We start from the raw sequence: 72,089 nt of genomic DNA on the forward strand, positions 1-72,089 counted from the left end.
TTAAGACATCATTATATGTTACTTTCCCTCCTCCCTCCTAAGTCCAATTTTACAATTCTTCTGCCCTTTTCCAGCCTGGCAGAAGTTTTAAGGCTGTTTGAAGAGTTTGAACCACAGGGACCTGTGGATTCTAGACACCAGGCACAGCTATGGGCAAGGGCACCGAACTTAAAATACAGGGATTAGGTAAAATTCTTGGAGTTAATCACCAAACTCTCTGAAAGTCGGCATGTTATTATTAAAGCCACTTTCCTTCTATGTCTTAAATTAGATCAGGGTCTCCTTTCTGGGGAAACTGTCCATTGAATGAAGAAAGACCTATAGATAATAAATCTATATATATTTATATGATTGAAAAATTATGAAAATGATAATAGGTTAAGCTGGACTATCTTACTACCCCCCACCCCTGTTTTTTCAGTCTCCAGAGTACAGTCAGTCTTCAGACAGATGCTTTTCAAACCATGCTGCAGTTCAAAGGTGGCCCGTAATAGCAACACAGTGGTGCAGAACTCTTGGGAAAATGTCAGGGACATCAGCCACAGAGGGAAGCACACAGCTATGAACCATCAGATCCCAGGGATGTACCAGGCAAGCAGGGCCCCTGTGAAGGCAGTGGGGGACCTGTGAACATGTGCTCTGTAGTTGTGTGTACAATATGGGTGAGTGTGGGCACGCACGGCTATCGGGATGGAATCCCAGGATGAGAAGGGTGAGGACACAAAGATTCAGGCAACAGGCTCTGAGCAGAGTGTGTATGCGGTTCCAGTTTTGGGAGTGTCTGTGCTAGGAGCAGAAGATGATTCTGTAAATAACGTGGCAGTCTATGGGCCAGGACCCTGGTAATTACAGGGAGATTTGACCTTGAATACGTCCTGGTTGGTAGAGGATGGAGAGATTGGGACTTTACCTGGGAATGGTGCCAGTCTGCTGTCTCTGAGTAGGTGGAGCCCTGTGGTTTTATGCTGTCCTGTCCTTAATGAGGTGTGTGGGGAGAGAGAGTGCTGTGGGGCCAGGCTACCCATTTAATGGGTGTGGAATTTGGTTTGATTTTTAAAAAAAATGCATCAAAGACCTGCATTTTGTTGTTTAGGGTAGGTACAGAATCCAAAACTCAGATAGGATTGCTTCTACTTATAGCACACTTTATCCCAGGGATGTTTGGCTCTGGGCCCTGGATTTATTTCCTAAAACTGCTCTGCATTTGGGGCATGGTTTATGTCCCTGACTTTGGTCTTTTTCCAAAATGTTTCAATCTCATTGTTACAGTTTCCTTTTGGACCCAAAGTTCTGAAAAAGTTAGGGATGCCCAGCAGAAAAGAAAATGTTAGAAAGATCATGAGCTTTAAAATTCAGAGGCAAAAAATCTTCACTAGGGTTGTAAAGGTTATTTGTGTCCCAGTTTTCTTTTCTGTAAAAATAGGAACACAGATATTCTCCCCAAATTGCAAGGATTGATTAAGATACGGCATAGCACAAGTTTCAAACTATATAGTGAGGTATGAGTGTCAGCTCTTGCTTTAAATGTGGGCTTTGAACTTACTGAGGCAGGGTAATAGGAGAGGCAGAAATATTAGGAATACATCCTCAGGGAAGACTGATTATTTGTCACGTCAGCATCCCTTCCTTGGTCATATGGCAGAAGCTCCATCCAAGGGTAGGGAGTTGGGGGGCAGATAGTGCAAGGAGGGGGGGTCTGAGAAAGCTATTTTTTAGGAGGTATTGAAATTTGAAGTGTTTGGCATAACAATGGTTATGGCAAAACCATTAGGCTAATGTACAGAGAGACTACAGACTCAAGGAAAATGGATTATCAATGGCTAAGAATTTGGTACTAGAATAAGACAATTTGGATTTGCTTCTCGGGCTGTCACCTGTGAATTCTAGAAAATTAGCAACTTCTGTAAAATTCAGTTTCTTCACTTGTAAAAACAGTATAATTTTTACACTAAAATTAGTATAATAATAAGTAGCAGTATAAGAATCGATTTCATTTTGAATTACATGAGATAAAGTATATAAAGAGTATGATATCTGGCTTAGAGTAAGCATCTAAGAAATGTTAACCATTCACATTATTGCTGTAATTTGAAAAAGCTTGAGTCTAAAATATTTACTTGTTCCTGGCACATGTCAAAATTATATTTTATATATAATTATATATATATTATATATCAATTATATTTTAATAATGAGGCAACCAGCAGGAAGACAAAGAAGCTGATTCTAAGAGTATGTGACATGTAGACACACATTCACCCCCCCATACAAGATTTTATATAGGGATGTATAAAATAAAAAACATACATGTAGACGATTAGGAAAAGGATGCTAAAACAAGATTGCCATTTTATTTATTATTATTATTAATTATTATTATATTAGATAATATATATTATATATTATTATATTAACTATTATTGTTATTATCATTAGAGAGAGTGAGAGCATGAGTGAGGGGAAGGAGAGACAGAATCCTAAGCAGGCTCCGCGCTCACCATGGAGTCCGACAGTGGGCTTGATCTCATGACCCTGAGATTATGATGACCTGAGCAGAAATCAAGAATCAGATGCTTAACTGACTGAGCCACCCAGATGCCCCAAGGTTGCCATGTTAGATGTATGCTGAATTTATGTTCTACAGGGCAATAAAATCATATTCTTTTTGCGTTAACTCTTTCTGAACTACACAAATTGAAATGACACCAATTTATGCAAAACCTTCACATTATAAAGCTATAAAAGGCTTGCCCCTTCAGTTGTGATTTGTTAGTCAATTCTGTGATATTCTGTGATATTCTCTGAGGGTGTCAGATTAGGGTTAAGAAGGTATTTTGGAAAATGCTCCTGCTCGATAACAAAAATTTAATCAATCATCTATTTACATTCCTCCATGTTTGGGATAATTTTTTTAACATTATTAAAATAATTTTTGGAAGGGACAACTTAGAAGATATTGAGCAGAAATGAGACAACTTATTAAAGGAGTTCTTCTCTATCAAACCAGGGTCTTCTTGATTTTAGAAATCAAGAAGTCCAGAGGAAAAGGGATCCAAAACCTGGAGCTTTTACTGCCTACAACAGTGATTTCAACCTCAGATTTTTAAATCATCTGAGGAACTTTAAAAAATACTACTGCTGGGGCCCCATTTCAAAGCTTCTAAATTAATTGGTTTATAGTCAGAATTTATAAGGAGCTTCAGAATTTATAAGGTGATTCTACTATGCAGCCAAAATCGAATACTTCTGAGCTATAACTTACAACATTTTCAAGTACTCCAAGGTAAAAAGCAACCTGTTTTACTAGTTTAGCTTGCTAATTTACTTGACATTAGAAATCAAATGTCCCTTTTTGTATGGGCAATCCCCAAATGTATGCCATGTTATGAAAGAAGCCAGGTAATTTCTGGCATTTGGATCTCGATGATTAGACGTTGGATCTTTCTTAACTTTTACTGAGTGAGAAGTCAATTTTCTTATCTGTAAAATGAAGAATCAAACAGATTCAGGTTTCTTTTAAGGAGGATATAGGATAATGTATATGAACATATTTTTCAAATTTTAATATGCTGTTCAAATGTGAGTTGTCGTCCGGGCATTTGGATTCATCTTTAATTTTTCCCTGGGCTGAAAGCTTTTTGGTCCAATATGGCAGAGGTCTCTGTGAATTTAGGGAGAAGATACGAACACCTGAAGCAGGGAGCAAAAACTGGGGTGAAGCAAGCAGTTTGTTGACACTGGAGCCCCATTTCAGTCAGAATCTGAAGTTGTCAGCTTTAATGGAGTAGGGGGAAAATAGAAATATTTCCTTGTTTCATAGACCACATCTATAATGTCTGCACCATGGCCAGTCTATCGCTAAAAAGTTTTCAAAAGAGCAGCTCTGTTTAACCATATCCTATTCATTTTGTCAAGGGAGGCATCCCCACCCTATGATTATAGGGAGGGTTGAACACATAACACTCAGCAATGGACCGACAAGTTAACAGAAGTTGATTAGTCACTTATATTCACAACCTAGGAATGGAGGACACGGCACCTCATGTTGGTCCATGAGGGGTCACATTCAGGAACAGAGTGAAAAACCAGGGGCTGTGGGAGGCAGGTTTTCTTTCTTTCTTTTTTTAAGATTTTTTTTTTTAATTTTGTTTATTTATTTGACAAACAGAGATCACAAGTAGGCAGAGAGGCAGGCAGAGAGAGAGGAGGAAGCAGGCTCCCCTCGGAGAAGACAGCCAGATGCGGGGCTCGATTCCAATACCCTGGGATCATGACCTGAGAAGAAGGCAGAGGTTTAACCAACTGAGCCACTCAGGTGCCCCGTGAGGCAGACTTTCTAGTATTGAGGGGACTAAGTACTCATGGGTTCCACTGGGAGGAGGTAACTGGCTTACTTGAATAGTTTCTCAGGCTGACAGGGCACAGAAACTCTAGGATACTCAGGGATAAGCAGGGATCATGCTTGGACCCCATGATAAGGAGCGTTGTTTGGGTAGGAGACCTCATCAGTGGGACTAGAGTGAGGAGGAGAAGTCATGGATAGGCCATTCAAGGCTCTTCTGGTTCCCCAGATGTTGAGGTAACACACAATGTTGGACCTTAATTTTAGGTCTTATACCACATGCGCAGTCACGAAAAAATCACACACGTTTACATTTATGCACTAAAGCAAAGCTCTGCATATATATGTGGGTATAATGCATGAAATCAAATGACCAAAAAGATGTAACTCTTGGATCATCCATGCTGAACAGGTAGTTTTGCTTTCCATACAGTAACAAACTAATGAGTGACAGTAATCTAATGGGGATTAGGGCAGATCGCCCCAAAATAACGCCACTTTGACATATTGCTTATTTTAAATTCACCTTTTTAAAGAAATACCCAGTGCAAAATGGATAACCTGATCCTCCTTTGTTCCCACAAAAGCAGTAAATAAATCTCCCATGTGAATGGGACCTTCCGATCAGGAAGTAGAGACATTCTTATCATCAGAGACATGGAATTTAGGGCCACAGAAGCCTATATAAACAACTCTTGTTACTTTAACTAATTTACTATACCAGTCCAAATTCTCTTTAGAATTTCTTACTAATTGAAGCTTTCAAACGTAAGTTTTCTTTGTCCTCTGAATTTCTGCCAGATTTAGGTTTCTCTATCTAAAATGTATAAAAAAGCAGCATGCTTTGGTCATTTCTTTGGGTCTCAATTTTGTTATTGGCCTCCATGGATACAAAATTAAGTCTTCCCCTGGTAATCTGTTCATGCCCATTTAATTCTTTGATCAGCCAAAAGACCTTGAGGAGGAAAGGATAATTTTTCCTTCCCCACAAATCACAGCTGAAAAGTTAAGTTTCTGCTTCATAATCAATTTATCTATGAGTTGGGGCTGGGTGTAGAGGTTACATCAGAATAAGACCGTGTTGATTTTGATTGTTAATTTTGTATTTTGCCTTCATTAAAGAACATAGGAGGAGAACATTTTAGGGAGAAGATAAATACATTTCACATGGTTGAGTTTTAGATGTCTATTCAAGACATTCAAGTCAGGATGTCTGATAGTCTGTTTTTGTAAAAACTAACTGAATTAACTGCATAAAGCACTTAGCATAGTTCTTGACACATAGTAAGCATTTAAAATAGCAAGCATTTATATTTACAGTATAGGATGTAAGTTTAAACTAGACAAATACATTTGGCAGCTATCAATTGTACAGAATAGGCTAATCTTAGCCAGTACGGAGTGATTGTGTTTATCTCTAGAGCTCCCTTGGGCATGGAACTGATCGTTAGCCAACCCTATGGAAGATAAATGGTGTTTTATAACCATAGGTCATATCCTGTTTGGGCAGGATGTAACAGCTTGCCAATACTATTTAGTAATAATAATTGGGTTATAATAACTCAACAATAATAATAGTAATGATAATAATAATTGCATCTGATCTCAGCAGAGCCTGAGGGGTTTCAACAGTTCAGGCTAGTCACAAGGGTTGACTATACCTATAAGACTGCTCAGTATAAGAGTAGCAGACTCTGGTCTCTAGGTAGCAAGAAGTTTCCCATATAGTTGGTGGTGGGACAAGACCAGAAGACAAAGTGTTTTTACATAACCCAGCGGGGGAGGACAAGGAAGCCTGTGCCAGAAATATCTGGACCCTTTCATTGCAGACCCTTCTGTTACTACACCATCTTTTCCTTGAGATAAAGCATTACTAGGGAATAAAGGTTTGAGTCTTGTGAGTCCTTTTAGCAGTTGAATACTTACGGCACTTAACAGTTAATTAACACAGCAGTAGATGATATTGAAACCTTAGGAGTGAGTGGAATTACAGTTTGAGGAGATAAAAAGGGCAAGGTTGGGAGTTTGAGGCCCTTCAACACTTGATGGTAGGCAGTGAAGAAGTCATCTGATGTACCATATAGAACATTAGGAGGTAAGTAAGGCAGGTTCTGATATTCCTGTGGACAGGAGAAGAAATCCCAGACCGAGAGACATTTTTAGTTTTCCAATGCCACACAGAGAGGTCTTTAGACTCTTAATCTGGTTCTCTGGTTCCTTCAACTACATCACATTGCTTCTTGACTAAAACTAGTCTTTAGACAAGTTCTCTAGAGAAACCTCTGAAAAGTGCAAAAAAAAAAAAAAAAAAAAAACCAACCTTATAGGGGTTTTGTGGCTTTCCTGACCAGACGAGAGGTTAAAAAATAGTCTTTGGCTTCCTACAATTAGAATTTCTGAGACATTTCTGTCCAACAAGTTAAGTCTGTTGCTTCCTACAAGGTTGGTGAATCTTCATTTTTAGGATTTATTTTTTTAAATCAATTGAGACATCTCCACTAATGCCTAGAATAACCTCCCCTTCCATCAAACTGCCTTTAAATGAGGCCGTGTTATCTCCCTTAACACACCTTGAAATCATATATTTTACATTGCTAGTGTTAGTGTAATTTGCTTTTTATAGCACATATATTGCTGAGTTAAATGTCACTTAAAAATGGATTCCTATTTTAAGAGCCACAAACTGTGGGCTATGATGAAACTGAGCTCCGGGCAGCTCCTGACTCGGCAAGGCTCAGTAGCTCTTTCTGTTACTGAGTAACTTTCCTTTGCCAGTCCTCAAAATTTTGGGAGCCTTCTTCTATTTGTAAGCATCTTGATCCTGGAGGGCACACCCAATAGGCACACATCACCTGGCAAGGCCATCAGTTCAGTGTCAACATTAGTATATTTAAAATCCCAAAAATATTTACAGTGAAACCAGCTATATATAACCTACATTATTTATTTTTCTAGAAAAGGGCTTATATAACTATTTATAGGAGACCTCTAACAAATTCCTTCAGTATTTGAGAAATAAATGCATCCCTGAATTGATCAGTTTTTCACACCTGGGCTTTTACTGAGCTATATTTATATTTCTTTCTACTGAACTGAGTAAATATTGATGAACATTATGTATGGTCATCACTGTGTTCAATATTGGGTGTGTAAATGAAATAGCATCTCAATATATGACTGTGCCTTGCGGTAGCTTGTAATATAGCTGGGGCTCAGAAAATTCACTCCTGAAGCAGTGGATGAAAGGCAGAATCTGACCCAGTGGATAAAAAAAGAAACAGAGGAAGGGTCCTGTGATACTTCATTAACCCACAATTACAACTGAACCCCGAACAATGCAGGAGTTGGGGCACCAACTCCCATGAATAAAAAAATCTGTGTGTAACTTTTGACTCCCCTTAACTCATAGCCTGAACTCATAGCCTAAACTCATAGCCTACTTCCTAACCAGAAAACTTTACCGATAATGAAAACATGGATTAACACATATTTTGTATATGTATTACATACTGTATTCTTACAGTAAAGTGATCTAGAGAAAAGAAAGTGTTATTAAGAAAAGCAGAAGGGAAAGAAAGTACAATGATAGTAATGTACTATGTGTATTAAAACAAACCTGTGTGGCCTGCACAACTCAAACCTATGTTGTTCAAGGGTGAACTGTACTTAATAAATGTTATGACAGCTGAACCTCAGAACAATCCTATATGTTAGGTGTCAGTATCTCTGCTTATAGATGGGGTTCCTGAGACACAAACACTGTAAGCTTACTTGGCCAGTGAAGGATGTGATCGGAACCCAGATCATCTGGCTACAAAGCCTGCTCAGAAGCACCACATTTGTCTTCACTGAATTTACTAATGACTTTCTCCTCCATCCTTCACTCTTGACTTGTGGCTTCTGGGATCCTCTACTTACATGATTTCCCAGTACAAGTCTCCATGATCTACCGAGCTCCCCTGTCATGCTGACAGCCGTTTACTTGACCATCCCTCTTAGATATACTTCTAGCACAGGAAATTCAGGTCTAAATTCTAGCTCTTTATTTTCCCTATTTGCCTTTTACTGTGTCCTGGAAGTGAAATCTTTGCCCCCTTTGATACTTGAACTTTCATCTTCATTCTCAACCCCCATGATCATTAATCTAGCAAACCCTGCTAATTCCTCCATCACTATAAATGCCTGGAGGTCCAAAAAAGACGAGGCTGTCTTAACTACGAGATAAGCAAGTTTGATTCCTTCGATTCAAGGAAATGTTCCTATGTGGAATAGGATACTAATAATACCTATTAACAGGATTTTTGTAAAAACTAATGAATTAATTGTGTAAAGCACTAAGCATAGTTCTTGACATGTAGTAAGCATTTAAAAAATGTAAAATATTGTTCTAGCATTAATATTCTTGAATTCATCAGATGATATTTTTAAGCATGCCAAACCTGTACTTTCTGAAAATTATTCATTTCCTATAAATGACATAATGTGTGTAAAACTAGCTAGCTTGGTACATTCACTATGTGTTCATTACTGCTCTGCCCCCATATACACCTCTGAGTCCTAGAGTCTAGGATTCTGTGTTAAAAATGTATATTGAAGTGTGTAAACCTGGTGATTCACAGACCTGTACCCCTGGGGATAAAAATACATGTTTATAAAAAAATAAAAAATTAAAAAAAATGTATATTATTTATATAGAGACTTGCATGTTAAGGAGGTGAAAATGCTTAATAAAATACATTGAAATTAAATATATGCAGAACCACACAACTCTTGATATTTGCTTTCTCAGAAGTTAACTGTGGCTATTCAAACAAAGACCTTTCAGGGCCATCTATTCTTTGCAGTGAAGTTCTGTGTCTCTTCTTATGGAAGTGTCACTTGTGCGTGGACCCCTCCGTATGTGGTGATGGTCAATGTACTTGGAACCAGCCTCATACCACCAGAAGTCTGAGGGTTAATGCATGAGAGGCATTGTATTGCCTTTACAGGTACCACGCATGGAATGACACAAATAGTTATAATAGGAAAAAAAAAGATGGAAAAAATAGAAATAAATAAATAAAGAAGTACTATAAAGAGATTCAAGTTTTGGAAAGAGGGCAACTTTGCAACAAAAGAATACAGTTAAGAATAGTTCTTCCTACACTGCTTCCTGCTTGGGCTTCATCTGCTCTTCAAGGAACATGACTTTAGTGAAGCCCCAGTTGAGAAGATTTTGAAATGTAGTTCCCATGGCAACAGGCTCTGAGGTGACATAAATCCAAAGGAACTTTTCTTGGTTGTTCTATCATCCAAACAAGAATCCTCTAAGGCTCCTAGAGAAAAGTCAACTTTTAATGAAGCATGGGTCTTTGCTGTCTGTGCCCCATGGAGCCCTTTTCCTGTGGGTCTTATTTCAGGTTTGTAATAATGATTTATTTTCTTTAATTGTGAGTTGATGATAGTAGGAATGAGAACAGGGACTGGGATTTATTGTAATCACCACAGCAGTGGCAAATTTCTAAGTGTAAGATTTGTGCTTGAGGCCTTGAATGGTTAAATATATATCCCTTGTGCGAAGGATAGGCAAGCAGTGGGAATGCACAAATGTCATCCAACACTCACACAAGAAGACATGCGCACATACACAGGACTGCTACAGGAGTTGTAAATTAGCTTGCCAAGTGGAGGACAGACAGCTGCCAAAGTGATTCTGATTATAAACCCAACCACATGATGACTCCAGCTGTCCCATCCTCACCAAAATGTACCTCTTATCAATTGAGTGCTGTTCCAAGTTTCATAGAGATCTGTTAGATTGGTTATAGAATTTGACTTCGTTAAAAAAATAATTCCTGGAAGAGGGTGTGGAATGCGGATGATTCCCAACCTGTCCTTCATAGACTGTGTTGATGGATTTGTGAGATCTTTCCTGAGAACTGCTTTTGATAGTCGAAAGTAGAGCAAGCATTAGGACTGTGCATGTTTGGGGAAGAGGAATTTTTGCCAAGACTGGAAATGGGCACAGAAAGAGCACCTTGGAGGCTGTGGAGGAAACCTCACCTGACTTTGTAATTTGGCCTTTGCGGTGTGGTTATTTGAAGAGTAGGTCATCCATGGTGGGACAGGAAGTAGGGAGTAGGGGCAGGTGGAATAATCTGATCCTGTTTGTGGATTAAGTTATGTTGGAGAGTTGGGTCTTAGATAAAGCTTTGAAGAAAAAACATTATTTACAAATTTCTCTTCTTTTTAGCAATCAGCTCTCCTCTTCCTCCCTCTATTACCTTCCCTCTTATACCTCTCAGACTCACCTAGCTCTCTGAAGCTTTTTTCTCCCACTCATTCCCTCCTAACTGATGTATATTTTGTGTATTTTTTGCATGTATTTCCTATAACATTTATTGAGGCTCTTCCATTTTATGATTTAGTTTAATCCTTACAACAACCTTACAGGTTATTATTATTATCTCCATTTTACAGGTGAGGAAGTTTGAGAATCTGGCATTAATTAATGTTTTGTGAGCTGCTGTAAGCCAGGTTTGATATCTGGTTTTAAACATATATACATGAATAAACCTAGTTCCTACCTGCCATAGCTCATGGAAGTAAATGAGTGGTCACAAAGACAGCAAAATGTCATGAGGAGAGGGGCAGTAGAGCTAAGGACAAGCTACTACAGGCCTTCCTGGTTACTCTCCATGAGGGTATGAGCTGGTGATGATTTGAGATCCTATATCTTCTGGCATTTTGGCATTTTGCTAGGGTATACTCAAGACATACATTCTCTGAAACATGGAATTTCTGGTACTTGATAAATTTAGTGACTCATCTTTAGTTTCCTGACCTGGAATCAAACAGGTTTGGGTGAGGTTGCTTCCTCCCAGGTGGAGTAAGGAGTATTTTGGTCAGACTTGCTCCAAATACTATCTGAGAAGCACCTTAGATGAGCCATAAAAAGCCATGCTGGAGACAAGGACTTGTGTGCACGTAGCTTATTTTTGGAAGTGATGTCAGGGAAGAGGAGGAGTGAGGCAGGGAAGGGTGGGAAGCTAATCCAAAATGGGCTAACGAGGTGTCTGCCTTAGCGGGAATTTCACAATCAATCCCTCTGAAGCCCCTTTGAGAATCAATGAAGAACAAAACACTGGAGACACAGAAGGGCAGAGCATTTATTCACTGACTCCCTGTGGGGATTACCTCCTTCACACTTCCAGGTTTGCACATGTACCGAGAGGCTGGGTGCATTTTAGCAGACAGTGTGTGTGTGGTGGCAGGGACATCTTAGGGTAGAAAGCAGGGGTAAGTGGTGCAGCTGGTGGATTTTGTGTTCTTTGACTGCAACATGCAGCCAGCAGCCACTGCAGCAGCAGAAGCCCAAAAGATGGGCTGAGACGAGGCAGAAACCATGTCTAACATAGCCTGGTGATGGGATTTGAACTCAGGGCCTTGTAAACATGTTCAGAGTGGAGGGTAGATGACACCATGGCTATAAAAGGCAGGCAGCCAGCCATATTACATGATATGTAATGTGTTAAAAAGCTTAGAAAGGACTTTTGCTCCATTTACCTCTTTCTGAAAGTCCATCCTTTGTCATTTTTCATATTGTTGTGCTTTGAGTTAAAGCATCTTGCCTAAATTACAAGAAAGAACATTGCCCGGAGGGACTATTGTATCAAGTCACTGACATCCAATAGCCTATTAGACTGGTCTTCCTCAGCATGACTTGATCATGTCATTCCCCTGATCATGCCATTCCTCTCTTTAACGTGTTCCATGGATTCACGCTGTATACACATTTCTTGGCATTTAAGTTTCTCCCCAGTATGACCTCGGGGTACTGTTCTAGATTTGATGTCCAATTACGTCCTTTACTTGTATTCTGAATTGTAGTAAACCAAATCAAAGACCAGGTAGGCTTCTTCTGGATACGCTGGAAAACCCCTCCAATTAGAGAAGTTAGAGATTCATGTTTTGTGACAGCATCTACCAGCAGGCAGCTGTGTGATTGGCTGGGCTTCAGTTTTTCATGTCTGGAAGATGTAGGGTAGGAGGGTTAGATCAGTGAATCCCAAACCTGGCTAAATATCCCAATCACTAGGGATAGATTTAGAAGAAAAACCAGGTTATAAAGTCTTACTTCTGGAGATTCTGATTTATATTTACATTAGGGTAGCAGAATATGTACTTTTAATATGCACAGATTTATCTGACTCAGTTGTATAGCTAGATTTGTGAACCATGGGACTAGACGACTTTTTTTTTTTTTTTTAAAGATTTTATTTACTTATTTGACAGAGAGAGAGATCACAAGTAGGCAGAGAGGCAGGCAGAGGCAGAGGAGGAAGCAGGCTCCCCCTGAACAGAGAGCCCAATGCGGGGCTTGATCCCAGGACCCTGAGATCATGACCTGAGCTGAAGGCAGAGGCTTAACTCACTGAGCCACCCAGGCGCCCCAGGACTAGATGACTTTTTTTTTTTTTTTTAATTTTTTATTTTTTATAAACATATATTTTTATCCCCAGGGGTACAGGTCTGTGAATCACCAGGTTTACACACTTCACAGCACTCACCAAAGCACATACCCTCCCCAATGTCCATAATCCCACCCCCTTCTCCCAAACCCCCTCCCCCCGGCAACCCTCAGTTTGTTTTGTGAGATTAAGAGTCACTTATGGTTTGTCTCCCTCCCAATCCCATCTTGTTTCATTTATTCTTCTTCTACCCACTTAAGCCTCCATGTTGCATCACCACTTCCTCATATCAGGGAGATCATATGATAGTTGTCTTTCTCTGCTTGACTTATTTCGCTAAGCATGATACGCTCTAGTTCCATCCATGTTGTTGCAAATGGCAAGATTTCATTTCTTTTGATGGCTGCATAGTATTCCATTGTGTATATATACCACATCTTCTTGATCCATTCATCTGTTGATGGACATCTAGGTTCTTTCCATAGTTTGGCTATTGTGGACATTGCTGCTATAAACATTCGGGTGCATGTGTCCCTTTGGATCACTACATTTGTATCTTTAGGGTAAATACCCAATAGTGCAATTGCTGGATCATAGGGCAGTTCTATTTTCAACATTTTGAGGAACCTCCATGCTGTTTTCCAGAGTGGCTGCACCAGCTTGCATTCCCACCAACAGTGTAGGAGGGTTCCCCTTTCTCCGCATCCTCGCCAGCATCTGTCATTTCCTGACTTGTTGATTTTAGCCATTCTGACTGGTGTGAGGTGATATCTCATTGTGGTTTTGATTTGTATTTCCCTGATGCCGAGTGATATGGAGCACTTTTTCATGTGTCTGTTCGCCATCTGGATGTCTTCTTTGCAGAAATGTCTGTTCATGTCTTCTGCCCATTTCTTGATTGGATTATTTGTTCTTTGGGTGTTGAGTTTGCTAAGTTCTTTATAGATTCTAGACACTATCAAAGTACCATCCATCTTTTTCAAAGAAATGGAACAAATAATTCTAAAATTTATATGGAACCAGAAAAGACCTCGAATAGCCAAAGGGATATTGAAAAAGAAAGCCAACGTTGGTGGCATCACAATTCCGGACTTCAAGCTCTATTACAAAGCTGTCATCATCAAGACAGCATGGTACTGGCACAAAAACAGACACATAGATCAATGGAACAGAATAGAGAGCCCAGAAATAGACCCTCAAATCTATGGTCAACTAATCTTCGACAAAGCAGGAAAGAATGTCCAATGGAAAAAAGACAGCCTTTTCAATAAATGGTGCTGGGAAAATTGGACAGCCACATGCAGAAAAATGAAATTGGACCATTTCCTTACACCACACACAAAAATAGACTCAAAATGGATGAAGGACCTCAATGTACGAAAGGAATCCATCAAAATCCTTGAGGAGAACACGGGTAGATGACTTTTAATATTGCTTCAAATCTATGAGACCCCAAAAGAGTGAACTAGCCATCACCGAGAGACTCTGAGAGACGGGGCACAGTGGGATAACTTCTGTCATGAGGGAGAGTTAGAATATGAGCAAAGTAAGCAAAACAGGGAAACAAACGTTGGTGCGTCTGGTGGGAAGAAGAGGGGTCAAGCTACAAGGCCCTGAGAGTCAGCAGGAGGTCACTGAGAATCTCCTGAAAGAGAGCTGACAAGGGCCAACAGATTTCCAACAACTCAGCAATTCTGGAAAAATATGTTCTTAACTGACAGGGTGTTCTCTTTACTGCCAAGCTCAAATTCCAAGAGATTACAGGGAGGCTCTGTTTCTCCTTGGACTAGATATTGTGCAATTTCTGTGATAAACTGAAATGTAAGTGTTGTATGGAATGCCCTCTCTGAACTTGAGTAGCATTTTATTTTTACCTTTTCTAGATCTTACCATATTGTTTTCAGGAAAACAAGTTTGGTGTACTCTAGCTTATCTTTTCCAGGAGATTGTCAGACCCCTGTGGCAAGGACCCTATTATATATTTCCTTATCTTCCACAGGAAGAGGTTAAACACAATCACTAAGAACACCAGATCTGGAGTAAGATGGACCTAGATTTCACATGTCTTTCACAATTTAACATCCGGTGAATTACTGCATCTTTCAAATGGGAATGATAAAATCTACTTCGTAGGATTTGGGGGAGAATTAAAAGGAAGTACTGCATGTGAAATTGTATTGGATTCTGGCTTGCTGGGGTCAGTTCAGAAGTGCTAGGACAGGAAGAATGCTTGGTATATATAGTAAGCACTCAATAAATGGTAAGTTACTGTTTTTGGACAACACTATGCATTTTACTGAATAGATTTTAATTGGACAAATAAATAATGTTTCTAAAGCCCATTCAAATATTATCAAGGGTACAAGAAAATATTCCTCCTTTTAGAAAGTTAGTTTCTAGGTCTGTGATCCCAGGGGATGCTCTGACTTTCTACTTCTAATCAGGTCCCCAGATCCCTAAATCCAGAATAAAACTGCTCAGTCTCCTCACCAGATGGCACGTATTATAGGCAAAGATGTCTTCCTTCTACAAACTGGAAAACAGCCTTGGGGCAAAGCCTCTATCAGATTATCTTTAGCTCAGAGCAAGTTCTAAGGCAGTCCATATTCTAATCCTTCCAACAGGACAGGAGTTAAATGGTCTGTGTTTAGTTCTTTTATCTGTGTTTAGCACTACAGCCATTTATCTGTCTGAACAATCATGGATAGGAATTGGATGGAAAGATACATCATTGAGGCTCTAGGTTGAAGGAGGGTGAGTGACTGAATCCAGGCTGAACTTTTCCTAAGTCCCCAACCTCAGGTAGTAAAGGCTTTGGGAAAGACCACCTCCCATTTCTGCTCTGTCTGGGGTGACCACGAGGTGGAAACTCCAGACACAGCTGGGCTGGCTCCAACCTCTGAAAGGACTCTCTCCAGATATTGGCCCCAGGTTTTACAATCTTGAGCAGAAGTTGGAGCTGAAAGGACCCAATAAATGGACCAAAGTAAAGACAAGGGAGACTCCTCAGCTCGTCTTTGAGACTGTTCTTCTCAGCAGCATCTGCCCTTACCATGGAGAGCTCCATGGAGGTCCATCCTCCAGAGGGTGCTCCAGTAGAAGAGTCCTTAGGGGACCAGGAGAACAGACCCACGGGCATCCCGAGAAGCTTTTCTGCTGAAGTCCAAAATCTCTCTGTGTGGATCCAGTTCTCAAGAACAGGAGGTGACTGGGAGAAGAGAGATGGTCCCTGTCTCTTTCTCTCTCTTTTTCTTTCTCTCCCCTTCTAAGTGACTCTTTCCCCTTGTTCCCACAGAGTGCCTTTAATAAGAATGGAAGCCGAGAACTCCTCCGTGACAGAGTTTATCCTCGCAGGCTTAACCAACCAGCCGGGACTCCAGCTCCCTCTCTTCTTCCTGTTTCTAGGTTTCTATGTGGTCACGGTGGTGGGGAACCTGGGCCTGATAACCCTAATTGGGCTGAATTCTCACCTACACACCCCCATGTACTTTTTCCTCTTTAACTTGTCCTTCATAGATTTCTGCTATTCCACTGTTATCACACCCAAGATGCTGATGAGTTTTGTCTTGAGGAAGAACATCATCTCCTACGCAGGGTGTATGACTCAGCTCTTCTTCTTTCTTTTCTTTGTTGTCTCTGAGTCCTTCATCCTGTCAGCAATGGCATATGACCGCTACGCTGCCATCTGTAACCCACTGGTGTACATGGCCACCATGTCTCCTCAGGTCTGCTTACTCCTTCTGCTGGGTGTCTATGTGATGGGATTTGCTGGGGCCATGGCTCACACAGCATGCATGGTGAGACTGACCTTCTGCAGCAAAAATCTGGTTAACCACTACATGTGTGACATCCTTCCCCTTCTTGAGCGCTCTTGCACCAGTACCTATGTAAATGAGCTGGTCGTTTTTGTTGTTGTGGGCATTGATATTGGTGTGCCCACAGTTACCATCTTCATTTCTTATGCCCTCATCCTTTCCAGCATCCTCCGTATTCATTCTACCAAAGGCAGGTCCAAAGCCTTTAGCACCTGCAGCTCCCACATAATTGCAGTGTCTCTCTTCTTTGGGTCAGGGGCATTTATGTACCTCAAACCATCCTCTCTTTTACCTATGAATCAGGGGAAAGTGTCCTCATTGTTCTATACCATCATTGTGCCCATGCTCAACCCGCTAATCTATAGCTTGAGGAATAAGGATGTCAAAGTTGCTCTGAAGAAAACATTAAGGAAAAAACCATTCTCTTGAGAAAGGGGCAATATTTAGGAAAGGGCCCTTTCCTTTCTTTTTATTTTTCAGGTTCCATTGGTTACTTGGAGGAAATTTTAACTCTTTCTCAAAGATGTTCATCCTTCCCATTTTATGCATCCTTTAATTTAAAAAGACTCTTAAAACTATAGGGTATGCCCATTTAGTGGACCATAAAGATCATTTAATTCAGTTCTCTCATATTTCTCAGAATAGATACAGGTTTATGTACCTTCCCCAAAGTCACTCAGTTATTCAGTAGCACAACTGTGACCAGGATATAAGCTTTTGACTCCCCTTGCCCCCTTTTAAAAATTTAAGTTCAATTAGCCAACAAACAGTACATCATTAGTTTTTGGTGTAGTGTTCAATGATTCATTAGTTGTGTATAATACCCAGCGCTTTTGATTTGTAATACTACTTTTCACTATGGTTCACTTTCTTCCTTCATCAGCACTGGAAGATTTCATTTCAAATGTGAACTGATCTAGGATGTTAAGATCTGGTTCTATCTACAGAAATCTCATGCAACTTTTCAAGGGCTAATTTTAAATACCACATTTTTGCAAAGAAGGTAGGAGGCATAAAACTTTGTTGAGATGGTCTTGGCTAAATGACCAAATTCTTGTGGAATTTTGCATAGTATTTGGGGGAAGTATGCTAGGACCCAGACATCAGCAAGCATGGTACTGCCTAAGACAGGGGTGTGGAGCTTCAGGGACTTGGACTTTAAAGGGTCTGGTCATGCTGGCTGGATGACCTTATAGAAAATGTCAAGGTTATGAAGTACAGAATTAGGGATTTTTTTTTTTTTTTAAACACACAATCATTTCCTTGTTTCAGATTGTGCTTTTAAAACCTGGGTGGAGAAGTCTGAAGCTCAGGATGGTCAGCTAAAAATCTGGAGACTATTTCAGAACCATAGAGGAGACATTGTGTTACAAGCCAGTAATTAGGTTAACACCACACAGCAGGCAGTCAGCAGAAGAAAGGACCACTGACTGTTATGGTACTGTATGTGGCAGAGACTATGTGAGATATTCTCTGTGTGCCTCTCTAGATCAACTCTCTGTTACTTTGTACCTTACTTCAAGTCTTGGGAGGCATTCCCCAACAGATCTTGTCAATGGGCTGGCTCCCTGACCCTGAGGTTTCTGATTGGGTTAAGCCAATGGCAGCATCAGGAGAGGAAATCAGAGAACAAGTGGAGCATGATACTGTGATATTTATTTCCCTGACTTCCTTCCAGTGGGCTACAGTAACTGTTCTTAGCTGTTTACAGTAACTTCGTCTCTTCATGGAAAGGGATGGTAATGATACTGCTGTTAGCTTCTGCCACCCTTCTGTGGTTTCTCTTAGCTACCCTTTTGTCTACCCCCATGAAAATAGTGCCTTTGTTATGTTTTCAGTTATTTTGTTTCAGGGGGCCATTTTTTTTCTGTTGTGACTCTGATTGACACACCTTCCCGTAAAGGGTAGAAGGATGATACAGTTTAGGTTTGTAAATCCACAGCCTAATGATCCCATGTAAAAGGAGATAGAGTAGCTTTTTGGTTTAAAAGAAAATTATAAGTAGTAAATGTTTCTTTGAGAAGCAACGATATATGAAAGGCTGTGGAAATATTTTTGATTTATGAGATTCTTTTTAGGAAAGTTCTCTTCTATTTGTAAAAACGAGCCTGAATGGATATACAGTTATATCCTTTGGGAAGGTACATATCACTCAGGGTGAATTCAAAAGAATAAAAAAGGAACCAGGGAAGTGTGTTTAGATGGTACAGAACACAGGGCCATCATAGAATTGGGATGACTGGAACAAGGAGAGAAGAACAGCATAGAGACTCAGAAAGCAGACCAGAGAATTGGGGCGGATGCGGGGAGAGTCAAACTTGAACCCTAGATTTTACTCACCAGCAATGTGACCTCATGCAAGTTAATTGATGTCTCTTCCTCTTTAGCATTTCCACAGGATTATTATGAGAACTATTTCTCTTCTACATTATACATTTCTGCATTCTAAATCCTATTTACAGTCTGTATTTATTTGTATATTGACTGGGCAGTATATGTTCATGGTATTTATAATTATTACCAAAAAATACTCAGTGATGTGTGCCTGGGTGGCTCAGTTGGTTAAGTGTCTGCCATTGGCTCAGGTCACAATCCCGAGGTCCTGGGATCAAGCCCTGCATTGTGCTCCCTGCTCAATAGGGAGCCTGCTTCTCTCTCTGCCTGCCCCTGCTTGTGCTCTCTCACTCTCTCTCTCTCTCAAATAAATAAATGAATAAATCTTAAAAAAAAAAAGTTGGTTTTTTTTTTTTAAAGGAAGCCTCCTTTTACTCAATTTTGTGCTCCTTTTCTACCTTTTCCAGGGTCTGCCACTGTTGCTTGTGGATTGTATGTTTTAAGACAGTCTTTCTATGCATTGTGTTTGTGTTAGCCAAGATGCAGCAGGGAGTCGTCTGGTCAGAGGGCTGAAAACTATCAGCCCGAAGTGGGGAAGGGGAAGGGACAAAAGCTGGGAAGGAATATGTTTTGTTTTGCAGAACCAGCAGTTCCTGACAAGGAAATGCCAGGCTAGGTATTTCCCCTGGAAGCCCCTTGCCTAGGCCAGTCTGAGCAGGTTTGGAGCTGAGGACCCATGCAGAAGCCCCCCAAGTTGTCCTGAAGTTACCTTTAACTCATTATAATACTAAGATCTCTTATGGACCGAGTTTTCCATGGTATTTTGAAATATGATCTATGCCCTAGTATGTTGACATGCCAGGCATGTGCAATTGAACCAAAGGGCCTAAGTAATGGAATATCTATTATGTTCCTTAGTGTATATGCAAGATCCCTGTCCCTACCCCCTAATCTGCTGAATAAAAGCTTCTTGTGCTAACCCCACAGGAGGACAGTGCATTGAGAACTATCTTCTTGTCCCTTTACTTGTAACAAGTAATAAAAAGTTCTTTGCTTTCAACATTTCATTGAATTGTGTTCAATTCAGTGCACCTCAAGTAGTGACCCTCTTGAGTTCCCTTATACCTACACATACATACACAAATCCTGTCCTTGTTTTCAAAGTCTATGGGCAGCTGCTTTAAGACGTACCTACCTTTCTGATGTAGGCCTAAAACTCCATAGTGTATATGGACCACATCTTCCTTATCCATTCGGCCATTGAAGGGCATCTTGGTTCTTTTCACAGTGTGACGACCGTGGCCATTGCTGCTATAAACATTGGGGTACAGATGGCCCTTCTTTTCACTACATCTGTATCTTTGGGGTAAATACCCAGTAGTGCAATTGCAGGGTCATAGGGTAGATCTATTTTTAATTTCTTGAGGAATCTCCACACTGTTCTCCAAAGAGGCTGCACCAACTTGCATTCCCACCAACAGTGTAAGAGGGTTCCCCTTTCTCCACATCCCCTCCAACACATGTTGTTTCCTGTCTTGTTAATTTTGGCCATTCTAACTGGTGTAAGGTGATATCTCAATGTGGTTTTAATTTGAATCTCCCTGAGGGCTAGTGATGATGAACATTTTTTCATGTGTCTGATAGCTATTTATATGTCTTGATTGGAGAAGTCTCTGTTCATATCTTCTGCCCATTGTTTTATATGATTGCCTGTGAATACCCAACTTTTGTAGCAACATGGACGGGACTGGAAGAGATTATGCTGAGTGAAGTAAGTCAAGCAGAGAGGGTCAATTATCATATGGTTTCACTTATTTGTGGAGCATAACAAATAGCATGGAGGACATGGGGAGTTAGAGAGGAGAAGGGAGTTGGGGGAAATTGGAAGGGGAGGTGAATCATGAGAGACTATGGACTCTGAAAAACAATCTGAGGGGTTTGAAGTGGCGGGGGGGTGGGAGGTTGGGGTACCAGGTGGTGGGTATTAGAGAGGGCACGGATTGCATGGAGCACTGGGTGTGGTGAAAAAATAATGAATACTGTTATGCTGAAAAGAAATATATTTAATTAAAAAAATTCATGTCAACACACAAAAAAATAAATTAAAAAAAAAAAAACATACCTACCAATGAAATCTAATCCGTAAGGGAATGAGGGGTTGTTATTGGATAAATAAATGAATAAAAAAGCAAGACAGTTGTATATGAAGGGTTGTGGATAGCCAAAAAAGAGGCAGAGAGAAAGGCACACTATGAAAACAAGGGAGTGTTGGCTCTGGTTACGTAAGTGTGTATACCAAAACATAGCTCACAGAATTTGTTTTTTCTGATCTCTTGCTTCCAGCTTCATTTCTGTAATTGCATAAAATTCTAGTGTATGGATCTATTATATCTCATTAACAATTTTCTACTACTGCATGTTATTTTTATTTTCCCAAATTATAAACAATGCTTAACCAACTTATTCAACAACTCTCTGAGTTTCCCCCTAATTAGGATACATCTTAGACAGGGAATTACTGAATGACATAAGATTATTGAATATTATTCCAAAACTCTTTCTTTAAAGTTTATCTCAACTTATACCCTCCCTAGCAGTATTGGAGCGGAAAATAATCAGACTGGGGAGAGACCATGTGACACTCAGAGAAGTAGGACAACTTGATTTTATGCTGGGAGACCCCGATGAACTCATGCTCGAAGTTCTGGGCCCCAGGCAACAGGGTTATAGGGTTTTTTTTAATAGGGGATGGAAGGAAGTCAGGTTCCAAGCTGACAGCTGGTAGGTGTGTTTAAACTGGGGGAGCAGGACTGTTTTAGGCGGGAACGGTAGGGCAGGGAGCCTGTAGTGGGAAGCCTGTTTATGTGCAGAAAGGACTGGTTATCTCTTGCTCCCAGCAGGGCTTCTGATTATATCTAGCTTACTGTTAATAACTTTCCATCTTCTGGGGCCTCCTCTGGGTAATTTTCCTCTTCAGTATAAACATACTCAGATGGTCTACTCTTGGCCAGATTCTGTACTAATAAGGTTGTCACTCATAAAAACTGATTGCTTTTAATTTTGATAGTGGTGGTGTTTGTATCACTGTCTTCTTTTATATCTTTCATTCCTTTTTACTTCATAAACTACCTGTAGTAGTTGAATGGATAAAGAAGAGAAAAACAGGAACAAAATTGAGAATGTTTTCTTTTGCTTTCTTCTTCTTTCTTATATATTCCCTGTAGGGGAGGGAAACAATTTTCCCTCTACCCTTCTAGATTGTTGGCTGAGCCTCCCCTGTGATAAAAGACTGATTAACAGAAGAAAAAACAGAACTTTAATACATGTATACCTCCTATTACATGGAAGATACTCGGGAAAAATAGCCTAAGGCACTACCTTAAATACCATCTAAAGACAAAACAAGATGTTGCAGGAGAGGATTGTGACTTAAGGAAGGTTATCAGGCAAAGCCCAGTTAATAAAGGTATAGTTGTTATGCAGACTTAAGGAGTGACTTTCTCTGCTGAAAACACTTTCCAGAGATTTAGTAATCCCTCTCTTCTTGATACAGAGTGGGAGACACCCTTCAAATGGAGATATCCCTTATAAATAAAAATTTCCCTCACAAAAGGCAACTTCTTCCCAGTTTCCAGAGTTTCTTCTCTGCCTTTGTTTTCTTACAAATATTCATATTAAGATAATCCTTATGCCAAGGAGACATATTTTGGGATGGCAAATTCTGCTCTCCTTCACCCCTTTATTTCTTTTCTTTCTTTTTTTTTTAAAGATTCTACTTATTTATTTGACAGAGAACACAAGCAGGCAGAGAGGCAGGCAGAGAGAGAGAGAGAGAGAGAGAGAGAGAGAAGCAGGCTCTGCACTGAGCAGAGAGCCCGACGCGGGGCTCGATCCCAGGACTCTGGGATCATGACCTGGGCTGAAGGCAGAGGCTTTAACCCGCTGAACCACCCAGGCACCCCCACCCCTTTATTTCTTAAATGTCTTTTTCTTGGCTTCATTGTAACTCTGGTAATCTTTTTGGTCAAAGGAAGGGAAGATACTCTGGAGCTTTTTGTGATAATCTATGAGGAGGTGTCTTTCTGGAATATCTTCCTCCCACCTCTCTATCTTTAAATGCCCCTGCTCTGTGTTCTCTTAGCACCCTGAACTTAACCTATTACATGTTGGCCAAAATGTGGGGCCACTGCTCATTTACTTTTCTGTATACACTTACACTACAAGTCAGACTATAAGTTTTGTGTGAGCAGGGTCCCTGGTCTCCATTTTGATATATCCTCCATATTCAGTGGCTAGCAGAAACAGACTCTATCTTAGATTTGTAAATCCCAACTTTCTACTCCTTTTGATGGCCAATTGTAGTGTTGTATAAAATGGTTAACCTAAGCAAACTCTAAATCACTATCTGATTGAACACTGACTTTGAAAGCAATTTTATAAAATACCAATAACTGGGCATTCATTCTGTACTCTCCATTTTCACTCATATCCAAAAGACAACACACCAAAGAAAAATTTGTACACTGAAAAACAAAAATGAATCATTCATGTATGAAGCTCCCATTTCCCCCCAAATAACAGACTAAACCTGAAATATTGTGTTCAAAAGATAAATTAGAAAAAAGTCACCAAGACCATGGCCTGATTCTTCCTTCTTGATTTTGCAGAGCACAGTATCACTTTCCTTTTTCTTTACTGTCACAAGTGAATATTATCTACATCCTGTCAGACTGACTTTTGGGGACATTTGACAATACAATTTTTAGAAATTTGCAAGTTCCGCATAGTTTTATCGAGGCAAATTACTACTTTTCCCTTTGTAACTAAAATTGTGGAGAGATATTTTGAGACTGAAATGTCCCCCTTGTTCCTTTTCGATTTTTCGCTTGCCAGTTTTAGCATCCATTGATAATTCTTGCCTGAATCAATGTTACTCTGATGGTTGAAAAGTGGAGATTTATTAATATTAGAGAGTTTGTTAATATTGATTTATTAATATTGAGTTTATTAATATTAATATTGAAGAGTTTATTAATATTAAACTCTACGATTATTGTTAGCTGGCACTTTGTCAGGAAGAAATTTTCCTTCTGTATTTATTTATTCACTCATTCATCTGTTTATTCATTCAGATTATTGTGGACTTATGCATTCCAATTTTATCCAATGGGTTATGATTCATTATTGTCATTGCTTATTTTGATGCACAGTTTGTCCCTGATTTATCCAGCGGGAGGCTCTTCAGACTTGTTCCTGTGTTAATACATCTCTATTAGATTTTGGTACTTTGTTGCTTTACAGCAGAGCAATATGTTTGATGCTGATTCTGTACCTTCCCTGATCACGCATTTGTTCTGTTTAGAGACAAATGGTGTTTAAACCAAAATATGAATAGTAGGTGGAATGAGCTGTGTTTAGTGTAATTCTGCAAGTAGGTACTTTAATGAGAGAATATTCATGTTTATAAAATATCCATTTACATGTTTTTCTCTTGAGGATACCTGTCTGCGTACAACTGATAGACCTGGTCTCTGTGAAGGGGCCAATGCTCTGTGCCCAAGGTACATTAGCCCTGAATGTCATTGGTGATCCCCTTCTAACTACTTTTTACCAACTCACATGACAATATCCTCAGATTCCCATCAGTGATTGGGGAGATCCCATGAAAGGAAGAGGTGGGGCCTGGTGTGAGGGGGAAACAAGTCCTGAGACGTTGTCAACACAATTTGGTTTTGATGCCAGTCTAGCTTCCTTAAAGTAGGACTCCTGTCACATTTGCTTCCTTCCTTCATACTGTGTCTTGGTTGCAGTGACTAGCCTTGCCTTTCATCCTAACTTTCCAGACTTGCATGCCTTGAGGATGAGGCATACAAGAAAACTCAAGAAACTCATGGTCTTCAAACCCCAATAATGTCATTGTGGAAACTTTATGTACTTTAGGGTTTACATGTAAGTTCTCATTTAATCTTCTCTACAAGTTAAGGAACTTGCTTAGGATTGTACAGATAGTGAGTGGTTAAGAATTGAATTTAGGGGGTGCCTGGGTGGCTCAGTCATTGGGCGTCTGTCTGCCTTTGGCTCGGGTCATGGTCCTGGGTCCTGGGATCAAGCCCCGCGTTGGGCTCCCTGCTCTGTGGGAGGCTGCTTCTCCCTCCCCCACTCTCCCACCTTGTGTTCCCTCTCTCGCTGTCTCTCTCTCTCTGTCAAATAAATAAATAAATCTTAAAAAAAAAAAAGAATTGAATTTAGACTGTCTGATTCTAGAGTCCATACTCTTAACACTTGCTGCTTTTCAGAGACTCAGTCTGTTTGTGTAAGAAAGAGCACATATATTCATCTTGTGTAATATCCAAGTTCCCACCACCTTTGAGCTGGGTAAATTCATACATTCCCTCTCATTTAGAAAAATTTGCAAAAAGATATGTCAAGAGAAAGAGACCTTTAAGATTTTTCTCCTTGTTTATTGTATTGAACAAAGGTCAGTTATATAAATATGTGTGCGACCTGCTGAACTCTCATAATATGGATTGCACAATAATATATTTAGAAAATGTTTATTTGAGGTTATATTCTAATCCTCAAACTGGTGATCTAACACATGCAGAGAATTTAATGCCTGGTAGATATAGAAAGTGCTAAATAAATGTTGAACAAAACCCTAGTGAGACCTTAAAATATTAAATTATGCAGTATTTTTAAAAAGATTTATTTATTTATTTGAGAGAGACAGAGAGAAAGGCAAAGAGAGTGCACAAATGGGAAGGGCAGAGGGAGAAGCAGAGAGTTCTAAGCAGACTCTATGTAGAGCACAGAGACCCAGGTAGGGCTTGATCTCGTGACCCTGAGATCACGAACTGAGCTGAAACCAAGAGTCGATTGCCTAACCAACTGAGCGACCCAGGTGCCCCTGCAATGTTTTGTTCCTGATTTAATTTGAGAAATAATTTTTCTTAAATTTGCAAAAGTAATGCTCAAGTACTATAGGAGTATGTAAAGGTAGAGATAAGCAAAAGATTAAAAAAAATTCATGATTCTACTACCTAGAGAAAACTACTCTGGATTTTAGTGTATATTCTTTCAGAATTTTTTTTTTTTTGGTGTATAGTTGTAATCGCTTAGACCATTTTGCAAAAACTATATATATAATCTATATAAATATAGATTATATATATAGTACACACACACACATTGTGTGTGTGTACTATATATATACACATATATATAGACACAGAGAGACAGATGTGATCATATTAAGTACAACTTTGTGACTTTATTTTTCATTCTGTAACATACTGTAAACAGCTTTTTATGTGATTAAATTTTCATCAAAATCATTATTTTTAATAACTATATTCATTGTATTTAAAGCTAAAAGATCAGTGGAATGATGCAAAATGTTTCTGTTTGCTGCACAGAAAGACACTATTTCCTTCTTCCAAAGAATTTTTTTAACTATGATATGTTCATCTGATGATCCTGAATTCCTTTTCTAAATTCTAAGAGTAGTTTTGTCTTTGATTTATTCTTAGTGTCAACTCTGCATATTCCTCCCACTACCTTAGTTCAGTTTTCCTGGTCTCCATCCTTCTCTTTCATCTTTTATCAAAAGTCTAAGTCTAGACATTCTAGCCTCATATATGCTTTACACTTCTCTTTACCTAAGAAAGAAGTCTACATCCCAGGCAGGTAAATAAAGAAGCAACTGTATCTCTTCCCCTTTATCATCCCCACTCTAACCTCAAAGGAAGGGGATAGTTTATAGGATAGATGAGAAATTGGGAAAATGAACTTATGTGGCTCAGTGTGGCCAACCCCCCTTTGTATCACCTTTAGCCCCATTTCTGGTTAGGACAGGCACATTCTCAGGATTCTCATTCATTTCTTCCATCTGTAACCCTTCTCCCTTATAAGAGACTACCAACTGTTGTCCTGCTTGGTTTCGACGTGTATTCATTAATTTAGTCCATGAAGTGCCACAGGGGATTACAGGGGATTAGTCCATGAAGTGCCACAGGGGATTACTGTACATCCAAGCTGGGTCTTTCAATTTTATCAGCAATAAAGCTGGACTTTTTTCCCTGACTTATGTGCTGAATTTCTCAGTTGCTTCTAGAATCAGAAGTGGGAGAGAGATATGACTTTTTACCATTACTAACCCTTCCCAACTATCTCCCATCCCTCCCTGTTATGCATACAATAATTCACATCTCAACTTCATTTGCCATTCCCCAAATATGCAGTGCTTTTTCCCCCCTTCTGATAGCCTTTTTATTTCTTTTTGTTGATTCCCTTTATTCAGAATGTCCTCTTGATTTTCTCTGCTGGTAACCTTCTACTTATACTCAAACCTAATAGCAATGCATTTCTAAAACCATATCATAAAACAGATTGTATATTTCCATAGTAACAATGTAATAATTGGAGAATGCTTCTGAATAAAGATCTAGCAAAAAATAACCTGTTAAAACAACCAAAGATACACTTTCTAGAATACCCTATAATGATTTTTTTAGGGGAAAATCATTTCCCAATCTTTGAAAAGTGTGCAAAAAGCTATTCCATGTACTGATTTCATATGAAGTAGCGAAAGCAATAAAGTGAAGAGAGAGTCCATGAAAAACAGAACCCTTCAAAACACCTCCCAATTTAAACAAACACTAACTATTTTAATCATTAGTAAAAATTATTACTGTGTTATAAGATTCCTTAGATGTTGAATATAATCCCTTTATTATTATTATTATTTTTTACTATGGCCCAGAGTGCATTAAAAAGCTGGCCAGATAATTCACTGGATACCTTTCTTTTAAGCCGGTAAAGAAGTTTATTATTCATCCTACTAAGCAGTGTCATGAAGCTTACTTAAAAAGAGGAGTCATGGAAGAATTGAAAGTTTTAAAAACTTCATGTAGGAGTATGAATAATCTGTGGAAATGGAAATGTTTATTCATTTTTCCTCAAACCATATCCAAACATTTCCACGAAAGGGGAAAAATCATTCACAACAGAGCAAAACTTTGGCGGGGAGAGTTTGTTACATCCCTCTAAGAAGGTGATTTTGGTAGATGTGTCTGCCTTCATCCTGGGGATAACAGAAATTTGTCTCATAGCTGAATGATGTTTATGTCTCCACTCCCTGTCTATAGCCCCCTGAATATCCAGTCCCTATTATACCAAGCGGGGTTATTGTCTGCAAACAGCAGCCATTGGTTCTGGCTAACTCTGGCAAAAGATGGAATTAACTGGCAAGAAATTGGGAGTAATTAACAGACACTTAAAGCAGTCTGGGGGACCAGCTTTTGGAGCCAGGGACAATCTAGGGGAGGCCAGGTGGTAGAATCACAGCCAAGTTATAGCACAGAACCGTCTGGTTATGCTGCATTGGTTGCTTCTGTTGGCACCATCAATACCCAACACATTATCAGCTGGTAGTCCTTTTGTCTTTGTCTTTGCCAAAATGAAATATTAATTGTTCTGTTTCTCTGTTTCTTTGTGTCACTTGCCCCACACTTAAAATCCTGCATGGGAATATCTGATGGACTGAGTTCAGTCTTACATTCTTTGAGGAAGTTTCACAGAAGGAAGCTGAGTCTGGTTCCAAACAAGGCTCACATAAGTGCAGTTTCCCAAAATAAAAGGAGTGCTAATGTTGGACAGTCAGTATTCCTATTAGTTACATGTTAAATATCTGTGTATTCTAGGTGTCTAACTATGTATCTACATTACATATTTGAAAGGGCAGGAAGTGTGTCTGTTTTGATTGTTTTATTCTTTGAGCAAAATATAGGCCCTAGAATGTGGCAAATGCTTTTTTTGTTTTTTTGAAGATTTTTATTTATTTATTTATTTGATAGAGAGAAACCATGAGTAGGCAGAGAGAGAGAGGAGGAAGCAGGCTCCCCACCGAGCAGAGAGCCCAACGCGGGACTCGATCCCAGGACCCTGAGACCATGACCCGAGCTGAAGGCAGAGGCCCAACCCAATGAGCGACCCAGGTGCCCCACAAATGCTGTCTATATCTACTGAACCTTCTCTATTTCTACATTTGTTAAGTTATATCTCTAATTCATAGTTTTTTCCCATGGCAGATGCTGACTTCTGGATATTTTCTTCAGATATACCCTCTGATAATATCTGAAGATAATTTTTTCAGATCTGATAATAGTTTACCTATTATCTCCTCACCTGTGTCTAGTAGGCTAACCCATTTGTAGAGTTTCTCATTTCAACTATCATGTTTTCATTTCTAAAAGCTATATTTGATTCTTTTAAAAATCTGCCCTCTAAATTTTGATCAGGCCTTCATTACAGTTTCATTGCTTTTCTTTTTTTTTGAACACATTAAATAAATTATTTTGTATTCTGTCCCTGATATGTCTAATAATTTTGCAGGTCTGGTCCTGTAGCTTGTGGTTTATCATTAATGATGATTTTCATTCCTGGTGGCTTATTTTGTATTTGTTTAGTGCTTTTCATGAAGAGCTCATGGTCCCCAGGTAGTTATCTCAGGAAATTCTTTGACATCTGGAGCTAACTTGTATTTTCCAGAGAGGATATATATATATATATATATACACACACACACACATATTCATATGTATATGTATATATATAAAATATATAAATCATATTACAAATATATATATATTTATGAGTATATAAATCATATTACAAATATATGTATATATATATATAAATATTACAAATTTGTTACATATTACACACACACACACACACATATATATATTTGGTTATATCTATAATATGATTTTTTTTTTTTTTTTTTTTTTGCCTGAAATGCAAGTTGTTAGAAGTTCTCAGGGGTATTTTATCTCTTTCTCTTGCCAGAGCCATGGCCAAGTTAGACACATATCTTTGCCTTTTTCCTGTGCGTTTTTTTTTTTTTTTTAATTTCTCTAATTTAGCCGTGGAAGATGTTTCCTTTTGAAGATCCAGTATTACAAGTTAGTAGTGGTTCCAAACTCCCAGGCTTCTAAGATTTAGTCATGAAAAGATTTATCCCAGGATTTATCTCTTATGTCCTACATAGGCAACTCCATTAAAACCCAACTCTGGGGTTATGGACATTGGGGAAGGTATGTGCTGTGAAGTGTGTAAACCTGGCGATTCACAGAACTGTACCCCTGGGGATAAAAATATATTATATGTTTATAAAAAATAAAAAATTAAAAAAAAAAACCAACTCTGGGGCATAGGGAATCTACTAGTTCCCAAGGGCAAACTCTAGGTCCAGTGCCTGTGTACCCCTCTGAAGTATTACTTTATCTTTTATCTTTTGCTCCCATAGGAGTTCACTTAGTTTCTGCCACCTCAAACATGAACAGATAAATGATTTTTATATTTTACCCAGAATTCTTACTTTTGTTCTATCAGGAGAGCTTTGTGTCTGAGTGTAAATTTTGCAAGAGTTCTGGAAATAGCTGGCCTTAACACTTACTGGATGACAAATAAATGAATAAGTTGATTTCTACTCTAACGAACACAGATAATTCTCAGTCTTTCATTGCTGGGCAGTTGCCACACATCTGCTATGCTGTTACTCAAGAGGGTAAATTAAGTGGATATGAAATTATGTGTACTAAAAAGAAATACTTATTTTCTTCAAAAAATTAAACCTAAAAACATCTAATATGGAAACAAAAGGAGATTTTCTGCACAGTAAGGGGGAACTGGACTAAGTAAGTCAAATGTGTACTAAAAATCCCCTTGGCCACTTCCCTTGAGTATTTTCCCCTGACGTCTACCAACTAACATACAGGTGCTAGAGCACTTCTGCACCCCCTTAATATTGGGTAAATGACTATAAACTTGCTGTCCTGTGGTATACTTGAGACAAGGCCAGGGGGTTCCAATACGACTGTCCTCAAGGCAAGAGGATGATGATAAAAGAGAAATAAGATTGGAGGGGGAGGGGAGATGGGGACAGTCAGAGAGAGAGAGAGAGAGGTAAAAGCTGTAACCTTTTAGTGGTGAACCTTGGAAGTCACAAAGCCGTTCATGCTCTTTTGTTTAGAGACATCCCAAGTCCTTGCCTAGATGCCAGGGTAAGCAACATATATCCCATCTCTTTATTTGAGGAGTGTCAGTCCTACTGTTGTACCAAGAACATGTGGGATGCAAGATGTGTGTGTGCGTGTGTGCACAAGTGTGTGTGTGTACATGTGGATGCTGCTATGGTCATCTGTGGAAAACGAAACAAAACAATCTTCCATACACATGTGCATTGTATAATTGTTATAAATATAATATTACATTAGAAAACATCCAACAAAATGGCACAATGTCAGGCATTCTGTAGTTGCTCCATATCCATTAATTCTTTTACCTCTTAATTGCCTTCCTTTATGTAAGAAATAAAGGGAGTTTTATTTTAAGAGACACAAGATGGATGAAAAATAAAAATGATTTTTTTTTAATGTGCTACCATATTGAGTTGTTAGGTCAGTAAATTCCCATTTTAAAAATTAGGGAAGTATGGCTTAAGGATGCTTATTAATTTTAGTGTTGAAGTAGTTGGTCAGATGATTTATTAAACTATTAATTTGTTTTTGTTCTCGATTTACATTTTAACATCTCAAGTATAACATAAGGATATAGCTTTATGAATTTTTACATAATGAACACATCCATGCAATCAGAAACAGAACATTGTCAACATCTCTGAAGCATCCTTCATATCCCTTTCTAGTCACTAGCCTCTGACAGATCAAGCATGAGTAACTGCTATCTGACTTCTAACATAATGGATAAGTTTCCTTATTTTTGAAAGCCACATAAATGGAATCATAAAGTGTGTGCTCTTTTGTGCTTGGTTTCTTTTGCTTCAAAACAGGTTTGTGCACAAAAGGAAGTTTGGAAAGAACCCAAATACATGGAGACTAAACAGCATCCTTCTAAAGAATGAATGGGTCAACCGGGAAATTAAAGAAGAGTTGGAAAAAATCATGGAAGCAAATGATAATGAAAATACAACAGTTCAAAATCTGTGGGACACAACAAAGGCAGTCAGGAGAGGAAAATATATAGTGGTACAAGCCTTTCTCAAGAAACAAGAAAGATCTCAGATACACAACCTAACCCTACACCTAAAGGAGCTGGAGAAAGAACAAGAAAGAAACCCTAAGCCCAGCAAGAGAAGAGAAATCATAAAGATCAGAGCAGAAATCAATGAAATGGAAACCAAAAAAACAATAGAACAAATCAACGAAACTAGGAGCTGGTTCTTTGAAAGAATTAATAAAATTGATAAACCCCTGGCCAGACTTATCAAAAAGAAAAGAGAAAGGACCCAAATAAATAAAATCATGAATGAAAGAGGAGAGATCACAACTAACACCAAAGAAATACAAACTATTATAAGAACATACTATGAGCAACTTTACGCCAACAAATTTGACAATCTGGAAGAAATGGATGCATTCCTAGAAACATATAAACTACCACAACTGAACCAGGAAGAAATAGAAAACCTGAACAGACCCATAACCAGTAAGGAGATTGAAACAGTCATTAAAAATCTCCAAACAAACAAAAGCCCAGGGCCAGACGGCTTCCCGGGGGAATTCTACCAAACATTTAAAGAACAAAAAATTCCTATTCTCCTGAAACTGTTCCAAAAAATAGAAATGGAAGGAAAACTTCCAAACTCATTTTATGAGGCCAGCATCACCTGGATCCCAAAACCAGACAAGGATCCCATCAAAAAAGAGAGCTATAGACCAATATCCTTGATGAACACAGATGGGAAAATTCTCACCAAAATACTAGCCAATAGGATTCAACAGTACACTAAAAGGATTATTCACCACGACCAAGTGGGATTTATTGCAGGGCTGCAAGGTTGGTTCAACATCCGCAAATCAGTCAATGTGATACAACACATCAATAAAAGAAAGAACAAGAACCATATGATACTCTCAATAGATGCTGAAAAAGCATTTGACAAAGTACAGCATCCCTTTCTGATCAAAACTCTTCGAAGTGTAGGGATAGAGGGCACATACCTCAATATCATCAAAGCCATCTATGAAAAACCCACTGCAAATATCATTCTCAATGGAGAAAAACTGAAAGCTTTTCCGCTAAGGTCAGGAACACGGCAGGGATGTCCATTATCACCACTGCTATTCAACATAGTACTAGAGGTCCTAGCCTCAGCAATCAGACAACAAAAGGAAATTAAAGGCATCCAAATCGGCAAAGAAGAAGTCAAATTATCACTCTTCGCAGATGATATGATACTATATGTGGAAAACCCAAAAGACTCCACTCCAAAACTGCTAGAACTTGTACAGGAATTCAGTAAAGTGTCAGGATATAAAATCAACACACAGAAATCAGTTGCATTTCTCTACACCAACAACAAGACAGAAGAAAAAGAAATTAAGGAGTCAATCCCATTTACAATTGCACGCCAAACCATAAGATACCCAGGAATAAACCTAACCAAAGAGGCACAGCATCTATACTCAGAAAACTATAAAGTACTCATGAAAGAAATTGAGGAAGACACAAAGAAATGGAAAAATGTTCCATGCTCCTGGATTGGAAGAATAAATATTATGAAAATGTCTATGCTACCTAAAGCAATCTACACATTTAATGCAATTCCTATCAATGTACCACCCATCTTTTTCAAAGAAATGGAACAAATAATTCTAAAATTTATATGGATCCAGAAAAGACCTCGAATAGCCAAAGGGATATTGAAAAAGAAAGCCAAAGTTGGTGGCATCACAATTCTGGACTTCAAGGTCTATTACAAAGCTGTCATCATCAAGACAGCATGATACTGGCACAAAAACAGACACAGAGATCAAGGGAACAGAATAGAGAGCCCAGAAATAGACCCTCAACTCTATGGTCAACTAATCTTCGACAAAGCAGGAAAGAATGTCCAATGGAAAAAAGAGAGCCTCTTCAATAAATGGTGCTGGGAAAATTGGACAGCTACATGCAGAAAAATGAAATTGGACCATTTCCTTACACCACACACGAAAATAGACTCAAAATGGATGAAGGACCTCAATGTGAGAAAGGAATCCATCAAAATCCTTGAGGAGAACACAGGCAGCAACCTCTTCGACCTCAGCTGCAGCAACATCTTCCTAGGAACATCGTCAAAGGCAAGGGAAGCAAGGGCAAAAATGAACTATTGGGATTTCATCAAGATCAAAAGCTTTTGCACAGCAAAGGAAACAGTTAACAAAATCAAAAGACAACTGACAGAATGGGAGAAGATATTTGCAAACAACATAACAGATAAAGGACGAGTGTCCAAAATCTATAAAGAACTTAGCAAACTCAACACCCAAAGAACAAATAATCCAATCAAGAAATGGGCAGAGGACATGAACAGACATTTCTGCAAAGAAGACATCCAGATGGCCAACAGACACATGAAAAAGTGCTCCATATCACTCGGCATCAGGGAAATACAAATCAAAACCACAATGAGATATCACCTCACACCAGTCAGAATGGCTAAAATCAACAAGTCAGGAAATGACAGATGCTGGTGAGGATGCGGAGAAAGGGGAACCCTCCTACACTGTTGGTGGGAATGCAAGCTGGTGCAACCACTCTGGAAAACAGCATGGAGGTTCCTCAAAATGTTGAAAATAGAAGTGCCCTATGACTCAGCAATTGCACTACTGGGTATTTACCCTAAAGATACAAACGTAGTGATCCAAAGGGGCACGTGCACCCAAATGTTTATAGCAGCAATGTCCACAATAGCCAAACTATGGAAAGAACCTAGATGTCCATCAACAGATGAATGGATTAAGAAGATGTGGTATATATACACAATGGAATACTATGCAGCCATCAAAAGAAATGAAATCTTGCCATTTGCGACAATATGGATGGAACTAGAGATCATATGATCTCCCTGATATGAGGAAGTGGTGATGCAACATGGGGGCTTAAGTGGGTAGAAGAAGAATCAATGAAACAAGATGGAATTGGGAGGGAGACAAACCATAAGTGACTCTTAATCTCACAAAACAAACTGAGGGTTGCTGGGGGGAGGGGGGTTGGGAGAAGTGGGTGGGCTTATGGACACTGGGGAGTGTAAGTGCTTTGGTGAGTGCTGTGAAGTGTGTAAACCTGGTGATTCACAGACCTGTACCCCTGTGGATATAAATATATGTTTATAAAAAAAAAAGTCCATAAAAGAAAAAAAGAAAAAAAGAAAAAAAATAGGTTTGTGACCTTTATCTCTGCTATTAACTTTCATGGCTCTATGAAATTCTACTTTATTAATAGCTATTTATTATCCAGTCTATAGTTGGTTGACATATGGGTTATTTTTTCTTCTTGGTTATTATGTATAATGATGCTATGAAACTTCTTGACATGTCTTTAGATAGCACGTGTACTTATTTTTTATTTTTTTAATTAAATTGATTTATTTATTTTCAGAAAAACAGTATTCATTATTTTTTAACCACACCCAGTGCTCCATGCATCCGTGTCTCTATAATACCCACCACCTGGTACCCCAACCTCCCACCACCCCGCCACTTCAAACCCCTCAGATTGTTTTTCAGAGTCCATAGTCTCTCATGATTCACCTCCCCTTCCAATTTACCCCAACTCCCTTCTCCTCTCTAACACCCCTTGTCTTCCATGATATGTGTTATGCTCCACAAATAAGTGAAACCATTTGATAATTGACTCTCTCTGCTTGACTTATTTCACTCAGCATAATCTCTTCCAGTCCCGTCCATGTTGCTACAAAAGTTGGGTATTCATCCTTTCTGATGGAGGCATAATACTCCATAGTGTATATGGAACACATCTTACTTATTTTTTTTAAAGATTTTATTTATTCATTTGACAGACAGAGATCACATGTAGGCAGAGAGGAAGGCAGAGAGAGAGATAGGAGGAAGCAGGCTCCCTGCTGAGCTTAGAGCCCAATGCAGGGCTCGATCCCAGGATCCTGGGATCATGAGCTGAGCTGAAGGCAGAGGCTTTAACACACTGAGCCACCTAGGCACCCCATGTGTACTTATTTTTATTGGCTATGCACCTGGCAGTGGAATTGATGGGCCAAAATATATGTACATGTCAAAATTTGTTAAATATTACCAATCAATTTATTGTACCATAAACAATGATATTCAAGAATGTTGTACCACTATACCAATGGTTACACTGTAAAATCGTACCAATGTTTAATCCTTGTATCTATATAATTCTTCTCCCTCTATTCCTCTTCTGCCTATTGTAGGCAGGTAGCTTGGGTATGTATTTCTTTGCTTTAGAGTTTTTGGCAAGGTATAAATCAGAAAAAGCTTGCCCTAAGTGACCTTCCCATTTTTGAACATAAATCTACTGAAGATATAATATTGGTTGGTCAGGAGGAGAAGGTTCAGTAAAGGAGAACTTTGAGAGCAAGGAGGGTGAAAGACAGAGATGCTCCCTTAGTCAGAATGTGGATGGAGGTCAGTGGGTCTAGGAGACGTATGAGCTGGAGGACCTGAATAGATGCTTATGCTCTTTTTAGTAGGGTGGCCATATAATTTCTTATCCAAATCCAGACACTTTTGAGAGTGAGAGAGTGTGCTCTTAATAATTATACAGGGATAATAGATGTAAATCAAAACTATTCCCGGAAAACTGGGATTATTTTAGGCAGCCTCAGTTAACTTACAAATGCAGTTGCTTACATGCCTTTGAAAGTTTCTTAGAATATTCATGTAGCAGATCATATGGAGAGCAGCTTTGTCATCTGGAGAATGACAGGATTAAAACATTTAGGTACATCTCCTGTCCCATCTTGGCCTGCACACATCTATAGAGTAACTTTATGCAGGTGTATGTATGCTCCCTTGCATATGTGTTGGTATATTTTAATCTCTTTATATATAGCAAAGGTCTGTCTATGGCCCTTAATAGAGCTGAGGGTAGGTGGTGTTTGTGGTGATGGTGGTGTGGTGTCTCCACTGTTCTGAGCAGCACAGGCTGTTAGAAACATTTTGTCTGAGGTGCTCTCTGTAGCATCTACAACTCTGATCTAAATTGATTTTGGTCCTATTAGCAAAACTCCTTCTGAGTATTTGGAAATGGTGGCTAAAATAGGGTTTAGGTCATTTTTCTTTAAAGTCAAGCTTCAGTGCCAAGAGTTAATAAAGAAGAAAAATAAGCCCCCACATTCAGCAGTGAATGGCATGAAATCCCTAGGGAAGTTTGAGTAGAACACCTGAGTCCCAAGATGCTAGGTAATCCAGGCTATAAACAAAGACAGTGCAATTTGCAATTATTTCCTTATAGAAACAAGTCTCTAAGAAATTCCCAGGGGAAATTGCGTCTAAACAGACCCCTGAGATCATCAAGTAGCATAAACTTCCCTGTGATATGCCAGCTGGGATTCTGGTAAAAATGAGAGTTACTAATTTTTTTTTTCCCCTCCTGAAGTTGGTGTAGACCATATGGGAAAATCCACAAAGAGAAATCTTAGTCTATTCCCAGAGCACCTTGGTGTCTGGGGTCTATAAAAGGTCTGATTCTCAGCACTGAGGAAATCAGAAAGAGTTAACACTAGAGGCTGCCTGCTTTAGGCCTAAACACCGTTTTCTTCTTTGGGCTAATGGTAAAATAGATTGCATAAGGCCCAGCACTGAGTGGGGCCAGGGAGAAGGAAGGTAAATGTCTGAAACAGATCTTTCCTGATGGTTTTCTTTTAAACCCACAACCAAGACATCCTGAATATATTGAGCCCTTCCCTGTTCTCAACACTGATTTTAATGTGAGATTGAGTGAGGGGCTTAGAGGAGGAAGGTAGGGTATGCAGAGACAGTAGGACTTTCTCTCCGGAGTGGGAAAGGGAGGCAGAGGGTGGGTGGAGACATGAGAGCTCCTGTTTCTCAGAGCCTGAGGCTGTGAGGTCAGGTTATACTCCTGGCTCTTGGGGTATTTTGGACAAACAACGCAGGCATTCTACCTCCTCACCACTCAAGAAGGGACAGAATTCTTGTGCCCAAGAACACACTCTAGCCCAGGGCAGCTGAAATATAGTCATAGGCACATTGTCAACAACCTGACTAGGGGAGGGGGCATAGAAGAGAAAAGAGAGTAAAAATGTAGGACATCCATGTACTGGCTCATCTTCTAGTGCCTTCTTCTATCAGTCCTGCTTGTGCCTATTATCAATCTATGTATTTTATCACTTGTTTCCACAGACAGTTCCCTGGAAGAGAATGACTCTGAGAAACAGCTCCTCAGTTACTGACTTTATCCTAGTGGGATTATCAGAACAACCAGAGCTCCAGCTACCCCTCTTCCTCCTGTTCTTAGGGATCTATGTATTCACTGTGGTGGGCAATCTGGGCCTGATCACCTTAACTGGGCTGAATTCTAGCCTTCACACTCCAATGTACTTTTTCCTCTTCAACTTATCTTTTATAGACCTCTGTTATGCCTGTGTGTTTACCTCCAAAATGCTGCATGGTCTTGTGTTAGAAAATGTCATCTCTTATGTAGGATGCATGACTCAACTAGTTTTCTTTTGTTTCTTCATCAATTCTGAATGCTATGTGTTGGTATCAATTTTCTATGATCACTATGTAGCTATCTGCAACCCCCTGATGTACATGGTCACCATGTCCCCTCAGGTCTGTTCTCTGTTGATGTTTGGTTCATATGTGATAGGGTTTGCTGGAGCCATCGCCCACACTGGAAGCATGTTGAGACTGACCTTCTGTAATTCCAACATCATCCACCATTACCTGTGTGAAGTTCTCTCTCTCTTGCAGCTCTCCTGCACCAGCACCCATGTCAATGAGCTGGTGTTTTTTTTTTTTTGTTGTGGGAGTCGTCATCTCAATATCTAGTATCAGCATCTTCATTTGTTATACCTTGATTCTCTCTAATATTCTCCACATTCCTTCTGCTGAAGGCAGATCCAAAGCCTTTAGCACATGTGGCTCACACATAATTGTTGTTGCTTTGTTTTTTGGGTCAGGGGCATTCACCTATTTAACAACCTCTTTTCCTGGATCTATGGACCAGAGTAAATTTGCCTCAGTCTTTTATACCAACGTCGTTCCCATGCTTAACCCTTTGATCTACAGTCTGAGGAATAAGGATGTGAAACTTGCCCTGGGTAAAACTCTGAGAAGGGTGTTCTTCTTATGGTTCTGTTTGTATGACTTCATTACTGATAAGCGTCATACTCAAGTATCTTCTTATTTACAGATGCAGAACTTTCCATCTTTTTTTCTCAAGTAGGGTCGGTCTTCTCTCCACTTTACAAATTGGAAGCCTCTTGCTTCCTGAAGATTATACCATTTTGTACTAAATTGGTTCGTTGCATGCAATTTAACATCTATTAAGTGTCCACTGTTTACCAGACTCTATACTATGCCCAAGAGATGAGTAAGATGAGGCTGTAGGCCTTCCATCCTTTCCCTGGTGGGCTAAATGGGTTTGTTCAAGCAACATTTCTGGCTGGGAGAGGGAGAAAGTAATGCCAAAGAGGGTCCAGGAGAGTGAGTTTGTTTTCTTCAGTTATGGGAACAGCTTTACCAAAGATCAAATGTAGATCCCTTGGTGGCATAGGTAAGATAGTCTCCCAGCTTCTTGAGAGAGATCATAAATCATCCCATATGCATACACTTACACACAAGAGAAAGCCTTGAACAAGAGTTCTTTACATGGTTTGAAATGTAAAGATAAATCAAAACTAAAATCTTTCATTTCCAAGTTTCAGAAATCTTAGGGCTTGGAATGGTAACCGTGGTGTAGGCGGTTTTGTAATTGGGCCAATTTCTTGGGCTCTGTATGCTAAGGCTGAAAGCAAGAACAAAGGAGAAATTCCATGGATTTATGTGATTATGTTAATAGCTACCTCTATCTTGCTCTGGAGATACTGTGTACATTATGGGGCATTTAGGAAAATTCTTTTATTCTTTAAAGTAGATTTAGATTTTATTGTCTCCAAGAATATGTGTGTATGTGTTTTTATTATAGTTAAATATTAGAGAATCAGGAGAAAGAAGAGTCATACAACATTTTTTACTTGCAAGGAAACTTGGAAGCAACCGAGACTTTGAGTGCCAAAGTCCACTTTGTACTACTCTGCTGAAGACTCTGCTATATTGATTAGTACAGATTTCAAGGAATACACCCTCATAAACTGCCCTGAGTGTAGGCAGGAAGACGAATCTCGGGCCAGACCAACACATGCACAGAGATGGGAAGATGGAGACTCAGTGTGGCCAGAAGAATGGAGCTGAGTAAAGGCTAGAACTTGGGGTGTCTTTAAAGCTTTGCTTCTATTCTCCATTCTTCCACAAAATTGGATAGTTGTACAATGCGTGTTGGTATGAGAAACAAGGCAGTAAAGAGCAGTTAGTTCTTCACATTTATCTTTCTGTTGACACTTGGGTGGAAACAGCAGTGTCATACTGAGAAGAGAGGTAGCTCAGGTGTTCCATGTGATGGCCAGAAGCAAGACATACTGAGATGGTGCTGAGAGCAGCATGAAGAAGTACTGCAACAAGGAACTGACTGAAGAGGAGACATAAGACAAACCTATTTTCTTCAAATACGCTAAAGAGAGATCTTGAAAGAAGGTGGAAAGATCTGATAGATACTTGGATTATACCTAAATTATAATAATCATATGCAACATTTACTGAATATAAACTATATGTTTGGGCACTTTTGAGGTGTCTACCAGACATTAAACTCATGAGAATTGTGTTAATGCCATACTAAACAACTGTAGGTCCTTTGGGCCTAGCTGACTTCTATCCTCTAAAGGACTGTCTGTATCTATGTATGTGGGGATCTTGGGGATATTAGGAAAGAATCAAGAAGAGGGAAAGATAACAGAATGTACTATGATACAAAGAAAAAATTACCATTGGTAATAAATCAGAACCATAAGGATATGAATGAAAAGGAATAATCATGAAAAAATGCATGAAATCTCAAAATATCCTTCCTTACACTCATTACATATGGGCATTGGGGTGAGTAGAGGTGAAAATGTAAGTTTGACTTATTGAGACACTGGCTTCACTGGCTTGGATCTTTCAGAAAGCACTCCCTTTGAAGATCGGAAATGACCAAACTCCTGGATCTTGCAAAAGCCAGATAAGAGATATTTATTGCTCCTAGAGGAAAGGTGACATTTTGTAAATTCCCAAAGACCTTCACTCCTCTCACAAACCAAGGATAAGTCATCTTTTTGTCCTTTTAAGTTGTAGTTGAGGAATTGTTTGTTCTCAGTGGTCAATAACCAGGAACATGTTTGGGAACTTCTGCTTTATAGTAACTGAGAGATCTAATTTGATAGTCTGTGTCAGATGTCCTCAAGTGAATCCCTCTGCCACAATACAAAAATGCTGTCACCTGATCACATCATGACATTTTGATTTTCAGCAAAAGAAGTTTTCCCCTGTTAGAAGCATTGCTAAAGTTGGGATTCCTTTCAGTCCAGTCCTTGGTCTGCTTCTCATCCTGGCTCTTCCTGAGGCATCTCTCCAGCTTCTCTGGCTTCAACAACCTTTTACTTCATGGTGACTCTTAAATCCCTAATTCTGGTCTTGATCTATGATTATAATGCATAATCAGTTTTAAATTAGAAATATAAAAATATAAAAATATAATCAATGTTGATGTCCAAATAGAATTATGTCATGATTAGGGGGCAAAACAGTTTTGGAGTATAAAAATAATAAACTGTTCTTGATACCTACACATTCTCTCTACAGTCTAAATTTTGGGGGGAGCACAGAGATAAGTGACAGACACCAAGTAGCAGGAGTGAGAGTCCAAGGAGTACTTCTGGGTAGAGCTTGGGAGGGATAGATGAGGTGTTTCTCTATATTTTGTGGAGCAGATGGGAGGATATCTGTGACTATGGTTCAGTGCTGGCCCTTAGCCCATGTGTTAGATAGAAAAACATTATTACCTCTCTTCCCTCACACTTCCATAAATGAAATCCGTCATTTACCAATTGCTTCAGCTACTAATAACAAGAGTCTGACTGCAGAGGCTTACACTCATAAAGGTTTGTTTTTCTCTAACATAAAAAGAGTCTAGAATAGTAGGCAGTCCAAGGATGATATGGCAGTGTGAGTCAGCAAGGACTCAGACTCTCTCTTCTCTTCTGTCTCAATAGCGACTTTATTCTCATGGATGCATGAGATCCAGATGGCTATTGGAGCTTCCATGTCCACATTCCAAGCAGCAAGAAGACACAAGGACAAAGAAAGGCAGAAGATGCTTTACCTATTCAATGAGTTAATCTCCACTGACAACATATTAGCCCCCCACCCCCAACTTACAAGGGAGAAGGGGCAACTTAGTATTTAACCTCAGGACATTGCCATCTGGAAAAAAAAAAAAAAACAAACAAACCAGGATTTTGTTACTAATTAAGAAGCTATTGGGTAGGCAATTAGCAACCTCTGCCAAAGAACAGAATTGGTTTCACTTGCCAGGAGGGAACAATTAAGAACTGGGCCTTTCCACCCCTATTTTTGTTTTCTTACTTGCTGTACTCTATGAGAGGAAGATAGGTTAATCCGACAGCTTAAGATGAGAAAAGAGACAAGTTGGTCATGGATGAAACTATACACAATCTCTTCATTACTGACCTGTTGGTATTGAATTAATGCAAAATCTTGACAAGGACAAGCCAGAGCTGTACTATTTCATTTCCAAGCCCTCCTCTTATATCTTATTGGGTAAGATACAGTCCAGGTTCTGGGAGGGAGATCGGAGTCCTGACATATGTCCCTAATCATCTTTGCTATTAATAAAGATTGTAATATTTTGGTCCTCTTTTGGGTCCTTGTATTTCCTGACTAGTTAGATCTCATAGGGAAAGAAGAATGAGTGATTACTATTGCTAAATCTCTTATCTTTGCACTTTTAGCATAAAGGACTTCTGGGAACCAAAGCTGTCATTTTTGCATGCTTTGGATGCTCCCCCTTGATCAGTATTGGGTTAACAGAAACTGTAAGGGAGGAACAAAATCCCCTCTTCCCATCTTAGATTCCTTCACTAGGGCCCTAAAAATTAGAGAGACAAAAAACAGCTAAAAAGAGACAAACAGAAGTATGTGTATTAACATGTGCATGCTGCACTCACACACAGGAGTACTCAGTGATGCGTAGTTAGAAACTGGGCTTAAATGGTATCTTAAGAAAAAGTATAGTAAATTTTTAGGGAGGTGGCAAGATAAAAGAAAAGGGCTTTGAGCCTTTAGGAGTGGCAAATTGTGAAAAGGTAAAAATATGAGGGGTAACTAATGGATGGTAAGGACTAGTTAGTAAGGTTTATTATGTAATTCTGCTGGTGAGGTCTCTGTGCTGAGAAGTGTTGAGAGTTTTCTTCACTGATTAACTTCTGTTCTTCCTGGTAGGGAGAGAAGGGGAACCACCTTTACAAATTTATGTCTTGCTTTTAGGTAAATAGGAGGAAAGCAGAGTTTTTCTTATATCTACTTTTTCTTAAAATTGCCTTCAGCTCCAAATAATCCTTATGCCAAGAATGTTATATTTTGGAGTGGCAAATTCTGTTACCCTTCAAAATCATACCAATATTTGCTTAGCTTATAAAATTTGCCCAACCATTTATGAGTTCAACAGATATTCACTAAATTCTTACTATGCTACAGGTAAAGAGTTCAAGATTTCACTTTATGGGATCATAGGGCTTAAAACTGTCTCATGTTTCCATTAATATGCACAACCACATGCCTGAATTGATAAATAAACTGAATAAGTATTAACTGATCAGCTTTCTGAAATCGAGAACCCTAAATTAGGACCTCTGGCAAATTAGAACAATTTGACATCTCCTTGGAGGTAAGACAAGAGTATCTACAAACTGACAAACAAAATGAAAAAGTATATTTAAGAGGGTAAAGCAAACACTACAAAATAATTTATTATTGACTAAATCTGGGTGGTTGAAAAGAAGGAGAGGGGATAGTAAGTGGAAAGTGGAAATGTGTTAGTTGCTTCATTAATCATAGTAGGGAACTAATAGATATAGTAAAGAGTTTTATACAAAGTTGTAATCATGAAAGTGTGCATTTATATATCACACACAAAAAGAGGAAGGAAAGCAAACCATCTAGTGAATGACTAAAATAAATATAAAATATGAAACCACAGCATATTATGATAGATTTAAAGCAAATATATTTTACATAAATAAGTGTAAATGTCCTAACCACTTATTACTAGAAAAAGACTCAGGCTGAATCAATAAGCAAAATACAACTTTATGTTGCATACAAAAAATACATGTAAACCAAAGGATTCAAGAAGGTTGAAAATAAAAGTGGTGGCCAAAATGTACCAAGTGAAGGAAATGAATAAACAAATAAATAATAATATGGATATGAGAACGGAAATTGGGCCAAAAATGCTAAGGTGAGTACTCTATAATGCTACAATTAACAATGTATGTGTAATAGTCTTGACTTCCCATGAAATAAGATAAAACATCAAGAGCTGTAAGAAGAAAAAATATATTGGTGGAAGGAAACTTTCAATTACCTTTCTCAGTCAATAACAAAACAAGTTTCCAGAAAAAGAGGACAAAAGACAGAAAATCTTATATCTAATTAAGATAATCAGTTAGATAAATGTAACTGATATGTCATTTCCATTATATAAATTTAATATATATGTATAGGTATGTGTGTGAGTGTGCGTGTGCACAGTTCTGTGTCTTAGAAATTAGAAAGACAACTTATTGTGAAGAGGACAAGACAGTCATATAAATTTAATGGATATTAGGTCACATAAGCAAACTTCAGTAAATTTCATATATTGGAAATAGTACAGATAATGTTTTCTGGTCACTGCTGCAGTAAAACTAAACCTAATGACATAACCAGAATGCAAAGTGCTCTATTATCTGGCTATTGCAAACTCTCTTTAAAACTACTTGTAGGTGAAAGAAAACACACATAATTGCAAATTATCTAGGGGCACCTGGGTGGCTCAGTTGGTTAAGTATCCAACTCTTGGCTTCAGCTCAGGTCATGATCTCATGGTTGTGAGGTCAAGTCCCACGACAGGCTCTATGTTCAGTATGGAATCTGCTTCAGATTCTCTCTCTCTCTCTTTCTTATTCTCTCTCTTTCTCAAATAAATAAATAAAATCTTTAAAAAATTACAAATTATCTAGAAGAGGAATATGAAAATCCAACATTTTACAACTCATGGGATATGTGTATAGCTAGAGCAGAAAAATAACTCATAACCTTAAATACTGTATCAATAAACAGAACAATGAAAATAAATGTAATAAGCACTTAATATGTCAGGAAAATAAGCATAATAAATTAAAAACAAAGGGTAGGAACTAATAAAGTCAAAATCAGAAATTATTGAATTGGAAAACACAGTAGCAGAATGAACACAGAAATTAAACAGTAGATTCTTGGCAAAAATATACAATAGATGAACTTCTATCTATTCTAATTCAGAAAAAAAGGGAGGGAGAACAAATACAAAAATTAAGAAAGAAGTGGGAAGTAGAAGTAGAAGAAATAAAAACCCTCCAAATAAAATACTTTGTTTCAGCTCTATTCAAATGAATTAAGAAGCCTGGATAAAATAGAACATTTTTGAGGAAAATATAATTTAATAAAACAAATGCTGAGACATATAGAAAATGTATAGCCCAATTCCATAGGATAAATACAGAAAGTTGTCAGTTACAAAAATTCCCAGACCCAAATGGTTTCACAGAAGAATTTAGCCTAAGAACAAATAGTTCCTATACTATTTAAACTTATCTAAAGCCTAGAAAAAGAAGAAAGTCTCCAAAATTATTTTTTATGATGTAAGCATAACATTGATGCCAAAATCTGGCAAGACTGCATACAATATAGGAAACTACAGACCAACCTTACTTATGAAAATCAATTAAAAAATCCTAAATAGGGGCACCTGGGTGGCTCGGTGGGTTGAGCCTCTGCCTTCGGCTCGGGTCATGATCTCAGGGTCCTGGGATCGAGTCCCACATCGGGCTCTCGGCTCAGCGGGGAGCCTGCTCTTCCCTCTCCCCTCTGCCTACATATAATCTCTGTCTGTCAAATAAATAAATCTTAAAAAAAAATTAAAAAAAAATCCTAAATAAAATTTCAGGTGTTTCAGCAGCAGGAAAAAAAAATAGTAACTAATCACTAACTCATTTAAGTAGGATTTAGTCCATGGCTGCATAGATGGCTCGACATTAGGAAATCTAATATAATTTGTTTATTAATAGAGTGAGGAGAAAAAAGTCATATGATCATCCCCACAATGGATATTTGTTAAAATTTATCATACAACCTTGATTAAATTCACCTTATCAAATAGGACTTGATAGAGCCAATTTGAAGTTTGGATCTCTTTCTCTCTCAAGCTAGAACTAAAACTCTACTGGCTCTTTTTCATTTACTTTTATTTCTAGCAATGTATAATGCTCATCAAACTGCCTGCCCTCTTTGGACAACATTTACAGAGACATTACATTTGTCAAATTTCTTTCCTGGCCCTTAGTAACTCATGCTATAGAAGGCACAATGTAACATTTTTGCTGTCTTGTTCATTTTTATTTATACTCCTTTTATTTTCTAGCTATCCAAGTTTTAGACAAAAATTCTGGGCCCCATAACCATAAGAGCAAAAAAACCCCACAGCATATTGTCCCTAGCTAAGGGCTAGGGACAGGGCTGTCTATAGCATAAAATTTCTTTGTTTTCTTAACTGTGCAAATATAGTTCCCTGGGAAATATAAAGATCTTTTCCTCCTCTTTGAAAAAGGAAAGAAATGTGGCAGAGGAACTTCCTAGGAGTGAATTGAATACCTTTCCATGCAACTCCCATTTTTCTTCAGCCTCTTAGAAGTTAGAAATAATGTGTATTCTCTCGACTATCATCTTTTACAGAGGAATAAACTATTCCCAAGTTAAAGAATCTGCTGAATGTCACGAGAATGTGGCAGATCTTTTTTTTTTTCTTAAATTGAGGTTTAACTGATACATAACATTATATTACTTTTAGGTATACAACACGATTCAATATTTGCATATATTGTGAAATGACCACCACAATATCTTGTTAACATCTACCACCAAATATAGTTACAGATTTTTTTTCCTATAATGAGAACTGTTAAGATTAAAGTTAAGCAACTTTCAAATATGCAATACAGTATTACTAATTATAGTCACCATGTTGTACATTATATCCTAATGGGTTATTTATTTTTTAAATGGAAGTTTGTAACTTTTGACTTCCTTTACCTATTTTACCCACCACCTACCCTTGCCTCTGGCAACCACCAATATTTCTCTGTATCTATGAGCTTGTTTTTGTTTTTGTTTTTAGATATCACATATAAGTGTGATCATATGGTATTTATCTTTCTCGGTCCTATTTCATTTAACATAATGCTCTGAGGATCTATCTGTGCTGTCATAAATGGCAAGATTTCATTCTTCTTTATGGCAAAATAATATTCCATCTTATAACTATTCCATTTCACAAATTATATAATTATTATTTATACATACTTATACACTACCTTTTCTTCATTCATCTGTCGATGGACACTTAGATTGTTTCCATATCCTTGCTATTGTAAATAATGCTACAATGAACACTGGGGTGCATATACATTTTCAAGTAAGTGTTTTTGTTTTCTTTGGATAAATACCCAGAAGTGAAATCGCTGGATCATATAGTAGTTCATTTTTACTTTTTGGAAGGGCTTCCATACTGTTCTCCATAGCAGTTGTACCAATTTATATTCCCACCAGCAGTGCATGAGGGTTCCCTCTTCTCCACATCCTTGCTAGCACTTGTTAGCTATTATCTTTTTGATAATAGTCATTCCAACAGGTGACATCTTGCCATGGTTTTGATTTGTATTTTCCTCATGATTAGTGATGTTGAGCATCTTTAGATGTACCTGTTGACCTTCTGCATATCTTCTTTGGAAGATGTCCATCAGATCCTCTCCCTCATTTCAGTTTGATTTTTTTTTTGTTATTGCTATTGAATTGTATGAGTTCTTTATATATTTTGGATATTGCCTCTTATCAGATAAGTTACTTGAAAATATTTTCTCCCATTCAGTAGGCTGCCCTTTCACTTTGCTGCCCATTTCCTTTGCCTTACAGAAGCTTTTAAGGATGATGTAGTCTCACTTATTCATTTTCACTTTTGTTGCCTTTGTTGCCTTCAAACCCCCAAAATCATCACTGAGACTGATGTCATGGAGTTTTATTGCCTATGTGTTCTTCTAGGAGTTTATGGTTTCAAGCCTTTCATGCATTTTGAGTTAATTTTTGTGTATGGTGTAAGACAGTGGTCCAGGTGAATTCTTTTGTATGTTGCTGTCCAGTTTCCCTAACACCATTTGTTTAAGAGACTGTCCTTTCCCCACTGTATGTAATAGGCTTCTTTGTTGTAAATTAGTTGAGCATATATGCATAGGTTTATTTCTGTGCTCTCTATTCTGTTCCAATTATCTCTGTATTGGTTTTTAATCTAATACCATATTGTTTTGATAACTATAACTTTGTAATATCATTTGAATTCGCAGAACATGATGTCTCTGGCTTATTCATTTTCTTAAGATTGCTTTGACTATTTGGGACTTTTTGTGGTTACATACACATTTTAGAATTATTTGTTCTGGTTCTGTGAAAAATGCTATTTGAATTTCAACAGGGAATGCATTAAATCTTTAGATAGTTTTGGTAATAAAATGAAGAGTTTAACTCTATTAATTTTCCAATCCATAAGCATGGAATATCTTTTATTTATTTCTGTCTTCAATTTCTTTCATCAATGTCTTATGGTTTTCAGTCTACAGGTCTTTTACCTCCTGGTTGAATTTACTTTATCTTTCATTCTTTTTGATGCCATTGTAAATGGCATTGTTTTCTTAATTTCTCTTTCTGATAGTTTGTTATTAGTATATGGAAACACAACCAGCTTCTGTATATTGATTATGTATCTTACACATTTTCTCAATTCATTTACTAATTCTTATGGCTTTTTTGGTGGAGTGTTTAGGGTTTTCCACATATGGTATTTTAAAAAATGTTTTATTTATTTGTTCTTTTTAGAGAGAGAGAGAGCATGTGCAAGCAGGGAGTGAGGGGTACAGGGAGAGGAATAGAATGTTAAGCAGGCTCTGTGCTTAGTGTGGAGCCCTAGGCAGGGCTCGAGATTATGACCTAAACTGAAATCAAGAGTTGAACACTTAACTGATGGAGCTACCCAGGCTCCCCCATATATAGTATTATGTCATTTGCAAATAGTGACAGTTTTACTACTTCCTTTACAATCTGAATGCCTTTTATTTCTTTTTCTTGCCTTATTGATCTGGCTAGGACTTCCAATTCTATGTTGAATAAAAGTGGTGAGTGAAAAGCTGTAAGTTTTCAACATTGAGTATGGTGTTAGCTGTGGGTTTGTCATATATGCCCTTTATTATGTTGAGATACATTCCTTCTATACCCTCCCTTAGTTTTAATCATAAATGGATGTTGTATTTTGTCAAACGCCTTTTCTGCATCCAAGAGATAATCATGATTTTTGGCAGATCCTATTTTTAAACCCCACTTTGTCTGGCACTAACTCGATTGCTTTTTTGCACTAATACACATTGCTTTCTAGGAAGGAATGGAAAGAAATAGAAATATGAAATATAGCAATAAGAGAAAAGAGAAAGTGACAATCTGGAGAAATGACTGCAAAATAACATGGAAGAGAGGGTAGACACAGCAGCAGTACCCTGTAAGTGAGATATAGTCTGCATTGGTTTAGATTCCAAAATGATTACTTGCACGTACCCTTAAAAAGTTTGTGTCCCTCATTGGAGAGGGTATGTGCTATGGTGAGTGCTGTGAAGTGTGTAAACCTGGTGATTCACAGACATGTACCCCTGGGGATAAAAATATATTATATGTTTATAAAAAATAAAAAAATTTAAAAAAAGTTTGTGTCCAGAATGAGATGAAGAAAGTCATTACAGTGGAACATTTAACCTTGATTTGTTTTCAACAACTCTCACAAGACAGGGGACAGATCAATCTCATTCTGGGAATATGTCACAATCTTCACAGTGTTTGGTTAAAAAAAAAGATTTATAGTTCCATAATTTTATATAATGAAAGTAAAATAAGAACAAATAATTTTATAATGCAATCTAGTGTTATAAAACATTCTGGTATGATTACAAAAAACACAGAATTTATCTTCTTGACACGATTTATTCCAGAAAATAGCAAACAAGGATACTTCTTCAAGGTATATCCTCAGGATTTGTAAAATTTAAATTTTCAACAAATGGTTTTAAGATGGTTAAAACACTGTTTTGTAGGAATAAACTTGGATCATATATTATATTGGTAAGCATTTAAAACTAGAGAATATAATAACACTTATTTTTTTATCCATAACATTTTTTTAAACATCTATTATGTAATTGTTAATTAATCAACTCTTTCATTCATTCAACAACTATGTTTTGTACTCCTATTTTTTTCTAGGTGATGGGGATACAGCAATAAACAAAATAATGACAAAAAAATACTTGAATCTAACATTTTGCTGGAATATTTTGTTTATATTTGTGTGTGTTATTTACGGTGTGATTGCCATGTCTTATCCATTCTTCCCTCATCACACAACATAGTAAGTGCCCAGTATGTTTTGCAAATTGAATATATTCAACCTGTTTAAATTTTCCCCTAAAGAACATCTTTTTAAAAAGTTTATATGTTTTAATAACGAGTTAAAAATTTTATACAGGGAAGATATCAGAGAGGGAGACAAACCATGAGAGACTCTGGACTCTGGGAAACAAACTGGGGGTTACAGAAGGTTACAGAATGAGGGGGGTGGGGAGAGGGGGTAACTGGGTGATGGATATTAAGGAAGGAATAATGTATTATATGTTGGCTAAATGAACATAATAAAAAATTTTATACAGGGACTTATGTAAAATCCATGACTATACATTTAGGCAGTCTCCTCCCCCACCCTTGTTTAAACATCACTGAGTCACCAGCACAACCTGGTGGCTGTTTGACTGAACTGCCTGGTTTAGAGTTGAATAATTCTCTTTAGAGTTATGTCTCCATTCCTGTCTTGATCTGGGCTTTTCTCTTGTTTTTGATTTACTTATTTTTCTATTTAAAAATCACATAAGAGGGAGGAGTCAAGATGGCGGAGAAGTAGCAAGCTGAGACTGCTTCAGCTAGCCGGAGATCAGCTAGATAGCTTATCTAAAGATTGCAAACACCTGAAAATCCATCGGCAGATCGAAGAGAAGAAGAACAGCAATTCTGGAAACAGAAAAACAACCACTTTCTGAAAGGTGTTTTCTTTTTTAAAAAATTCTTTTCTTTTTCTTTTTTTTTTTTTCTTTTTTTTTTTTTTTTTTTTTTTTTTTTTTTTTTTCTTTCTTCCTTTTTGAACCTCTTTTTATCCCCTTTCTCCCCACTCACGATTTTGGATCTCCTCTAATTTGGTTAAAGCATATTTTCCTGGGGTTGTTGCCACCCTTTTAGTATTTTACTTGCCCCTTCATTTACTCTTATCTGGACAAAATGACAAGACGTAAAAATTCAACACAAAAAAAAGAACAAGAGGCAGTACCGAAGGCTAGGGACCTAATCAATACAGACATCGGTAATATGTCAGATCTAGAGTTCAGAATGACAATTCTCAAGCTTCTAGCCGGGCTCGAAAAAGGCATGGAAGATATTAGAGAAACCCTCTCGAGAGATATAAAAGCCCTTTCTGGAGAAATAAAAGAACTAAAATCTAACCAAGGTGAAATCAAAAAAGCTATTAATGAGGTGCAATCAAAAATGGAGGCTCTAACTGCTAGGATAAGTGAGGCAGAAGAAAGAATTAGTGATATAGAAGACCAAATGACAGAGAATAAAGAAGCTGAGCAAAAGAGGGACAAACAGCTACTGGACCACGAGGGGAGAATTCGAGAGATAAGTGACACCATAAGACGAAACAACATTAGAATAATTGGGATTCCAGAAGAAGAAGAAAGTGAGAGGGGAGCAGAAGGTATACTGGAGAGAATTATTGGGGAGAATTTCCCCAATATGGCAAAGGGAACGAGCATCAAAATTCAGGAGGTTCAGAGAACGCCCCTCAAAATCAATAAGAATAGGACCACACCCCGTCACCTAATAGTAAAATTTACAAGTCTCAATGACAAAGAGAAAATCCTGAAAGCAGCCCGGGAAAAGAAGTCTGTAACATACAATGGTAAAAATATTAGATTGGCAGCTGACTTATCCACAGAGACCTGGCAGGCCAGAAAGAGCTGGCATGATATTTTCAGAGCACTAAACGAGAAAAACATGCAGCCAAGAATACTATATCCAGCTAGGCTATCATTGAAAATAGAAGGAGAGATTAAAAGCTTCCAGGACAAACAACAACTGAAAGAATTTGCAAATACCAAACCAGCTCTACAGGAAATATTGAAAGGGGTCCTCTAAGCAAAGAGAGAGCCTACAAGTGGTAGATCAGAAAGGAACAGAGACCATATACAGTAACAGTCACCTTACAGGCAATACAATGGCACTAAATTCATATCTCTCAATAGTTACCCTGAATGTGAATGGGCTAAATGCCCCTGTCAAAAGACACAGGGTATCAGAATGGATAAAAAAACAAAACCCATCTATATGTTGCCTCCAAGAAACACATTTTAAACCCGAAGACACCTCCAGATTTAAAGTGAGGGGGTGGAAAAGAATTTACCATGCTAATGGACATCAGAAGAAAGCAGGAGTGGCAATCCTTATATCAGATCAATTAGATTTTAAGCCAAAGACTATAATAAGAGATGAGGAAGGACACTATATCATACTCAAAGGGTCTGTCCAACAAGAAGATTTAACAATTTTTAAATATCTATGCCCCCAATGTGGGAGCAGCCAACTATATAAACCAATTAATAACAAAATCAAAGAAACACATCAACAATAATACAATGATAGTAGGGGACTTTAACACTCCCCTCACTGAAATGGACAGGTCATCCAAGCAAAAGATCAGCAAGGAAATAAAGGCCTTAAATGACACACTGGACCAGATGGACATCACAGATATATTCAGAATATTTCATCCCAAAGCAACAGAATACACATTCTTCTCTAGTGCACATGGAACATTCTCCAGAATAGATCACATCCTCGGTCCTAAATCAGGACTCAACCGGTATCAAAAGATTGGGATCATTCCCTGCATATTTTCAGACCACAATGCTCTAAAGCTAGAACTCAACCACAAAAGGAAGTTTGGAAAGAACCCAAATACATGGAGACTAAACAGTATCCTTCTAAAGAATGAATGGGTCAACCGGGAAATTAAAGAAGAATTGAAAAAAATCATGGAAACAAATGATAATGAAAATACAACGGTTCAAAATCTGTGGGACACAACAAAGGCAGTCCTGAGAGGAAAATATATAGCGGTACAAGCCTTTCTCAAGAAACAAGAAAGGTCTCAGGTACACAACCTAACCCTACACCTAAAGGAGCTGGAGAAAGAACAAGAAAGAAACCCTAAGCCCAGCAGGAGAAGAGAAATCATAAAGATCAGAGCAGAAATCAATGAAATAGAAACCAAAAAAACAATAGAACAAATCAACGAAACTAGGAGCTGGTTCTTTGAAAGAATTAATAAGATTGATAAACCCCTGGCCCGACTTATCAAAAAGAAAAGAGAAAGGACCCAAATAAATAAAATCATGAATGAAAGAGGAGAGATCACAACTAACACCAAAGAAATACAAACTATTATAAGAACATACTATGAGCAACTCTACGGCAATAAATTTGACAATCTGGAAGAAATGGATGCATTCCTAGAAACATATAAACTACCACAACTGAACCAGAAAGAAATAGAAAGCCTGAACAGACCCATAACCAGTAAGGAGATAGAAACAGTCATTAAAAATCTCCAAACAAACAAAAGCCCAGGGCCAGACGGCTTCCCGGGGGAATTCTACCAAACATTTAAAGAAGAACTAATTCCTATTCTCCTGAAACTGTTCCAAAAAATAGAAATGGAAGGAAAACTTCCAAACTCATTTTATGAGGCCAGCATCACCTTGATCCCAAAACCAGACAAGGATCCCACCAAAAAAGAGAGCTATAGACCGATATCCTTGATGAACACAGATGCGAAAATACTCAACAAAATACTAGCCAATAGGATTCAACAGGACATTAAAAAGATTATTCACCACGACCAAGTGGGATTTATTCCAGGGCTGCAAGGTTGGTTCAACATCCACAAATCAGTCAATGTGATACAACACATCAATAAAAGAAAGAACAAGAACCATATGATACTCTCAATAGATGCTGAAAAAGCATTTGACAAAGTATAACATCCCTTCCTGATCAAAACTCTTCAAAGTGTAGGGATAGAGGGCACATACCTCAATATCATCAAAGCCATCTATGAAAAACCCACCGCAAATATCATTCTCAATGGAGAAAAACTGAAAGCTTTTCCGCTAAGGTCAGGAACACGGCAGGGATGTCCATTATCACCACTGCTATTCAACATAGTACTAGAGGTCCTAGCCTCAGCAATCAGACAACAAAAGGAAATTAAAGGCATCCAAATCGGCAAAGAAGTCAAATTATCACTCTTCGCAGATGATATGATACTATATGTGGAAAACCCAAAAGACTCCACTCCAAAACTGCTAGAACTTATACAGGAATTCAGTAAAGTGTCAGGATATAAAATCAATGCACAGAAATCAGTTGCATTTCTCTACACCAACAGCAAGACAGAAGAAAGAGATATTAAGGAGTCAATCCCATTTACAATTGCATCCAAAACCATAAGATACCTAGGAATAAACGTAACCAAAGAGACACAGAATCTATACTCAGAAAACTATAAAGTACTCATGAAAGAAATTGAGGAAGACACAAAGAAATGGAAAAATGTTCCATGCTCCTGGATTGGAAGAATAAATATTGTGAAAATGTCTATGCTACCTAAAGCAATCTACACATTTAATGCAATTCCTATCAAAGTACCATCCATCTTTTTCAAAGAAATGGAACAAATAATGCTAAAATTTATATGGAACCAGAAAAGACCTCGAATAGCCAAAGGGATATTGAAAAAGAAAGCCAACGTTGGTGGCATCACAATTCCGGACTTCAAGCTCTATTACAAAGCTGTCATCATCAAGACAGCATGGTACTGGCACAAAAACAGACACATAGATCAATGGAACAGAATAGAGAGCCCAGAAATAGACCCTCAAATCTATGGTCAACTAATCTTCGACAAAGCAGGAAAGAATGTCCAATGGAAAAAAGACAGCCTTTTCAATAAATGGTGCTGGGAAAATTGGACAGCCACATGCAGGAAAATGAAATTGGACCATTTCCTTACACCACACACAAAAATAGACTCAAAATGGATGAAGGACCTCAATGTACGAAAGGAATCCATCAAAATCCTTGAGGAGAACACGGGCAGCAACCTCTTCGACCTCTGCCGCAGCAACATCTTCCTAGGAACAACGCAAAAGGCAAGGGAAGCAAGGGAAAAAATGAACTACTGGGATTTCATCAAGATCAAAAGCTTTTGCACAGCAAAGGAAACAGTTAACAAAATCAAAAGACAACTGACAGAATGGGAGAAGATATTTGCAAACGACATATCAGATAAAGGACTAGTGTCCAGAATCTATAAAGAACTTAGCAAACTCAATACCCAAAGAACAAATAATCCAATCAAGAAATGGGCAGAAGACATGAACAGACATTTCTGCAAAGAAGACATCCAGATGGCGAACAGACACATGAAAAAGTGCTCCATATCACTCGGCATCAGGGAAATACAAATCAAAAACCACAATGAGATATCACCTCACACCAGTCAGAATGGCTAAAATCAACAAGTCAGGAAATGACAGATGCTGGCGAGGATGCGGAGAAAGGGGAACCCTCCTACACTGTTGGTGGGAATGCAAGCTGGTGCAGCCACTCTGGAAAACAGCATGGAGGTTCCTCAAAATGTTGAAAATAGAACTGCCCTATGATCCAGCAATTGCACTATTGGGTATTTACCCTAAAGATACAAATGTAGTGATCCAAAGGGACACATGCACCCGAATGTTTATAGCAGCAATGTCCACAATAGCCAAACTATGGAAAGAACCTAGATGTCCATCAACAGATGAATGGATCAAGAAGATGTGGTATATATACACAATGGAATACTATGCAGCCATCAAAAGAAATGAAATCTTGCCATTTGCAACAACATGGATGGAACTAGAGCGTATCATGCTTAGCGAAATAAGTCAAGCAGAGAAAGACAACTATCATATGATCTCCCTGATATGAGGAAGTGGTGATGCAACATGGAGGCTTAAGTGGGTAGAAGAATAAATGAAACAAGATGGGATTGGGAGGGAGACAAACCATAAGTGACTCTTAATCTCACAAAACAAACTGAGGGTTGCCGGGGGGAGGGGGTTTGGGAGAAGGGGGTGGGATTATGGACATTGGGGAGGGTATGTGATTTGGTGAGTGCTGTGAAGTGTGTAAACCTGGTGATTCACAGACCTGTACCCCTGGGGATAAAAATATATGTTTATAAAAAATAAAAAATTAAAAAAAAATAAATAAAAATCACATAAGAATCTTGTAAATATTGTGATTAAAATTTACACGGCTTTTTGTTAAGCAAATGTTTGTATTTCAAAATACTCCATGTGCTGGTCCTCTAATAACAACATGACTGGCATCTATGAAAAACCCACAGTGAACATCATTCTCAATGGGGAAAAACTGAGAGCTTTTCTGCTAAGGTCAAGAATACGGCAGGGACGTCCACTATCACCACTGCTATTCAACATAGTACTAGACGTCCTAGTCTCAGCAAACAGACAACAAAAAGAAATAAAAGGCATCCAAATTGGCAAAGAAGAAGTCAAACTCTCACTCTTTGCAGATGATATTATACTTTATGTGGAAAACCCAAAGATTCCACTCCAAAACGGCTAGAACTCATACAGGAATTCAGGAAAGTGTCAGGATATAAATCAATGCACAGAAATCAGTTGCATTTCTATACGCCAAGAGCAAGACAGAAGAAAGAGAAATTAAGGAGTTGATCCCATTTACAATTGCACCCAAAACCATAAGATACCTAGGAATAAACCTAACCAAAGAGGCAAAGAATCTGTACTCAGAAAACCATAAAGTACTCATGAAAGAAACTGAGAAAGACACAAAGAAATGGAAAAACGTTCCATGATCATGGATTGGAAGAAAAAATAATGTGCAAATATCTATGCTAACTAAAGCAAACTACACATTTATCACAAACCCTATAAAAATATCATCAATATTTTTTCAAAGAAATGGAACAAATAATCCTAAACTTTATATGGAACCAGAAAAGACCCCAAATGGCCAGAGGAATGTTGAAAAAGAAAACCAAAGTTGGTGGCATCACAATGCCAGACTTCAAGCTCGATTACAAAGCTGTAATCATCAATACAGTATGGTATTGGCACAAAAACAGACACATAGACCAATGGAACAAAATAGCCCAGAAATGGACCCTCAACTCTATGGCCAACTAATCTTTGACAAAGCAGGAAAGAATGTCCAATGGAAAAAGGACAGTCTCTTCAACAAATGGTGTTGGGAAAATTGGACAGCCACATGCAGAAAAATGAAACTGACAATTACCTTACACCACAAACAAAAAACACACTCAAAACGGACCAAAGACTTCAATGTGAGACAGGAATCCATCAAAATCCTTGGGAAAAACACAGGCAGCAACCTCTTCAACCTCAGCTGCAGCAACTTTTTCCTAGAAACATCACCAAAGGCAAGGGAAGCAAGGGCAAAAATGAACTATTGGAACTTCATCAAGACCAAAAGCTTATGCACAGCAAAGGAAACAGTCAATGAAACCAAAAGACAACTGACAGAATGGGAGAAGATATTCACAAATGACATATCAAATAAAGGGCTAATATTCAAAATCTATGAAGAGCTTATCAAACTCAACACACAAAGAACAAATAATCCAATCAAGAAATGGGCAGAAGACATGAACAGAGTAAAGAAGACATCCAAACGACCAACATGAAAAAGTGCTCCACACCATTGGGCATCAGGGAAATACAAATCAAAACCACAGTGGTATCTCTGGTATCTACCAGTCAGAATGGCTAAAATTAACAAGTCAGGAGACAACAGATTTTGGCGAGGATGTGGAGAAAGGGGAACCCTCCTACACTGTTGGTAGGAATGCAAGCTGGTGCAGCCACTCTGGAAAACAGTATGGAGATTCCTCAAAAAGTTGAAAATAGAGCTACTCTATGACCCAGCAATTGCACTACTGGGTATTTACCCTAAAGATACAAATGTAGTGACCCGAAGGGACATGTGCACTCCAATATTTGCAGCAGGAATATCCACAATATGGAAAGAGCCTAGATGTCCATCAACAGATGAATGGATAAAGAAGATATGGGAGATATATATTTACACACACATACATACACATAGTCACACAATGGAATACTATGCAACCATCAAAAGTGATGAAATCTTGCCATTTGCAATGATGTGGATGGAATTAAAGGATATTGTGCTGAGCAAAATAAATCAATTATCATATGATATCATATGATCTCTCTGATATGAGGAATTTGAGAGGCAGGACAGGGTGGTCATGGAGGGTAGGGAGGGAAAAAAATGAAACAAGATGGGATCAGGGGGAGATAAATCATAAGAGACTCTTAATCTCATGAAAAACTGAGGGTTGCTGGGGGGTGGGGTGGTAGGGATAGTGTGGCTGGGTTATGGACATTGAGGACGGTATATGCTATGGTGAGTGCTATGAAATGTGTAAGCTTGATGTTCACAGATCTGTACCTCTGAGGCAAATAATACATTATATGTTAATTTAAAAAAAAAGCAAAAACACAAACACAAACAAACAAACAAAACAACATGTCTGGAAGATTTGTCCCTCCCCAAAGTTAATTCATTTCTTTTTTGTTGTTGTTGTTAATTAATTTCTAGAGGATAAGAAGAGTATTGTGCACTTTTTCATTACAATCGTATTCCCTGCAGGAAATTAATATTTTGTGAATTAAAAGAAATTTTTGTTTTACTTATTTGTAACATTTTTAAAAGTTTGTGGGCTTTCCAGGTGATTGATGCTCATTTGATGGAGTCCTGGGAAAATATTTTTGTCAGATCCCTGAGACCTATAATCTGAAGTGCTGGAGTTGGTTTTTCCTTCAAGTGACCACAGCTAGAAATATCTGGGAGGAAGCTGAATGATTATCAGAAAGGTTTTCAAATCTATTTCACCATGGATAGGGACAGTTGCACTAGAAGACCTCTAATTCTAAGATTTAAAAACTATTAATGATGCATTAAAATACATAATTTTCAACTGCTTGCACTTCCTACTTGCACTAACTAATGTAGGAATTTGACTCTTGTGAAATTTCCTCCAGAATTTTTGGGAGTCTCCAGAAGGATCTTGCTGTGCTCAGGAACCAGACATCTCTGCGCACTAGTCTCTTGCCGCCTCCCTCTCCCCTAATCAGATGATATATTGCTCTTTTTGTTCTTCTCTGAGAAAAAGAACAGCTGCTTAGGCCCCCGGGTTTCTGTCACATTTGTCTGTTGCCCCTCTCACCAGAGCTCGGAGAACAGTCCATGGGAGTACAGGCATATTCTCTGAGGCTCTGCTACCAGCTCCTGACATAGAATTCTACTTCCTTCATCCCTCATTTTCCACTTCCCACACACATCTGCTGCTCTGGATGGTGGCCACTTCCATTGCTTTTTTTCTTTTTCACATATCAATGTAAGCAACATTTAAATGTGCATCTATGATGTACTGAGCTCTGCATTTGGCATTGGGGATACAGCACTGAACTCTGCAGATATGGTCCCCATTCTCGTGGAGCATCCATCCCAACAAATAAATATGGACACAAAACAAGGTCATCTCACCATTTATTGTTATGTTGGGTGGCCCAGGTGGGGGAAATTCATTCTGATAGGAACAGAATGAACATAAGATGCTCCCTAACCATATATATTAAGGATCCATCAAAGTTTAAGAAAGCTGTTCTAGTATGTAAAACATTGATAGCACTGAAAATGTTCACCTCAAATTAAAGATAATAATAAAATCAACCTAAATGAGTAATATCTTAAGATTAAGATTTTATTTATTTGACACAGAGAGAGAGATAACAAGTAGGCAAAGAGGCAGGCAGAGAGAGTGGAGGAAGCAGGCTCCGTGATGAGCACAGAGCCCAATATGGGGCTCGATCCCAGGGCCCTGAGATCATGACCTGATCCTAGGACCCTGAGATCATGACCTGAGCCGAAGACAGAGACTTAACCCACTGAGCAACCCAGCCACCCAGAAATTTTTAAAAAATTTCTTGAAATGTTTTAACTTCTCTGTTTCAGAGATAAAAGCCTATATTCTTTATCTTTTTAAAAAATGAAACTTCTAATTTTAATTGTAGATTCACATGAAGTTATAAAAACAATGCAGAGAGAACTCATGTATCTTTTATTCAGTTTTCCCCATTGGTAACTTTTTAAGATTATAGTATAATATCACAACTGAGATATTGATAGTGACTTAATCCACTGGTTTTATTCAGATTTTCCCAGTTTAATGTTTACTGGTGTGTGTGTATGTAGTTCTATACAATTTCATCACATGTGTAGACTTGTGCATTCACCTCCCATAGTTAAAGATACAGAGGGTTTCAGCACAAAGACGTCTCATGTTGTTCTTTTACAATTACATCCACTTCTCTCCTTAAATTTAATTTCTATCTTCAAATTCTGAAAACCCCTAATCTGCTATCAATAAAATTAACTCAATTAATATTATATAAATGGAATAATACAATCTGTAACATTTTGAGATTGGCTTTTCACTCAGTATAATTCTTCTAGGTTGTTGCATGTATCTATAGCTCATTCCTTTTTTTTTTTTTTTTTTTTAAGATTTATTTACTTACTTGAGGGCAGAGGGAGAGTGAGCATGAGTGGTGGGGAAAGGCAGAGGGAGAGGAAGAAGCAGGCTTCCAACTGAGCAGGGACTTAATGTGGGGCTTGATCCCAGGACAAGGGACAAATTATTCATCACTATATCAAGACTGGAGGAGTGTTGCTAATATGAAGGCAGCAGGTTTCTAACCTTGGAGATACATGGAAGAGAGAGGAGTATAGAGTTGAGAGACAATGCTATCTTGTGGATTAATTCTCTTCTGTCCTCCTTTCAATCCTAAAGAAATGTTGTGGGTTCCAGAGTCCATAGTAAGTGAAAGTATATTATGTTGAACTTAGCCATGCACCAAAGTATCATGATATTATCACCAAATACTCTGAAAATGTGGCTTGAATATAGCCTAAACTAGACAATCCAGGTAAACTAAGTCCTTTTGATCCTGTCTTCCCCATAGTTTTTTTTTTTTATAATTAATTTTTTATTTTTTATAAACATATATTTTTATCCCAAGGGGTACAGGTCTGTGAACAGAAGAAGAATTTGTATGTAACTTACTTCTAATAGCTTTAGTGGCAAAAAACCAAACTTGTAGCAAGTGAGGTTGGTGTTACATGAAAGAGGACTCATTGGTAAAACTAATAATGACATTGCTTTCCTGGTGTGGTATCTATCTAATACGTAGCATTCTAGAGCCTAAGATTTAGGGCAAGGCAGCAGCCAGTCCTAATGAGGATACCGATATGCCATCAGTTTTTATCATAGTTTAAGTCAAACCTGAGGACCATGCAAAATCGCAGAGATGTCTGTACTCTGTTTCTGTGGCCACCCTGAGACAAAATTTTATCTACCATGATGAATTCTCATGTTATAAAAATTCCACAGCCACTTTGCATACACAGCTAATTTATTTACTTGGTTTTAGTAACTTCCACTGACATGGGCATAAGTTACATTTTGGAGATGGGTTTTTAATTTCACATATATAATAAATAGTACAACCCAACCCTATTTCATTTTAGTTTCTGAAGGTAAAATTGCATGTTCTTCCTCATTTATATGGTAGCCCAACCACAAAGTTTCTTTTTTGTTTCAAAGGAAATACGAGTTCTTCAGGAGAAACAAGGTATTTTACAAATGGGGAGTGCTGGTTACCTAGAACATTAGCCAGTTTGAAGGATATGTGTGTTACTACAGAAAGAATTATATTTCTTTCTATTGTATTGAACCAGATTCTTTTTTCAGTCTTGAAGAGTTATATAGTCATGCATTTAAAGAAAGCTAATTTTCTAATGGAAAAAATGGTAGTTTTTATTAACATAAACTTTTAATCTGGCTTGGAGAAATATTCTATCTAACAAGTTTACAAACTTAATTCCATAAGTATTTATTTTGCCTGATTCTAGACTAACCATGCATAAGAGAAAGAAGAAAGACTATGTGGTTAAAGTCTATTTGATTAGACAGAGATGTCAACAAAATTTTGATTAGACAGGGAGTTCAACAAAATTATGACAGTCTGAAATACGTAGGTTTATCTACATATGTAATATATAGATATCTTATATCCAATGCTTTTATAACAGAAGTTAGATTAAATTAATTTAAATTAATTAGGTTCATTTCTCTTGGTTCTTAACTCTTATCAACATACGCCATATTTTTAAGCTAATACTTGAGATCCCTTCAACAAAGCATAAATATCGCACAGATAGTGAGGCTTTGTTGAGCTTACCACAGTCCCTAATACAGCATGTAAGGGAGTGCCTTTCTTTGGTCCCCCTGAGAATCATTAAGGAAAATAAATAGTGTTGTAGCTCTGTATTCACACAAAACAAGAAATTTGGTAAAGTGCTATTTTTTGATATTTTGTATTATTAAAGATTATATTTTTTCCTTTTTCCAAATGTTAAATACTTCCTAAAGTTTTCACAGAGATTCAGTCAGCCTCATCAGTATTACACCATATAATTATAAAAATTCATATTAAATATTTCTAGAAGCATAAGCTTTCTCTAGTCTGGTGTTAAAACCTTTCATTCTTCTATTTACAGAGACTTTCAGCTAAGGGTGTCATTCCTACCCTCACTTTCAGGCAGATTCTAAAATAATTCTTCAGATTTTTATCTCCCTTCTCTTATATTTCCTTTTTACACCTTTAATTCTGCCCTGAGAGGCAAATGATAACACGGAAAGAATACAGGACTTGTTTTTAGATGAATTAATTACAAATCTGGGCTCTGGTTTGAACTAATTGCAGGACTAATATCTGTATCTTAGTTTTTCCATCTCTAAAGCAGAACCTTAGGACTTGCATTATGATTAACATTTGAAAGGACACAACTCCTGTTAAGAACTCCATAAATGTTAATTCTGTCTCCTCTAAAGCCTAAGTTACAAATGGAAAGCATGAAACCCTCCATGACAAGGGTCCGCTCATTTTTGTTTGCATGCCTTGAATAGAAAAAGAAAGGCTTCCAACCTTTGCAAAAGGGAATATCTGGGCGGAGAAGCCTCATGTTGAACCTGACACTTTATTTTGTGGCCAAGGACACTACCTAAGCTGTGAATTTTGTTTGATTCATTAAGGATCTCAAAGTATTTTTTGAGAATTATGAAAATATTAGGAGAAAAAAGCCAATCAGAAGACAGGACAGTAGCAATTTTCTTTCTAATATATCAGAGCATTTGCTCAATGCTAGAAACCTAGCCGTGCTTCTCAAGAAATGTCTGTGATTTTCACCATGGGTGAGTTTGAAGGTTGGCAGGTTGGTGAGTCTCACTCATTCTCAGCCATCCACAGGAATAAAAAATTATTGGAAACCAAAGTTCACCAAGGTATCTATCTTTCTCTACCTCATCTGTGGGTTAGGAAATCTGGTATAGAAGCCAGGACTAAAAGAACTCTGAAATTCTGGAAAATTTATAACTTATACAGTAAAAATTTTAAAAATGCTGAAAACCAGAAGGGGCCATATGTAATTGTTTTTAGGGAAAACAAAGCAGGGTTACATTATCAGATACCATTCCACTATAATGTTTGCTTATGTATGAAAAGTACATGGAAAGAGGCAAAGTAGGAACTGGTCTAAAAAGAAGTAGGAATTGGGAGTTGAGTTTGATAAGTTCCATATAGATCTTGGATATTAGCCCTTCATCTAACGTGTCATTTACAAATATCTTCTCCCATTCTGTAGGTTGCCTTTTAGTTTTTTTGACTGTTTCTTTGCTGTGCGGAAATTTTTATCTTGATGAAGTCCCAATAGGTCAATTTTGCTTTCATTTCCCTTGCCTTTAGAGACATGTCTTGCAAGAAGTTGCTGCGGCTGAGGTCAAAGAAGTTACTGCCTGCATTTTCCTCTTGGATTTTGATGGATTCTTGTCTCACATTAGGTCTTTCATCCATTATAAGTATACCATTGTGTATGATGTTAAGAGAATGGTTCAGTTTCATTCTTCTGCATGTAGCTGTTAAGTAGTTAAAAATAGAGCTGCACTACAGCCCAACAATTGCACCACTGGGTTTTTACCCCAAAGATATAGATGTAGTGAAAAGAAGGGCCAAATGTACCCCAAAGTTCATAGCAGCAATGTCCACAATAGCCAAACTGTGGAAGAAGCCAAGATGTCTTTCAACAGATGAATGGATAAAGAAGATGTGGGTCATATATACAATGGAATATCTCAGTCATCAGAAAAGATAAATACCTACCATTTACATCGACATGATGGAACTGGAGGGTATTATGCTAAGTGAAATATGCCAGTCAGAGAAGGACAATTATCATATGGTTTAACTCATATGTGGAGTATAAGGAGTAGTGCAGAGGATGATAGGGGAAGGGAGGGAAAACTGAATGGGAAGAAATCAGAAAGGGAGACAAACCATGAGAGACTCCTGACTATAGGAAACAAACTGAGTGTTGCAGAAAGGGAGGTGGGTAGGGGGATGGGGTAACTGAGTGATGGGGATCCCTATCACCCTGCAATTGCACTACTGGGTATTTACCCCAAAGATACAGATGTAGTGAAAAGAAGGGCCATCTGTACCCCAATGTTTATAGCAGCAATGGCCACGGTCGCCAAACTGTGGAAAGAACCAAGATGCCCTTCAACAGACGAATGGATAAGGAAGATGTGGTCCATATACACTATGGAGTATTATGCCTCCATCAGAAAGGATGAATACCCAACTTTTGTAGCAACATGGACGGGACTGGAAGAGATTATGCTGAGTGAAATAAGTCAAGCAGAGAGAGTCAATTATCATATGATTTCACTTATTTGTGGAGCATAACAAATAGTATGGAGGACATGGGGAGTTAGAGAGGAGAAGGGATTTGAGGGAAATTGGAAGGGGAGGTGAACCATGAGAGACTATGGACTCTGAAAAACAATCTGAGGGTTTTGAAGGGGCAGGGGGTGGGAGGTTGGGGTACCAGGTGGTGGGTATTAGAGAGGGCACGGATTGCATGGAGCACTGGGTGTGGTGCAAAAATAATGAATACTGTTATGCTGAAAAAATAAAAATAAAAAAAAGAAGGGCACATGATGTGATGAACATTGGGTGTTCTACACAACTAATGAATCACTCACTGAACACTATATCAAAAACTAATGATGCACTAAATGTTAGCTAATTGGATTTAAATAAAAAAAAGAAGTAGGAATTGGGCTGAATCTCTGGAGCATACTGTTATGAATAAAGCTCAGTTCAGTATGGGGCTGAGAATAACCATGAGATTTAACAATGTTCGCATGCTTAATTGCCATGTTTACAGAGAAATAAGTGTTTAAAGGAAAAACCTTGTTCTGAGGAAAATTACGGGAGCAAACACACACACACACACACCATATATACACCCCAACAACCCAGTAACATTAGTTCTGTTTAATTTGCAATTCTCTTCAGCGTTTTTTTCAGAGCACATTTGACATCTTTGTTCCTTAGACTATAGATGAGAGGGTTCAACATGGGTACTATATTGGTGTAAAATACTGAGAAGAACTTCCCCTGGCCCATAGAACCAGCAGGAGAGGTCTTGAGATGTGTGAACAACCCAGATCCATAGAACAGACCAACAGTCACTATGTGGGAGCCACAGGTGCTGAAGGCTTTGGACCAACCCTGAGCTGATGAGACATGGAAAACACTGGACAGGATTAGAGCATATGAAATGAAAATAATGAAACTGGATATTATGACCACTGTGCTTACAACAATGGACTCTACCAGCTCACTGGCAAAGGTGTTGCTGCAGGAGAGCTGGAGGAGGGGGAAGATGTCACACATGTAATGGCTGATGGTGTTCAAATCACAAAAGGACAATCTGACCATGTCCCCTGTGTGGATCATGGCACCAGCTAACCCCATCACATAAGAACCAAACATCAGCAGAGAACAGACCTGAGGAGACATGGTAATTGTGTACAGCAGGGGTTTACAGATGGCCACATAGCGATCATAGGCCATGGCTGTCAACACATAGCACTCAGAATGGACAAAGAAACAGAAAAAAAACAGCTGAGTCATGCATTCTGTAAAGGAGATGATATTCTGCTCTGATACAAAGTTCATCAGCATTTTAGGAGTAATGATCAAGGAGTGGCAGAGATCTATGAAAGATAAGTTGAAGATAAAAAAGTACATGGGAGTATGCAAGTGAGAATTCAGGCAAATTAGAGTAATTAAGCTCAGATTCCCTACCACAGTGACAACATAGTTCAGGAAGAAGAGAAAGAAAAGGGGTAACTGAAGTTGAGACTGATCTGTTAGTCCTACCAGAATGAACTCCATCACTGAAGAGCCATTTTCCGTAGCCATTATCTGCAGGGCTGTGATCTATGAGGAAATGAGAGAAGGAAGGAAGGGACATCAGGAAGGAGCTCAGATCCTTTGCTTCTAGAGTAAGGCCTTCTAGAGGAAGAGGCTCAGGTGCGGCTGTTGGGACAGCGACCTGGAAGGAGAGTCAGGGCAAGGACTTTCCATCTTTAACTTTCTTCTCTTGCTGTCCTTTTCTTCCATGTTTTCAGATCTCCTCACCTCCCCTGGTCTAACATAATCCAGGACGAAGACTTCTAGCATGGACACCAAAAGTGATGATCACATGTGAGAGATAAGGAAGCAGTATCTTGAAGAGATGAATGGGCTGGTCAAGGTCATACAGATAGAGAACCAAGGAGCCGAAGTTGTACTTGGGACCACTTCCTATGAAAATCCCTAGAGCTCCGAGACAGTAAAGTCACTGTGATACCCACTGCACCCACTGTCTGACCCACTCTCTCCCACTCCCCTTTCAGAAACTCAGTACCCGGCTTAGTGAAAGTGCTAAGAAATAAAAAGGTTCAGCGAGATTAAGTAACTTGTCCAAGATCACGTGTTTTAACTAGAGGAATTTGAATTCCCCTATTGTTATGAACTTCTCCTGCCCATTCCCTTTATCCAGTCTTACCTCAAAATCACAATGAATTGTTTAGGAAGGACAAGTGGCCTCCCTACACCTCTCCCCTGCTGTAGCCGTGGGAATGAAAACATCAGAACAGAAGGACTCAGTTGCCCAACTTCCTTTTGCCTGGAGACCTCACTACTGCCAGACCCCAAAGTGTTCTTTTCCCTTCACTGTCCTGAAGAAGACAAAGGCCCTGAAAATGGAGAAGCCAACATCCCTTCTGTTTGTGGATTTGCAGAAAATATCTTCAGGGCAAGGCAAATGCATCAACTTAATGTCTCCAAACCATCAGCAGGCTAATATTATGAATTTATCTTATTCTCTGTGGATCTCGGCAACTTTTTCAGAAGCTTGGAAAACAAGGCTCATTTAGCATCAAAGTTTAATCAGGCTCCTGAGGGAAGAAATTACTGAGCCTGTGTTTACATCCTTTGTCAATAAGTTAACATTAGTTCCCTTGGGACTCAATGTTCTCCAAGCATCAGTTCACATTAAAAATTTTGGATATTCTGTGCAGGGAGGGAGTAGACTCCTTTGTGCTCCTACTTATCCTAGAGTTCATGCTGCATTAAGAACGAGGAGTGTTCAGGGGCAGAGCCATTGCCATTGCCAATAATATTTTTTTTCATTGTTTTGCGATTGGTATAGAATTATGTCATAACTTTATATTATCCATCTTTTTGTGTGTTTCATATCTATAGAAAAGTATAATAGAGAAATATTAAAAGAATAACCCCACTCTAGAGGGTGCCTGGGTGGCTCCGTTGGTTCAGTATCCACCTCTTTGTTTCAGCTCAAGTCATAATTTCAGGTTGTGAGATCGAGCCCTGCACTGGGTTCTGCACTCAGTGCAGAGTATGGTTGAGAGATTCTCTCTCCCTTTCTCACGCCCTCCGCTTTCCCCCCATCTTGTTCTCTCTTTCTCTCTCAAATAAATAAATAAAATCTTTAAAAACAGAATGAAATCTGGAGTCAAATTAATCAGACTTGAATTCAAAATCCTCTGCTTACTTATGTGTGTGATCTTGGACAAATTACTTAATCACTCTGACTGTATTTTACTTCATCTACATTATAAGTTTAATAATAGTTCCTACTTTCTTAGATTGCTTTGAGGATTAAATGCCTCAATCTCCAGCACATTTAGCACACTTCTTGGTATATGCTAAGTGCTAAGTATTAGGTTTCCTTCATCTTTACCCTTATCTATATCTACATAGGGACCTCTTCCCCAAGTTCCTAATTCTGTACCCAGCTGTTTACTAGACATCCCTACCCAATTGAATTCAGCATCTCCTTGTGGCCCCAGAACTATTTCTCTTCTTGCTATCCTTTTCTAAGTTAATGGCACCATCCTTAAACTCATGAGCTAATCTAGAAATGGGTTGTCATTCGGGGCTCCTCCTTCCAACTAACAATTAGCATCTGTTCTTCAAAGTTTATGTAATTCTATTTCCTTAAAGTCCCTGGTTTCTTACCCTTCCTCTTCACTGTACTGCCTTTGATAAAGTTCCTTTGCCTCAAGTTTGGAATACTTTAAAAGCTTTCTTAACCTGGGGTCCTACCATCACCCATTACATTAGTTTTTTATTGTTGTGTAATAAACTACCATAAACTTAATGTCTTAAAAGAACACCCATTTATTAGTCATAGTTCTGCAGGTTAGAAGTCTGGTACAGAATGTCATGCTGGATTCTCTGCCCACACTGAAATCAGGGTGTGGGCAGGCCTGCATTTCCTTCTGGAGGCTCTGGGGGAGGAATGTGTTTCCAAGGTCATTCAGGTTGTTGGCAGAATTCAGTTCCTTGAGGTCGGTCTCCAGTCCCCTGCTGGCTATCCACTACGGGTCACTCTCAGCTTCTACACGCTTCCTGCATTCCTTTGTATAGTCCTCCTGTCTTCAATCTAGCAATAAACAACCCATGAATCCATCTTGGGCTTTGACTCTCCGACTATCCCCTTCTACCACAAGCTTGAGAAAAAATTCTCTGCCTTTAAAATGCTTGTGTGATTGGATTTGGCCTGCTCTGATAACCTCCCTAATTTAAGGTCAGCTATACCATATAACATAGCACAGTCACTCGAGTGATACCTCACAGGTTCTCCTCACACTCAGAGGAGAGAGGATTATACAAGGGAGAAGATCACTGAGGAGTCATGTTTTAGAATTCTGCTGTCCACAACCATTTTCTCTGAAATCTATTCACACATTTTATATAGAATTACCTATAGAGAATCTATCATTCCCTTCCCTATATCCCTCTGCTTCTCTCCCAGCACAAGTGCAAACCACTCAGTTGGTCAAAGAAAGCTCTCTAGAGTTTGCTTCTGAACTGCACCCACAGTGCTATCCCCCATGTCTCCAGTCTTTGAAGAGACTGAAGTTCCTCTCATACATTTTTAAAAAAATTTTTTGCTAACATATAATGTATTATTTGCCTGAGGGGTACAGGTCTGTGAATCATCAGGCTTACACATTTCACAGCACTCACCATATCATATACCCTTCCCCATGTCCATAACCCAACCACTCTCTCCATACCCCCACCTCTCATACATTCTGATGATTGCTTGGCTCCATGTTGATTCATCTGCCTGAAATACCTGCTCCCTTCGTCCTCATTTGGATACCACATATTCATTCTTCAAGACTCAGTCCTGTCCTCATTTCTGATGGAGCATCCCTTCGGATCTCTTCCCCTGTCCCCACTCTCAGTACCTGAAGTGCTCTCTCCGTGTGCTGCTCAGGCATCGGGTGCACACTCCCATACACACAACAAGCTTACCTGTAGACCTGCACACTCCCAGAGGGCAAGGATTCAATCTTACTCATTTTTATTCATGCTGCTATGAACGCATTTCTTCCTTCCTTCTCCCCTATCCTCTCTCTCCCTACCTCCCTCCCATCTTTAATTCCACATTTTTAAATAATATGTAGTGACTTCTCAATTTGTCAGTATTAGGTCTTGTCAATTGACTTTAAGTTTGGGAAATGAAACTTAGCCAGTTTTCACCTTCCACCATCACAAATATACTTCCCAGTGTTTCCATCCTCCCAATACAGTTTTTTTTTTTTAAGTTAAATCAATATTCAGTGTTTACATGATTTATAAAGATATACATGCTCTGCATACCTTTTTTTTCCCCCAAAGATTTTATTGGGGCACCTGGGTGGCTCAGTCTATTAAGCGTCTGCCTTTGGCTCTTGGAGTCCTGGGATTGAACTCTGCTTTGGGTTCCCTGCTCACTGGAGAGTCTGCTTCTTCCTCTGCTCTCAACCCATTTGTATTCTCTCTCTCTTTCCAAAATAAATAAACATCTTTTTTTAAGAAATAAAAAAGATGTTTATTTATTTATTTGAGAGAGAGAGCACTCAAGCACACACAAGAGCTGGGGGGTGTTGCTGAGAGAGAGGGAGAAGCAGGCTTCCTGCTGAGCAGGGAGCCTGATGAGGGGCTCAATTCCAGGACTCTGGGATCATGACCTGAGCGGAAGGCAGACACTTAACTGACTGAGCCACCCAGGTGCCCCCATGCTCTGCATACCTAAGTAGTGAGATATACTGATTACTTTTCCTTTGCAATCCTTCTCGCTACAGAAAATAATGGTCTGGGCTTTTTGTTGGTTCAACTTCTATGTTCTTACAATGAATTAATCTCAACACTCTCCCCTAATTGCTTAAATCATCTTTCAATACTTACAAAACTTAAGTGTTCAAAATCAAATATACATAATTAAAATACAGTAAGTTTCTATCTCACTCATTGGAAGTCCAATACATGGCTCCTAAATCATAGACTGCTTCCTAAAAATAATAAATTTGGACCTAACATCCTTCTTGTAGCTCTGTCACCTTCAACACTTACTCTTTTACATCAAGTTGGCCAAAGAGGAAACATCATGAGAGATTATGAAAGTGAAGTTTTTGTGGGATTAGAACTAGCACACTTAGATTTTGTTTTTATTTCATTCTGTAAGGACTCAGTCACCAGGTTGTACTTAACTGACAGGGAAGCTGGGAAATATAGTCTAGTCTTGTGACCAGGAAGAAGATTAAAAGAGTGTTTGGATAGCTGGCCTTCTTCCATCTTGCAGGTCTTGACCCCATCTTGATGTCTGAAAGTGTCTTTGTTTTATATTCATATTTAAATGATAATATTCAATATGTGAACTTTCAACTCTTTCTCTTGTTTTTAGTATAGTATGACCACACTCAAGTGCCTTCCTTCCAGAGATCCTCCATTCTACACTTAATATAGAACAATCTCCAGTTTTCTGCTTCAGGGGAAGCATTTACCCAGGGCGGGGGTGGTGGGTCTTTTTTTTTTTTAAAGACTTTCATGGAGCTCTCCTGTTTTTAGCTTTTCCTTCACTTCTACTTTCAGCAGTGATTTGTGCCACCAAATGACTGAGCATACAGGACATGAGGAAGCGTGTCATATTTGCTTCTACCACGTAGCTTAGAACTGAGCTTCCTGGAGACTGAGTCAGTTACTAATCATTTTTCTGCTTTCCAGCTTTCCAAATTTCTTCCCACTCTTCTTCCCCAACTGTTTTCTTTGTCCCAGTGGTTTAGGGTTTAGGTAACATA

At 38.4% G+C, this 72,089-nt stretch overlaps 3 protein-coding genes across 3 annotated transcripts; 2 read left to right on the top strand and 1 right to left on the bottom strand.

Annotated features, from left to right (window-relative positions):
• Positions 1 to 16,094: 16,094 nt before the first annotated feature.
• Positions 16,095 to 17,036, top strand: LOC101675808 (olfactory receptor 145). Its single transcript, XM_004750147.2, has one exon. The coding sequence runs from the start codon at positions 16,104 to 16,106 to the stop codon at positions 17,034 to 17,036; it is 933 nt and encodes a 310-aa protein (XP_004750204.1). The 5' UTR covers positions 16,095 to 16,103.
• A 21,134-nt stretch (positions 17,037 to 38,170) lies between these two features.
• On the top strand, positions 38,171 to 39,200 carry LOC101686259 (olfactory receptor 8B4). Its single transcript, XM_013054798.1, is given in 2 exon segments — positions 38,171 to 38,773; positions 38,775 to 39,200. Coding segments are annotated over 2 exon segments (1,029 nt in total).
• Positions 39,201 to 65,940: 26,740 nt separating this feature from the next.
• Positions 65,941 to 66,885, bottom strand: LOC101675494 (olfactory receptor 143-like). The gene has a single exon (XM_004750146.3). It carries the CDS (start codon positions 66,871 to 66,873, stop codon positions 65,941 to 65,943), a length of 933 nt encoding a protein of 310 aa, XP_004750203.1. The 5' UTR covers positions 66,874 to 66,885.
• Between the last annotated feature and the right edge of the window lie 5,204 nt (positions 66,886 to 72,089).

The sequence above is a fragment of the Mustela putorius genome, unplaced genomic scaffold (genome assembly GCF_011764305.1).
Source record: "Mustela putorius furo isolate JIRA1106 unplaced genomic scaffold, ASM1176430v1.1 tig00000460_pilon_pilon_pilon, whole genome shotgun sequence".
NCBI classification, from domain to species: domain Eukaryota; kingdom Metazoa; phylum Chordata; class Mammalia; order Carnivora; family Mustelidae; genus Mustela; species Mustela putorius.

Coding starts and splice junctions, on each gene's coding strand:
- LOC101675494 (XM_004750146.3), bottom strand. CDS start 66,873: ATGGCTACGGAAAATGGCTCTTCAGTGATGGAGTTCATTCTGGTAGGA.
- LOC101675808 (XM_004750147.2), top strand. CDS start 16,104: ATGGAAGCCGAGAACTCCTCCGTGACAGAGTTTATCCTCGCAGGCTTA.